The sequence below is a fragment of the Filicampus tigris genome, chromosome 2 (genome assembly GCF_054856515.1).
Source record: "Filicampus tigris isolate MCC_2025a chromosome 2, RoL_Ftig_1.0, whole genome shotgun sequence".
NCBI classification, from domain to species: Eukaryota; Metazoa; Chordata; class Actinopteri; order Syngnathiformes; family Syngnathidae; genus Filicampus; species Filicampus tigris.
In genome coordinates, this window is record NC_141218.1 from 10,773,491 (window position 1) to 10,845,158 (window position 71,668).

Sequence of the window (71,668 nt, forward strand, 5' to 3'; positions counted from 1 at the left end):
CATAATGGCTTAGAAGAGGCATAAATAAAAACTTTTTCAAAAACAATGTAAAAAGTCAACCTCTACTTTGCAGAAAGTCACCTATCAGGGATGATCATGAGCGTATCGCCCGCAAAAAGTGAGGGAACACACAGTGAGTGATACATCCCTCAACTGAGACACTAACATCTTTGTATGTCAGGGGAGGAAATAAGTTTAGCCTGGGTTGTTAGTGGAAGATACCACCGCCACATTTGTATGTAACCTCAGCATTTTACTTTTGCATTTTATCAAAATCAAATAAACCGTAAGCTGTGGTAGACTGATTCATTCTTCAGCACGAATGGGAATTTGGCAAAGCTTTCAAAAATGTGCCATACATTTATCTCCTCCATTTTGCAGCCCAACCACAAATCTTCGGTGTTGCCTACCATGATATGAATTTCCATCATTTCCCATTGAGTAGTGAAAGTAAAGGCGCTGCGTGTCTAGCAGGCTGCAGACAGCCTAACGTGAGAGAGCAGACATCACGTGACTGCAGCACTTTCTGTCTGGGTGCACGGCAGGGTCTGACTGACTCTTCGTCCCCGGTGAGGAAGAGGAGGAGGAGACACACGCACACGGCTGGCGAATAAAAACACACCATCCACATGCATGACGAGATGCACGCCAGACTGTCATGAAACTCGGATGCTCTGAGACCCAGATGGAGGAGGATGTTCAAACAAAACGCGCGCCCGGATCATTCCTCAGTATGCCTCATCCTTTTCATCCTCCACTCACAATCAAAACAAGGATGCTCTCCGTCATTAATGCGCACAGCAACATCATTATTCCCCACGCGGGTTCCCGTCACGACGGACACGAGATGCGCCAAGTGTCTCATATGGGAAGTTGCATGAATGGATGAAAAAAGGAGAAAAGAAAGCATCCAGTCAGCGACTCACTCAGCCTCCAGCGTGTGCGTCCGTCCGGCTGCTGCGCTCGGCGTCAACCTTCATCCGCCATCCAAAACAACAACAACAATCCAGCGCTGGACATCCGACGCATGCCGTCCTGCGACTGTTTTTAATTTTTTTTTTTTTTTTTTTTTTAGTTTTTTAGGTCCCTTTGATGTCACTTCCTGTGAGGATGGTGCCTGAGGATGTCGTGGGAAGCGGGCGAGGTCAAAAGTTCACGGTGGAGGAAGAGGGGGATGTGGAGAAGAGGAGAAGAGATTATAAAACACTGAAAATGAAAGAAAAGATCATCGCGGCCATGCGGGCTGGTTCCAACTGTGCGCTATACGTTTTATATAACACTCGCATTTACATCATCCCAACTCCCACCTCCCCTTCCATCTCCGTCATGCGCCTGCGACTTTCAATTCCTGGTCATGATTATTCACTTGTGGCTGGCGGAAACAGCACGAAGGACAACTATGACTGACACCCAGTGCATTATAATACAGTGGTGCTCCTCAAATCATTTTTTCCCATTAAATTGAATGGAAATGCCATTAACCTGTTCCAGCCTTCCCAAATACAAACAAAAGATTGCACTCTGTAATATCATACTTTATAAAAACATGCAGTAATGTATTACACATTCATTTTTTACATCAGATAAATGGTACATCCCCGGTCCACTTGGGGGCAGTATAATACAGACAAACTGATACATGGAGACGGTCCTCTGTAAGCTGCGGTAATATCAGTAGTCTTTGCAGAGGATGAAGAATATATGCCTATGATTATTGGTATATTGTCCACCTACGTGTGTTGCTCCACTGTTCGTGTTCAAATAGGTTACAACACCGTGGCAATGATTTGTTAGCACATCTATGGTGTTTTGCATTGTTTGCTAGCATTAAGCTAAATGGATTTACCTAAAGCTAATCTATATGCTTCAACTACATGAGTTGTAATTGTCTTTATGTTTCGTTTGACAGTTAACTTCAACTAAGAGTGGCAATAAATAGCTTATCATGATTATCATTTTTAAAATTTAAAAAATTATGACTTTACTCTCACATCATTACAATTTTTTTGTAAAAAAAAAATGTGAATTTGTTCAATCAAATCAATCAATCAGACTTGTATTGGGATAATGCTTTTCATACCTAAAATATTCATCCATGAAGTAACTCAAACAACTGCATTAGTAGGTCCTTGGGGGGGGGACCCTCATAACAGATCCACAGACCCGAAAAGAACCTCTGATCAAGTGAGGTACATGAACACCTGTTGATGCTCGCTAAAAAATGCAAAATAATAACATAATCAGTATTAGCCAACAGGGTTCAATTATTTTGGCTTTGTTTATGTTCCATATCACTCACACCTGTTCAAATACACAATCTCCATTCCCAGTGGTAAAATATACTCACCGGCCACTTCATTGGGTACACCAATCTAATGATGTCCAATATAAGAGCTGTATGCCCGCCTCACAGTTGATAGGTCTTGGGTTCGATTTTCAAAGTACTCCGGCTTGAACTCGAATTTAAAAAAAAAAAAAAAAAAAAAAAAATAGCTTCGTTGTTGCAAGGCAGAGTATGAAGAGTCAGAAATTGTATATCTATCGACAGCGTTTATGAAGCTAGTTAATCGCTGTACCCTCGAGCAGTGTGAAAAAAGGTTTCTACATTTTTGTCAAATGATCTCGAGTTGAAGTTGACGAACCCTAACCCTAACCCCTGACACTGAATTAAATATGCTCAACTCAATATGCCACACCCCTTAAAGACGCACATTAACACAAGAATACAATACAATAGAATACAACTTTATTCATATAGCGCGTTTCGTAACAGCTACAGCTGTAACAAAGCAGTTTACATTAACAAAATAGCAATAATACAACAACAAAGATAGTGAACGCAATAAATCAAAACACAAATTGCGTCACTTTATATAATCAGTTTTTTTCTTGAAATTTTCTTCTGTTCTCTTTTACTATGTTGTTATATTTTTATTTTACATGACAGTGCTATTTTACGGATGAATGGCAATTAATTTAATTTCAATAGGGAAAATGTATTGGATATATGAGATATCTGATATATTATATATTTAATCAGAGATGAGAGTAAACTTTGCTAGATTAATTTTTTTGCACTGATCCCGAATATGTCCTTGTTTTTCTCTGGCACATCAGGTTTTCATAATAATGATATTAATAATAATAATAATATGTAATATAGTAATATATTTAGTCATATTTACTAGGGTCATGACATCATAGCTATAAATTCCAACGCATAATGAAATCCGTGTTACGCACGGCTTTATAGGGAAAACCTAAGAAGAAAAAAAAACATATCTTAAAAATCTGATGCGCTATAGAAACATAGTAAAGAAATGCTTTAAATCAGCGTCAAAAATACATTGAAGGATACATAAAGTCATCTCTGATTAAAATTTGCTGTTGACCAGCGTAATTGGATTCATTCCCCGCAGCACAGTTGGAAATTACTGATGTACCTAATCAAGTGTCCTAGTGATGCTTGATGGAAAGTGTTCCCTCGCACTGGCCTCTGCTCTTTTACCTTTGAACCCACACCCAGCAGCTCATCTCTGATCTACACGGGGTCTCGTCTCGCATCCCGCTCAGGCCTCGGTGATAGATGACCACCTGCATGCCAATAGTGCACAATATTTCAATTTACTGCGTGGAAGAAGGAATTCGGGAGGTTGCGAGAAGTTCACCAGCACAGTGTGGTGCCTCCAGCTCGCTCTCACGACAAGGCCCGCCAATTTACCGAAGAGCAGCAGACCAAAATATTGGTCTGGAGAACATTCCAGAAACTTTGGTCCTCTATGTGTCAGGTCAGACCCCCGCTGCCTGATGGACGGTGGCGCCCAGGACTTTGACACCAGGGTCGGTGAGTATTTCAATAACTTGAAAAGTATTTGGGAGCAAACAGTTACTGTGCTGTGAGCCAGTCATGTCATTTGCCCCAATGTTAGTCAATTATTAATTAAATGTGTTTCAATGTATCAGAAGAAGCAAAAGAAGAGGCCTTTGTTTGTTTGCATATAATTTTGTGTACATGGTATATATATATATATATATACATATATATATTGGGGGGGGAATTTTTTAAACATACTGTGTTTGTTTACCGTATTACAGACTCAAATAACACTTTGAATCTAATGGTGACTTTAAACTAAACTTTTTTTGTTTTTAAATCTGTCCATCTGTATTTCTCCTGGGGACACAACTGATGGGTTGTATTCGTAAGAAACGGTAAATTGTGTTATGCAAGCGTGAGCATGGCATGCAGATAGGAGTCAATGGTGTGTGAACGAGACGACATGACGCTCTGTCTGTGTGTGTGCATGTGGGGATGTGTGTGCCGTGTAGTAGTTTCTGATTGGTTGTGACTCTGCTTTAAAGGCCTGCTATTGGTGGGCTGAGCGAGATGGCTTGCAGCATGTGAGGAGAGGCTGCGAGGCACGCACTGCGACCTAGTGGACAGAAACGGAGCTTGGGGGGGCGTGTGTGCGTGCGTGCGTGCGTGTGTGTTTGCCTGTATATGTGTGTGTATAGTGAAGATACGTAAGCTCACACACATACCGTATATAAATATACCCCCACCCTATGTCTTGATCTTCACAAACCGACTCTGTGAATCAAAACTACATGCATGGAAATTTATCTCCAGCCAACACACACACACACACACACACACGCTTTGCAACCTCTAAAGCACATGTTTGATCTCATGCCGTCAATGTACAACGAGGTGTTCGCAGTGTAGAAAATAAACACCCAGTTCTTAATAAGAACGCCATATGTATGACTGTGCACTCACTAAATAAGCGTGCAGGCATCTGTTATTCCATCAAACAGTTCATTGCTGCTCCTTCACTCCTCCAATGGCGGGAATCAAACCTGCACATCTTTGGAGACAGGCCACATCATCACATACCACAGCTCTTCCGATTTGAATATTTAAATAATAGGAACACACTCAGTAAGTTCGCAAGCTACAACCATAATAATTAACATATTGTGAAATTTCATTTCATTTATGTAGCATTTTTCATAGAGGACTCACAAAATAAACTAAAGATGAAAAATAAATTCCGCGTGTATTTGAAGCAACCACATGCTTATCGCTGTTGGACATTTGTGACAATACTCTACATTTAGCTGGTTTTCAATTATACCCGTGAAGCTTCTGAGCGAATCCAGACAGCCGTACATTCAATGTTGCGGGTGTATCTAATATCGTGGCCCATTTTGCATTACTTTTTGGGTGATGGTCATCTGTTTGATGGAAAAAGCATCACAACCCCCCCTTCTCCCCCTCCCCAAAAAATTCAGATTACCCTCCCCTTCCAGATGTATATCGCAGAGGAGATTGCAAGTACTTAAGAGCTGATAAAGAGGCGGGGGCGGATGGGTGTTTTTTTGGGGGGGTGGGTGATGCGGCACCAAATTTTGGGAGATGGCGCAGGTTTTAGCCAAGGCCCGTCAGCTCGGCCCATTTTGCCTTGAAGGGGATTAATAATGAATTAAGGCACACACACATACACCCCCCCCCCACACACACACACACATGAAGCCCTCCCTAAAAAAAAAAAAAAAAAGATATTCATGCATGCTAATGCATCCATTATTTATAGTGTGAGTAGAGGCAAGCCATAGTGGTAGCCACATGCAAGTGGGGGGTGGTGTGAGGGTCTCTTCGAGGCCTCTGCGAGCACTGGAGCTCGGTTGGGGCAGTAGGCTGGTGGGGGTTGAGGGGCCGGTAAGGGGGGGGGGGTTCCTATGCCAGACAGGCAGCTCGTGCATCAGGAGAGGCCCGCCAAGTGTGGTGGGGGAGGGGTGGATTAAACAAATAAATACATGATAAGAAATAATCATGGCAGGGAGTAGAGAGGAGACAAAGAGCCTAAAAGGGGGAATGCCAAATGGGAGGTGGGGGCTCACTAAATCAGGATTTACTGTCTGGACTGGCCCCTTCTTGACCAAAAAAGACAGAACTTTTAGGGATATGACTGGTTACAGTAAAGAGGTGACTCAATCTAATTTATTCTAGTAAGAAGATCTGGGTGGGGCCTAAAATGGTCGGATAGCAGTTTTGCCATTTGTGAGACTAAAGAGATTGCTACACGATGCTATTTTTGACTAAAAATAGTAAAAGAACACTATAATTTTGCTATAATTTGTTTTTCTTCAATGGCACTGTTGTCATATACATGCTAGCAATCAACAATGATTCTAATGCTTTAAAACACCACTTCAGCATCCAACACATATTGTTAATACTAAAATGTTTCATTTCATGGCCAATCCAGTTCATTTTGATGTGTTGAATGGATAGTGATAAATGGAAGTGCGGTGGAATAGATTTTGCATTTTCAATATGTTTTTACATTTCGGCTAAAACATCCACACCCAAAGTATCTCATGCTTTCTTAAAACAGTGGTGCCTTGAGAAACGAGTGACTACATTTACAAGATTTTCAAGATATGAGTAGTTCAGTAAACTTTTTGCTTTGATTTGAGATAAGAGCACTGCATGGTGGCAGAGAACCTGACTCAACTCATTTCACAACAAGCAGTGAGTTGGCAAATAATGAACAACTTTTCAGAAAGAGACTTCAAGCTGTTTATTGTCCCTCCCAGTTGAAGTTTATGAAGCAGCAGTTTTTGAAGCAGCATGTATAAGGCATCTCGGAATAGCACTATTAAAACGTAGCAATAATGAAAATAAAATTGCCAATATATCACAAATTCTGCCAGGCTATGTAAACTGTAAACTAACCTACAAACTGCACCTGTTGAAAATAATTTGAGTAAACGTCAAATTTTAGAATCACACATGACCTGGTATGACAAGCATATAGCAAGTTGCCGTGAACGGCAATAAAGAGAAAACTTTACTTAAATCATTTTCAAAATGATGACTACGCAACTCCAAGAGACAAATGTCACATGCAGAGGTGAGGGGACGGAGGAAGTGGCGCGTTCTTTTCATGTGCACAGCATGCCAGGTATGTGACGGGCCAGGCGGCACTGAGGCGTGTCGGCTGATAAGATAAAGAGGTGGCACAAGCCAGATGACTTTCCCAGCCGACTGATCCATGTATTAGCATAGATACGCAGTCATCAACATGACGCCTCATCTCCATAGATATGACTGGGGTCAAACACCACCACATCAGGGCTTCTCAAACGGGGGTCTCCGCACCCCTGGTGGTCCGCCAGTGGGAGCATGGGGGTCGGCAAAATAATTACATACATATGGGGACTGGCATGCCAATAAAACAAACATGATAAAGTGATTATTTCCCTCTACATGAGCTTTGGGACAAATAAAATCTCTGTTGTGATTGTGGCGCATTGCATAAATCTGAAATCCGTAAATTAAAAAATAAAGTTGGGGCAGGGTGTCATGATAAGTTTTTATTCAGAGAAATATAGTCCTATTTTTTTAATAACAAAAGTCATAATTTACTGAAAATATAATGTGAGATAGAAGTGACCCAATCCCTAAGATATGAGAATAGATATAATTTTTTTTTTTTTTTTTTTTTGCTTTGCTTTGACTCACCAGCAAAAATTTGAGATTCTAGCACTGTAAGATGGTAGTGCACTAAACTCATTTCAGAACAAGCAGATGGTGAGGAAAAAAGGCTTCAAGTGACTCCCACTTGAAGCTTACTGTCAAATTAATCATAAAAATAAAGACAATTACACATTGTAAACTTTAAAAAACTTTGCCTTTGAAAAGTCTGCTTAGCTTAATTTCTAACAACCAATGAAAAACACCATAGGCTGGCTAACAAATAGCATCTATTTGGTGGTGTTATAAACACTTCAAGGAATTGTTATTGGAACATAAGCGGTGTAGCAACACATCTGATTTTATTCTGTCATAATGTCACCTTTGCTTTTGTAAAAGCTTGACATTTCTCCCCAAATTAGCCAAGTTTCACTCGCGTTAGGTTGTGGCAGCGATCCTGGGAAAATGGTATATTTGCTGTGCTACCTCATTCATCTGTAAATCCTACTGTAGATCCCCGAAATATATAAACCAATTAATAAATCAAACTTTATCTAACAACCCCAAAACAATGTGGATTTGGGTTCTGGCTTTACGAACAATTCAAAGGCCGGTGCCGGAGGATCTCAGAGCCTGAGAGGGTTCATACAGTAAAAGGAGTTCTGGACGATACGAAGGCCCTAGACCATTGAGACATTTAAAAACCAATGGTAAAATTCCATTTTTCAAATCAATCTTGAAATACACAGGGAGCCAATGCAGAGATTTCAAAATTGATGTAATACTGTATAATGTTTCAAATATCTTCTTGAAACTGTCAATAAAATGTTTTAAAAAGTGATGTTGGAATAGGGTTCAGAGGACAAGTGTGACATGAATGAAAATTATCTTTTTTGGTCTAAAAATATAATCAAACTGTTGTAACATCTTCATTGCGGTCATCCTGATTGTAGATAATCCTGCCAAGGCTACTCAGGCGCCATTGTTTGCTCCTCTTGCTCCTTGCGTGCATGAATCCACATCTGTCAGAGATGTGGCCAATATCTGGGCTAAGAGATTATCAGTGTGGCTTTGCAAAAACCAGTTTGACTGGGATTTCCCGCCCATTTCAAAGTGCTGCCCCGGTATTATACCCGCGACATGCCCTAGAAGTAAATCCCCTAATATGATGGGACTATGAGCGGATCACATCATGTTACATGAGCTGCTGGGGTGCAGGTAGTAGTCAGCCCCCACACCCCCTCCCAATTTTAATGTTTGCCAACAAGTAGCACCGGAGGCGAGACCTCCCTGAAGGCAACGTTGAACTAAGCGTTTTTGCATTGTGCCAACATTGCAACCCCCAGCAAATACAACCAAAGGCATCTTGGTGGGTTTTTTAAATACCCACAAGTCAACCGCGAACAAGGCAAGCCATAAAGATTGGAACAATGTCAAAACAACATCCATTTTTATTTGCCGCCACATGAGTCACCGTCTGTTGCGCCCACATTGATTTTTATTTGTCATTTTATGACAAATACAGAATCTTAATTATACATGCGACCACCGCCATAAAAGTACAAGCATTAACAAGCACCTTGTTAACATACAGGACCTGCTTTGAAAGCATTTTTTTAAAATGCTTTCACTCAGCACTTGTCTGATGTGGCACATTAGCAACATTTAGAGGAAATTACCCCAAAACTAAGATGTCTAACAATAATGCACTATAATTAGGAGATCATTTCATCGTAGTCCTGTACAAAGCATGTAACTAAAAAATCGTAGACACTAAGGTAAATATTTTCATGCCAGACTTCAAGCAAACAGGATAATAATTATTTGCAAATAATAGCATTTAATTCCCCGAAACATTTCGGGATAGTTGTGTCCCTCCCACACATTTTAAACACATGGAACACATCAGTAATTATTTCTTAGTGCTTGTTCTCATTCTCTTGCTGGCAAGAAATATGATCATATAACATCACATTGAGGAAACAAAAAGAAGACTCTTTTGCTTGCACATTTCTCTAAATTTGAGCTGCTTATTTGTCAATTTAGGTTTACTGTAAATCTGACACGGAAAAGAGAATTAAACGTTGTACATTTAAACACCAAATTGTTCAACTAAACCATATAATTTACTTAAAATGTGTTAGCTTAATGCTACCATACAGTGAGAAACGCTATGTTAGCATATATGTTACACTAATAAACGTTCAAATAACTGCTACTTAAACACGAAGAAGCAACACATTCAAACAAAGCATACATCAATACTTGTGAGTGTACATTATATTCTTGCTGCTATGTGGGAACAACAAATATTACAAGAGTCTAGTTTGGGACCTTCCCTGCCTCTTCTTCTTGCTGTTCTAACTCTTGGCTAATGTTACTTGTCTTGGTAATTCTGTTGCAATGTCTTTTTCTTAATTTTCCTACTGCTTTCTAAAAGTTAAAAATAAAGAGAGTAATGTCCAATTTTCTTTTTTCAAAGAAACACCATTTTTATTTAAGGCTATCACCACCTACTGGCCTGATATGTATATTACAGCATCCCCCTCAAATCCCCCCATCCTCCCATATTTTTCACAGGTTGGTGAGCTCCAAGATTGTTTTGACATTGTATAAACAGTCAAATGTTTCTATTAGGTTGTTATCAACTTTTCCCAAGACAAAACTGGGCCATATACAGTATTGTGAGTTGCATCCCAAAGCTGCGTGAGTGCAGAAGGAAAAGCATCTCCTCTCCAGCTTCTTGATCCGCCCCGATTCATCCGAGGAGGAAACTTTACCCCGCGACTATGAATCAGCTCCCAACCCCTTCGTGAAGAGCCTTTGCTTATGTTTCAAAGGTTTCCTGGTTTTCCATTACTGGCCAAACACGGCGCAGCTGTACACAAAGTGGTCACTCTCGCTGTGACCCGCTGCAAGCAGAGGGAGATCAGGCACCCCCTGGCAAAGCCAAACATGCAGTTAAAAGTGGGGTGAACCCTTTGGATGCCACTGGTGTTATTGCTTGCCACAAAAGAAAGTACCGCGGCAAGTGTGAATCACACAAAGTCAGGCTATTCGCAGGCGTGACAGTCAAAAACCAGGAGGCCTCATCGAAGACTGTTTAGGACAGGCAGGGTGTCATTTTGCAGCCCATCAGCTGTTTTTTAGTGGCGCGCTAACATTCGATACAGCCCAGGGGTACCTTGATTCACAAGTGCCCAACGTTTCGCGAGGTAAGAGCTATCACTTGGTCATTTTCTTGCTTTGTGTGATAAGCAAATATTTGAAATCCACAACTGCAAGATGGTGGCAGCAAAATTCATAACAAAATGAAGCACAGCATGTGCAGTTTGGCAGAACTTGAGCAAAATGTTCTTCAAAATATAGGCCACATATCCTTCAAGTCTTACTTTAGTTAATTAAAAAGAAAAAAGTAAAACTTCATCGCATAACTTTGTCGTAAGAAAATCTGCTATCATTAACACACAATGCAAAACACAATACACGGGTTAGCGAAGCTAGCATCGATAATGCCGTATAAACCTTTAAACATCTGATATTTGAACACAAATGGTACAGCAACACATGCCGACAGCATCTACTAATCACAGGCATGTATTCACCACAAAAATAGACAGTTACATACACGGAAAAAAATGGGCTTCCGACTATGCTTAGTCCGACTGTTTTTTTAAGTTTCCCGACTATCGTTTATTGGCAACAAAATGGGCGTCCGTCATAGGCGGATAGACTGACTGTCACATAGGCAGAATGCCGAGCTCTGTTTTTTATACAACACAATACTGTCATGTGCTATTTTTCTTAAGAATGTCCAATTGGCTCTTGTGTCCTTTTCTGTGGCCTTGGTAGAACAAGTTTTCACACACTGAGTCATGTCGGAGCAGCTAAATATTTCAAATGTTTTGTTCTTCAAGACAGGTACATGGAAGTCTTAGCTCTTGTCAATCTTGAGCAATGCAAAGCAAAACCCACAAAACACCCCCTCAAGGCAATCCCATCAAGCCGCATTCACTGGGGGCCTATGTTAAGCAAATGGGCAAAGAAATGGTTACCTAGTGAATCCATTACCTCTTCACCGCTGCCCATTGTCTTTGGCGCTGCCTTTTAAAAGGCATGCGCTTCGCCTTGGAATGAGTTAACTTAATTATAATAGCAACTGGCAGCACTCCTTAACATGTCAATGGTGCTTGGCCCGCATGCATAATTCTGCCGTGTTATTGTGGTGGCCGCTGCGATTTTCACTGACAAAACCAGGCAAACCGCAGGCCCGGCAGCCTATTGTCATGGGCGCATCCATCTGGATCAAGGCCATTAGAGGATATTTGCACTTCCTCTGTGGCTCCTGGTTCTTTCTGGTTTTGTTTTGTTTTGTTTTTTTTGACATGCGGCAGAAGGAGCAGGCCTCACTCACCAGGAGTGGGCCAATTGAGGTGCAGATTGACCAGAGGGACAGTGTGGAAAGGGGCAGCGCTCCTGTCAAATCCAGTGATGGACACCCACGTGGGGGCGGATGGCTGGTCGGCCTGCGGTTTCGGGGGGCCGACTGCAATTGATGGGACGTGACGGGGAAGGCGCCCTGCTTTGCAGTCTTTTGTCCCCAGAGATGTTGGAGGATGTATCGCAATGTTGGAGGATCTTTGGTTTCAGCACACTTCTGATGTCAACTGCCTGCCATGTACAAGTAAAACAACAACCACTCATCTGCTCACATACCTCAGCTAGAAAAAAACTCAAAGTACACTGACATCACTCCCTAAATCTAAGGAATTAACCTCATCCAGTTTTTCCTAATGTTTGGAAACAATTGGGTTGGATTTTGGCATGTACGACATTAGGTGTCGCCCACGGCAGCATCTCTGGGCGTATTTATGCCACAGACTCCATTTATCGACATCTTCTAATGTAACAGAAAGAGGGGTGTGCATATTTGGAAAATTACAATCCAAATCTCATCATGAAAGGAAGTTCATCTAACAACATGACAAAAACAAACATATTACATATAATACATCATCATCTAAGGATCTTGATTGTCAAATGTATTCATGTGTGGTTGAAATTTGCTATAAGTAGTTCTGCTCTCATCAATCAATGAAAAAATGCTGAGTCCAGCTCAGTGGAGTACAAATTTGAAATCTGATTAGTTACTGAAACAGTCCAACTGCTAATATAGTTGCCATTACATGAGCCACCACCACTACTGATTCTGAAGGCCCAGAGCAGATGAAATTGACATAGCAACACAGGGAAAAAAAAAAAAAATCTAACTTCCACATTTGTATACTGAAAGCAATGCAACTAAAAATACATAATGAAACATAATACAAGTGGAGTTAGTTCAGTGTGAGAGTCTTCTCCGTTCCCGTTGTGTTTTCATTTTGTATTCGAACGTTTGTACGATTCAATAAATGGCTGAAAGTGCTTTTGCGACTGAGTCCCTTTTTTTTTTTTTGCATTTCATATTTTTGCTCCCAAAACAAAATCACCGAAGCCAGGAACATTCAATGTGGACTAAACATTTTTGACTGACAAATAAATTCAAACGTATTTGCAAATATGTTCGAACGTACTTGTAGGCTAAATGCTACAAACTTAGCCATGGGGTATTGACTTACGTATGTTCAAGTAAAAAAATGCTTTTTTTCTTTTGCATTTGGCATATATTATACCAATGCATTTTTTAAAAAGAATATACAAGAATAAATCATAACAACTACGAATAAACAATGTTTACTTAATTTTTTAACATATTGCTATAATGTGGGCCAAATGCTAAAAAATAGACTTTTTTTTTTAACTTGCGAGTCATTACCCCGCGGTATTATAGCCAAAGAATGTTACAATAATTAGCTTACAAGTACGTTCACACACGTATTTGCAAGTAGGCCTACATTCAAACGTACTCGCATATACATTTGAACGTACTTCCAGTCAAAACAGTTGACTCCACATTGGCAGTACCATGTATGCTTCTGTACAAAATAAAAAACACATAAGTTGGGGCATTTGTATGTCAAGGTACCATTTGCATTAGAATTTCGTTCATGAATGTAGGTCAACTGTACATAGTATCTTCCAAAAGTGCCCTTCGAGACATATCCAATAGAACCACTTGAGCCCCCAACACGCGGGCACGTTAGCTGTCAATCCAGACCCGCACGCATGTAACTTATACGCTTGCTGCTGCATTCTCAGCCCCTGGCCGCTGTGTTAGAATGCTGACAGAGCCTCTGATATCAGTCTTGATTTGATTAAGATTTGAAGCCCAGAGCTCCAAAGCAGATATGTGATGCTGAGGCGGGTGGGCTGAAACGAAGGCTCAGAGTTTGATGGCAAAAAATAAATATATAAGGAAAGGGAGGAGGGTGAGTTACCTGTGGCCTGGGCTCCAACTGGGAGTAATTTGGAACAGACTGCTCCCAACTGCTCCCAATGTGTTCATTAGGTTGCGATTGGACTGTGAGCGCAGGTGGGGAGGGCTTGCTCAGCCTGACGCTGAATAGTCCTGATTGTGCCCAGAATAAAACGCCATCTGTTTCAATGAGAGGCAGAGAGTGAGACTTACAAGGAGGAAGGGCGCTACCGATGAAGAGTCATGTTTTATGAAGTCTGGGGAATCTTGAAACCAGGTACACGGATATGAATTTTTAACATCCAAACCAGGGGTGGGCAAAGTATGACCACATAAGGCCTGCTACACTCTTTAACCTGGCCCATCAAGAATTTAGACGATGACGAGTACTGTAGTAATAGTAGCATTAATTTAGCATTTCTTTGCAATAATTTGCAATACTGCTTATTTTGTTCAGTCAGGCAGGCAAAGAAACTGTTGCACCATAAGTAAATAATATATATATAATATGTAATAAAATATGTTTAGGGACAAAATAAAGCATTCTCTGATTAAAATTTCATATATATATATATATATATATATATATATATATATATATATATACACACACACACACACACACACACACTTGACAACTTATAGAACTTGACAGCCCATGTGTGGACCAGAGCTTTAGAGCGCCTCGTTGTCATGGTGTGGAAAAGCCCTGTGACAACCAGACAACCAGATGGGATATACTGTACAGTATTTCAGCCACTGCAGACTAAGCAAATATATTTTCATGGCTCAAAAAAGTGTAGGTTAGAAAAAAAAACATGCTGGATGAAGTAGTACCCATTTTTCCAGATTGTAGTCATGGTATTTGATTGACAGTTGAAAGTTGAGCAGGGTGTGGTTTCAGCACATTCAGCGGAGACGGTGACTTGATTTATTTTATTTTTTTCATAATTTTGGAGCCTCTATTTAGGTACGTGATGATTTTGATCATTCAGATTTGGTAGGATTTTTAACACCACTTTGTGTGGATTGACAAATTGATTATATTTTTTGCGCTTTACACGCACTTGAAATGTGTTGAGAGCGAAGCTATATCACAGGTTTTCTCCTGTTGTGGGTACGTCTGGAACTTATGCTCAGAAATAAATGGGGGTTCAGTTCCTTCGCAGAATATATGTATGGTCCTTGAGATCAGATTTTTCTCCAAATCAATAGCCTCATAGCATAATTACCTGTGTCATTTTTTAACTCGCTGTCATAATATTGATAAGAAGTACCAATGTGCTAAAAAAAAATTGTGTTCTCTCAGTGTTTGTGTAGATTGTCAAGGTCATGGTAATCTGCAAAGGTTTCATCAAGGCAACCAGCCTCTGAATTTGTTGTGTTTTTTTCTTGTTTTCTGAAAACGTTAAAAATGACTTGGTCAATTGTGTTTTTAGTCAAGACAGCTTTTATTTTATAGAGCACATTTCCTGCAAATTCAATGTGCGTCACATAGTTACAAAACAACATTTAAAGGCAACAGTTTAAGGCAAAAATCAAGATTTAAACGCAAACCAATTTAAGAGACTCTAAAAACAGAAGAATTTAAGACATTGAAAAAGCAAGTAGAGAAATAAAAGCTAGTTTACTCAAATTACTGGCAAAATTCAAAGGATGGAAAAGTAAATTAATTGAATAAAAATAGGTTTCTAAAATTACTAAAAAGCCATAAGCTACAGTGAAATTGATTAAAAATGTTTCAAAGACATTAATCAAAGGTATGGAGGAAAAAAAGCATTTTTTTTCCAGGTCTGACTTCACTTCGGTTGACAGCTTACTCCATTTGCGTGCATCATAACAGTTAAATGCTGCTTCACCATGTTTGCCTTGAACTCTGGGCTGACCCAAATCTGCAGGCCTCAGAGCCCTACTTGGTTTTATATTCAATTAGCATTTTCTTGATGTATACAGGACCCAAACCGTTCAGTGATTTATAGACCAATGACAGAATTTTACATTTTATTATTTTCTTACATTAGGCGAACGAGCTGATAATCTAAGTTATTTACACACCGCAACGCCTTATTTCCATGGGAAGCAAAAGAGAAGAAGGGCCACTAACGTCAGCTAGGCCGACTTTTGAAGTGTCTTTATCGGGCTTGGCAGCACGGTCTGTGCGTGTCCAAGCCCGCTCACGATTGTCAAGCCTTTTTGCTCGCCAAGGTGTGTCCAATGCGTTGGGGCTTTGTGCAGCGAGGGAGACGACACATCGCATTCTGTCTTGTGTCTCGAACGAGGGACGGCGAGGGGTGGGGGGCGTTGAGATTGTGAGGGATGTACAACAGAGGGCGGTGAAGGAAGGCAGGGGGGGGACAAAAGGGAGAAAGTTGAAGAAAGAAGGTGGCGGAACTTCAAAGGCGGGACGCACAAAGGCTCTTAAAGCGTTACTTCATGCAGAGTCGTGCCAGATGTAATTGCGTGATTCCGGGAGAGCGCTTCACCCTTGGACACCAGCGCGAGGATGAGGCCGAGGAAGGAGGATGGCAGAGTTGCCTTCAGTAAACAAACAACAAAGGGAAGGCCTTGAAATGTCAATCGCAATGGCCATCATGCTGCCAAACTCGCATAAGAAATCAACTTGGATTCATAAGAAGACATACTCAAGATGAGAGCATAGCAGATGGAAATTTGTTAGAGCATTTATTCCATATTCTCAATGTGTGCTGAATTGGCCATGAACTAGTATACACTTTCTCCTCACTAGTAAGACAATTAAGTGCACTAGTAGACTGACCTGGTTGGAGCGCAGTGGAGAGATTTTGTCTGATTATAGTAATGTTTTTTGTACTACAGCCTAGTAGGACGACTTGTGAAGTACTAGATGGTAATTAGTTATTAGTAGTGAGTAATAACTAAAAGAATGTACATTGAAACCATTTATATGCATTTACAAACAAAAGATTAATAGCAAAGCAAATTAATAAGTAAATTTAAAAAAACTTTCTAAAATAACTAAAAGACCGTACAATTATATAGATTTTTTTTTTTTTTTTTTTTTTAAATGCTTAAAATACCTTAAAGTGGAAGTCAACCCAAACATGTTTCTTTCCAGAATATGTTCTTTGAAGGCCCATTAGTTGAAATACAGCATTCTGATTAATATTACGTTTGTGGAATATAAATTAGGCAGCAAAATGCACCTGTTTTTAGCCGTCTCTGGGGGTGGCCATTTTGTCACTTCTGTCGACTGAAAATGACATCACAACTGCTCAGGGCTCAGATTACGACCAATCTTGGCTCAGCTTCAGAAAACAGGTAAACTGTGATTGGTCTTTATACGAGCCATAAGTAACTGTGATGTCATTTTCGGTTGACAGAAGTGACAAAATGGCCGACCCCGGAGATGGCTAAAACCGGGTGGATTAACTCTTATTCCGCAAAACACAATATTTAACAGGATACCTTGTTTCAACTCGTGAACCTGCATAGAACATATTCTTGAAAAAAATATGTTTGGGTTGACTTCCCCTATAATTAAAGAAATCTGGGGGGAAAAAAAAACATACTTTTTAACCTGCATTTATACTCAGGGATGGCTTCTATTGCCAACTTACTCCTTTAAAATCTGTTTTCTAGTACGCTGAAATACTGTACCTTACTAGTGAGGACAAATAGTTTACTAGTACATGGACAATTCACCGCACTAAAAGGATATGAAACAAATGCTGAGGCGGCTCTCCTCCTCTGGTCTCATCGACCCAACTTGCCCCCCCGCCGAGCTGGGACAGGTGTTGAGTGTGCATTGTTAAATATGTTCTCCAGGCACAAGCGCTTCCTCTGTCGGGTACATTTGCTCAGCCGACTCGGCTTCCCAGCGTGGGCTCGTGTTTGCCTCCAAGACGCCGAGCAGCGGTGGAAGCAGCGTAAGGGGCGGGGCCATCACTTTAGGGCCTACAGATGGGGTTCCCACGGGAGAGACACGCCCCGGTGTGTTGTGGGACGGCGATTGCGGCAAATCGTGGCCTATTTATCTTTGCATCTCAATGATTCAACGATGATTTGTTTTGACTTGTGAGGGCGGATTTGAAATACGAACGCTGTATGGTGGCAATCAACTCAACTCACTTCACAATAAGCAGTACACAACGCATACAATGCTAATGCTAAATAGCATCCATGTTGCAGTGCTATGACAGTTTTATCAACGTCTTAACACATATCCGACATATAGACAGACAAGATAACAGTACGCATTCTTTATCCACTGCATATAATGATAATTAATACCGCACTGAGGAGCTCAGAGGAGTTGAAACGTCACAATGAACAGCTTATCCCTCTGTGTCTTATACTCCTCACCTGATGCAGCATAACAAAAACTATGTTTTTTTTTAACTAAAGCTGATCTTTCAGTCAAAATGTGTCACTTCGACATACTTCCTAGGCACCAATTACCATGCTGTACTACCTTTATAATTAGACAGCACTTTGGCAAATTTATGAATAATAAACCATGACCAATCACAGCTCACCTGTTTTCTGAAGCTGAGCCATGTTTGGTCGTTATCTGAGACCTAAGCAACTGTGATGTAATTTTCAGTTGACAGAAGTAGCAAAATGGCCGCCCCCTGAGATGGCTAAAAACGCTTTGAATTTGCTGCTTAACTTATATTCCTCAAGCGCAAATTTAATCAGAATGCCGTGTTCACCTAGTGGGACTGCAGAGAATATACTCTATGAAAAAAAAAATGTTTGAGGTGCCTTCCCCTTTAATACTATTAATTTATATTAAATATTGTTCATTTACATTACATAAGACAAAAAACTGCTCTATCAAATTTGCTAAATCAGTTGGTCAAAAAAAAAACCACAAAACCTCAAAATGAGTCAGTTTTCAACAAATTACAGTGCCTCTTTTGTTCAAATTAGACTAAATGAGTGAGAACAGATAAATAAAAGTAAGTAAATAAAGGAGAATAAATTAACTTGTGCTTTTAAGTGGCACCATAATAGAAATAACCAAAAATACACAATAAAATGTAATATAAAATCTAATAAAGTACAACTCTTATATTTGCTGGACAAGGTCGCTTAGGGAGTTGTGTTTGGTTTTGAATAATTAATTTTTACCACAGTTGCCTCTATTTGTTCTCGACTTGCAGAATTAGAATGGCCGCTCATGGCGAAGTGAAACCAGAGCCGTGATTAAAGACGGAAAGAAAGATTTCTTCTGTGTATCCAAGCGATATAAAATGATACCTTGCACAGCAGGGCCACCAAAGCCTGGCAAATTATTCTTTGCATATCAATAATTAGGCACATGTGGGACATGGAATAATTCTAAAACTCCTCTTCGATTATAGATATTATTTTTGATGGGCCAAACATAAATTACTCGCTGTTTTTAAATATAGGAAAAATTCAAAGTACAGCTGAGTTTTTATTCATTATCCTCTGCATTGTTACTCTACATACAATGCATATTACAAAAATGTACACACCCCTGTTCAAAAAATGCCACATTTTGCGAAAAAATTAGACCATGATTTTCCCACAAATTTAGACCATGATTTGTACACAAGATCTGCGCAGAAAAAAGTTACACGTCTGCATAGGTGACGTGTGCCCACATGTGCAGCACACAATATGTCTGCCCATGTGTTTTATGTGTATCCACATGTACAATGAATCTATTCCACATGTGCCATACATATATCGAAGTGGAGAAACATACAGTATACGTGTGCACATATGTTACATATGTGTGCTTCATGATGTCCACATGTAAGCGATCCCTATGCACACAGTACGAACACACCGTTTCGCCGTCACAAAGAGTGAGGGCAAGCAAGCGGGTGTCAGAGGTCACAGGAACCCAAGGGTACCTGGAGTCTCATCCCAAAACCTTGAAGAGTTTTCAAAGCCCTCCCGCTGCCCGACCCCTCATCAGACTGCCCCCACCACCACCGCCCTCCCATACCTCTCCTTCCCTCCCGCAGCACGTACGCACCAACCAGCACTCACACCCCCAGTGCGTGATGCTGGGGGGGGGGGCACCTTTCCTTTCCGTCATAGATTTCACAAAGGCTTTTTTTTTTTGCTCCACTCATGTCAGCGTCAAAGCTGAGCTGGAGAAGGTTTCACCCCATGAGGGATCATTACTCGTGACCTCCGTGGCCTTGTTAGCTCGGGTTTGCGTACACACACACGCGCATGCACGGATTTCAAATATTCGACCACCTTTATTCAGGCACAGCCACAACAAACCACATCAAACTACAACATGGAAATAATGAGCGTCGCTATCCACCAATAGTCACAACACCCTTTTATGAGAGTTGCATAAGTGTGTGACGGTTGTCCACAAGGCCAAGTGACATTAAATGTGTGACGATTTTTGAACAAAAATATTTATTTACAGTAAATATTTGTATAAAAATTATAAAATGATTTTCACATTAGGCCTCTTTGGCACAGATATTTCGATGAAGTGACGAGCTAGGCTATTGTATCGCTGTGACCTCACTCTTGCTTGGCTTTTCTTATCGATGGCACTCTGTGGCTCGCATGTTGCATCCAGGACCGTGGAGTCACACATTGTCACGTGGGATAGGCAGAGCCACCCTCCTGTGTTGGGACAATATTAGAGTAGGAACCATTTTGGACAGATTGCCCAGAAAAGGGCTCGACAGCTGTGTCTCAATCTTTCTGGCATCCATTAAATAGTTCAACTGAGAATATACAGTCTTCTGGTAGTTAAAGAGAAAATCAACCCCCAAATATTATTTGCAATAATATGTTCTATGTGCCTCACTGGTCTAAACCTGGCATTTTGATCAATATTGCATTTGTGGATTATGAGTTAAGCAGCAAAATCCCCCCGTTTTTAGCCATCTCAGGTTGGCGGCCATTTTGTCACTTCTGTCGGTTGAAAATGACATCACAGTTGCTCAGGGCTCAGGTAACGACCAATCACAGCTTACCTGTTTTCTGAAGATGAGCCATGATTGGTCATTATGTGCCCTGAGCAACTGTGATGTCATTTTCAACCAACAGCAATTGACAAAATGGCTGCCCCCTGAGATGGAAAAAAAACTAGTGGATTAACTCATTACATTATATCTTAACTCATATCCCACAAGCCCAATATTAATCAGAAGGCCATGTTTCAACTAGTGGGCCTGCATAGAACATACTGTATTCTTGTAAAATAACATTTTGTGGTTGACATCGGCTTTAATGTTAGCATAATATTAAGAGCGTCAAAGATAAAAGGACCAGTAGAAATTTGGCAGAATATTTCAGGGCCATTTAAAGCCATAAATAACCAAATGGAAAACTGGGGTAAATGGATGCCCTCTTCAGGTTTCGATTGTGCTATTAAGAAGGCTGAAGTTTAAGATAATGATAGACAGACAGAAAGGCACATCACACAAGTGAAGTGCAGTTTGACTTTTGGCCTAGTTACACCTCAGTTCAGAATGAGCATCCTTTCCATGCTTCTTGCAAGTGTTTTCCTTTTGCATTTGTGTGTTTCGCTGTTTGTCCCGTTCAATAAATGAAAGTGCATCAGTGACTGTGGCTCTCCTTTCCCACATCAGAGGGGTTTACAGTACCTTCATTGTTGCTTTTTTCCCTTCACTAGAGTAGTGGCGTATCTGAAACTCAATCCTAACTCCAGTGTTAACTCGCAACACAGAACAAGAAATATTTTAATAATGTAAAACAATCAAATGGAAAAACAGTATTTCTTCGTAACTAAGCGCATGTCAACTGAGGACCCCCAACACTGTATCTAGCAGCACTGATCTGTACGGCAGACGCCACGGGCCAAGCGCTCCCCTTTGGGTTTTGGGGGACAGACAGTCGACGTCGTATTACACGAGAAAGCTGACAGGAAACTTAAGGTGCTGCCGCTATCTGTGAGCAGATTACATTTTATCCGCGTTGAAGGGCTGAAAAGAAGGAGAACGCGCTTCAGTCAAAGCAGCTAAACGGCGGCGAATTAAGATGTTGCTGCGTGGAAACGAGGCAGTTATGCATACATAACGTGTCGAGGCCGGGTGCCCCCCGCTGGGCGCAGGCATGACAAAGCCCCTCTAACTGCAATACCTCGGGGACAGCTAATGATTAATTAGCTTGTGTCATTAAGTGAGGCAAATGTCAGCAGAGCTTCCTGGGGAAGCTGTCAAAGCATGTGGAGGATTGCGCAAGTTTACCCCCTCAGGTGCACGCTGGTAAGGGGAGAACCAGGAGGGGAGAGTGGGCACTGGGGAGGCAGGCTTCGGATGTTAAGGCAAACCCTGACATCTAGTGGCCGAACGCAGAACTACATAGGTCCAATGTAATACCGTGCCAAATCGTAATGAAATAATATACACGTCTGTCCGTATTGAGGTTCTCTAATTGCTTATGTTTTAATTAATTCAATGTGATTTAATTTATGTAATTTACAGTATATGAAAGTTCCCAAAAATACATAATTAAAAAAAAAAAGTAGTATTTTGAGCTTCTCTGATCCCCGATCCACTAAATGAAAACAATACTTGACTTAACTTAATGTGATTTAATTTATACAATAGAGCACAGGGTCCTCGAGGGCCGGTATCCTGCATGTTTTAGATCAGGGGTCTCAAACTCCAGTCCTCGGGGGCCGCCCTCCTGCATGTCTTAGAGGTTTCCTCGCCCAACACATCTGATTCAAATGATCGGGATCAGGATCAGGCTCCTGCAGAACTTGCTGATGAGCTGATCATTTGAAACAGGTGTGTTGCAACAGGGAGAGATGGAAAACGGGCAGGACAGCGGCCCTCGAGGACCGCAGTTCGACACCCCTGTTTTAGATGTTTCCCTTCTCCATCACACCTGATTCAAATGATCAGGATCGTTATCAGGCTCCTGCAGAGCTTTCTGATGAGCTGATCATTTGAATCAGGTGTATTGGAGGAGGGAATCATCTAAACATGCATGATAGCAGCCCTCAAGGACCGGAGTTTGACCAATGCGCAATAGAGTATCCCTGTAATAATATATGTTTTAAAACATACTGATACTTACGTATATGTTATTTATACTTTGTATATATGTATGTCTATCTACAGTATTTACACACACACACACACACACACACACACACACCGCCACGCACACACGGCAACCCCCCGCACCCAAACACACACACACAGATACCATATTGAATGTCTAGCATCCCTGATCAGCAAAGTAATTAACAATTTAATATATATTAAGGCAAACTCCTTTGATGATGTTTTTTTTTTTTAATATTAAACAATTGTCATTCCATTTGGATAGACTTCCAGTATACATTTACAGGTCCACAAAATACACTTGTAAAATGACAACAACTTATATTTAAAAAGAAAAAAAATGTTTCTAAAATTATGATTTAGCACAGTATAGTAAATCTAATGTTATAGTTTCAATTTTTAAAAAAAATACTGCCAACAACTTATATCACATTTCTAAGCCTCCAGATGACACATAAACTAAACTAAATAATAATAATAATAATAGTGAGGTTGGCCTCTCACTGTATCAAGAGGGCACTCCCTCCCATCCCATCCCCCATCCCCCAAATCAGTCACACACGCATACACACACACACACGCACACAAACGTATTATTGTGCTGATGTCCAAATCAAAGCCTTCTTCAAATATTACATGTACACGCGTACAATAAATTTGTGTAAAGCAAGCTGAAGCGGACTTTGCTTACCAAAGTGGCTTCGATGCATGTTCCCGCTCGATCCGGCGTCACTCCCGATTAAAGACAACGCCAAAGTAGCCAACTCGAATTGTGCGCACATACACTTTGATTATGAGCTCTTACTTCCAGTTAGTCAGCATCAAATCTTGGCCTGCTCTAAAAACCACAGCAAGCGCAAGTGAGAAGGCCTTTGGCTTCAACCAGGGAGCGGCAGTTACACACACACACACACACACACACACACACATTCATATCTGTGTTAATTCACATCTGCAAGCACATAAACACTCACATAGCCATATACCGCATACAAAAGCACACCTGTCAGGGCCTTTCCACTATGTGAGCAAAAAGCAAAGAAGTCTAAACCCCCCTTCACTCACACATACACATACACACACTCTCTGTATGTGGTATCCCATGTCTGCTATATTAAAGCAAATCCATTCAGCTCCCGCTTTCCCATCTGAAATAAAGGAATGAGCAATTTTCACATTAGGCGAGCGAGGACACATGCAGTTTCTCTCTCTGTGGACATAATGAATGGGATCAGATTGGGAGGGGGGTGCGGCAGCGGGGGGGCGGTTGGGGCTGGGGGGCGCGTCTGCCGTCTAATCTGCCTTTGATGGTGAATGGTTTGGGTTCCACAATCCACCAATAAAGTCTGCGCTAGTGCACGCAGATGGTTGTTTGGCAAAAGCTGCGAAAAACTTGACAATTTTGCACTATTGTATATACAGTTGATATAAAAAAGAAGTCTACACACCCCTGTTCGAATGCTAACTTTTTGTAGGATAAAACCATCATGAATTTGACTTATAACCTGTACAACTCAATTGAAAAAAACAAATCATTTTGTTCAGAATGTTCACATTATGTTAAAGAAAGTCAGCACACACCTGCCAACCTTTTTTTAATTGTGTCTGATTAACCCCAAATAAAGTTTGGATGTTCTAGTAGGCTTTCCCTGACATTTATTTTCTTAATTTATTTACTTAGTGCCAGTTACTTGGGTCCTTTTACATACATAATTAGTGAGAGTTTCTTCATTACAAAGTGGGTGCTGTATGGTGTTCTTTTGGTGGTGAGCATTGTTGTGTTTATGCCAAACATAACTTTTGGAATTATAGCCAATAAGTTCGACCTTGATTTCATCTAACTATATGTGTTTCCCATTTGGGAGAATTAAAGTGTGGTTTGCAAAATGCAGCCGATCTTTATTGTTTTTCCTTATCAAATCATCTTGCCACCCTACTCCATAGCCCAGACTTATGAAGACAAGCGAAGTTTGATGTCACATTCAGTAAAGCGCCAGTACTTGCCAGAAATTTCCTGCAGTTCCTCCAGTGTTATTGTTGGCCTCTTGGCAGCCTGTTTTTTCTCCACTCGATGATGATAGTCCACACTGGGCTCCTTTGTATATTTAACACAGTGAAAATTCGATTGTACCCTTTTCCTGACTCATACTTTTGACAAACAAGATCCCTCTGATACTGTGGAAGCTCTCTGACGACTTGTGCTGTCGAATGTTACTACAAAACTGTCAAAAAAAAGCCTACTAGACCAGCTGAACCTGATTTAGGGTTAATCAGAGGTGCTTTAAATGGTGGCAGGTGTGTGATGACTCCTATTTAATATGAGTTTGTATGTGACTGCTTAATTCTGTCCATCCATCCATCCATTATCTCTACCGCTTATCCTCACAAGGGTCGCGGGAGTACTGGAGCCTATCCCAGCTGTCAACGGGCAGTAGGCGGGGGACACCCCGAATTGGTCGCCAGCCAATCGCAGGGCACACAGAGACAAACAAACATGCACACCTAGGGGCAATTTAGAGTGTCCAATTAACCTACCATGCATGTTTTTTGGAATGTGGGAGGAAACCGGAGTACCCGGAGAAAACCCACGCAGGCACGGGGAGAACATGCAAACTCCACACAGGGAGGCCGGAGCCGGGATAGAACCCACGACCTCTGAACTGTGAGGCGGACGTGGTAACCAGTCGACCACCGTGCCGCCCTAAACGAGATGTATGTGATGTATATGTAAAAATACTGAGTCCAAAGCTACACTAAGGAGCCTCCTGATTGTGTTCAGTCCACCGATGTGTGACGTCCATTGGAAAAAGGAAGGGAAGGCAAGTAGGGTCAGTCAGATAGAATGACTGAATTAAAGTGGTAAGGAGTGCTCTCTCTCTCTTTGGCAGCATAACTTGCTTCCTGTGTCCTAAAATAATTAGATTGAGGCCTTGTGAGCTGGAGTGTCTGCTCAAAAAAGAAGGAATGACCTTGGCGGTGAATGGAAGCCTGATGTAAAAAAAAAAAAAGAAAGAAAAAAGAAAACAACACTCTATTTCTTTACACTTGAGGTTTGTTGTCTTTTGAAGTGAGTATGGCCATTCACCATTCGCTTTCATGCAGCTGTGCCTCCTCTTTGTGGCCTTTGTCGTGAATGCAGAGAGGGAATGTGTCAGTCAGAGGCAGGTAGCCCTCATTGCAAGTTAATCTCCCAAAAGAAGCGTGTTTTTTTTTTTTTTTTAAAGTACTTTTAAATTCTTGAAAGCACTTTCCTCTCACGTCCTTTGTCAGTTTGAAGAGCGCAAATGCGTGGCCGGCGACAATGGCAGCCAAGTGTGGCGGAGTAATCACCTTTCTGGGGGGAAACATTAGTAATTACTTCTAAACTGTTTGGGCTCGGGAGACAACTGCTATTGTGCTCAGAAATGAAAGGCTGATGCTCGCTCTCAATCTGTTTGTTTACAAAGATTTCTCGTTTGCTGCATGCACCGCCATCATATATGCGCGTGTGCGTGTGTGTGTGCACTTGTTTTTGTGTCCACTAGTTTGACCCATTTCTCATTCAGAGACAGGAGGCCATCAACCATAAGGAAAGGGTTCTATTTTCCATGTCAGCTTCAGGTCAAGTTCATTTCTTTTCCCACCACTCCCTCAACCAGTCATTCCCAACCACTGTGCACGTCAGTGTGAGATCATCAGGTGCACTATAGATCTGGGTGATTGTGGGAGAAAAATATCATCACAATTATTTTTTATTGATATTGAAATCACGGTCAATAAAACATTATTAATTGATTTCGAAACTTCGTATTTAGTCAACAACTGAAACGCAACTACTCAAAACCAGCATCCAGCCTCATGCTCATTCATCCCTGCACGTTGAACAATTTGTTCTTAAATACTCTTTTCTTTTTAGATTTTTTATTTCTGTTTGCTTTACAAAATTACCTCAAATAATAGTAATTATAAAACCAAAAAAACAAGACAAATATAAATGTTCTTGCTGTGCGCGTATTGACCTCTTAGTGGCAGTGTGGTGTCGTGCATAGTCTACACACTTATAATGCGATAAGAAGAGTAGAAGAAGAAAAGTTCACTAAAGGCTCTATAATTTTTTTTTTTTTTTTTTTTTGCATATTAGGAAGAATATGTGCATTTGAGCATTGTTATACTACCTGTCTGTATGTGTTCCTACAGTGTTTGTGTCTCCGGAGGTTGATGCTTATTACCTGTTAGCATGTCAACGGGATTTTACATTGACTTTAGCATTAGCAATGTTAATGTTTTTAAAACTAAATATTTATTGTATTTAAATATAAAATGAGTGTGTTTTCTAGTTTTACAGTAAACTCTAAAAGGGGGTCATTAAAAATCTTAAAGTATGCATAGTAACGGCAGAATCACATAACATCCCACACTTTCTGCGCAAGCAACAAAGTGCATTCAGGGTACTTTCATAACATCAGAAACTTGCAAACACATGTCGTTCTTAACAATAATTGTTTTTCCTTTTATTCTGTTTTTAGATCGTGAGAAGCCAAAATCAAAATCACGTTTGTGAATTCATTCATGAATTTTTTAACTGTCCAGTCCCCAGGTGCAGAATGGGAAATTCTAATTCCAATTTTACTTAAAATGGAAGTCAAGTTATGTTCTATGTTCCCCCACTAGTCTAAACACGGTATTGCGTTTGTGGAATATGAATTAATCAGAAAAATCCACCCATTTTGATACATCTCAGAGAGCTGCCATTTTGTCTTGTACAGCCACTTGTGTTGACTGAAATTAATGTCACAGTGCCCACAGACTTGATTGCGAACATCACATGACCAAACCCAGAAAACAGGTGAGCTGTGACGAAATCAGCAAAAGTTGGCCAATTGTAATATTTTAGTTTTTTAGTTTTTTACACATTGCACATTACAACATAAGACACAGATATTGACATTCAAACGTCACCCCAAAAAAAAGAATTCTCTCTGTAATTCTTTATTGAAGCCAAAAAAGCCATTATTTTATTCATTATATACCTTTTTTTTATTATTATTAATCAGCCGGTTAATCAGTTATCGGAATGTTATCCTAAGTATTGGAATTGGCATCTGCCTCAAAAAAATCCATAACAGTCAGGACCTATTTGAAAAACATAATTTGAAAGAAACTTAAATTTCTTGTAAAAACCCTACTGCTGAAAACTGAGTATTCACTTTTTTTTCCTTTTTTTTTTTGAAGACACTATGTGACCTTTGTGGCATAAGAATATAACATCCGAACTTTATGTCCTTGCAAGCAATAATGCATTAAAATTATGCTTTGTGGACAAGTGTTTTTGCAATGTGAGTGCAGTGACAGGCCCGCCTTCTGTCCTGTGTTTCAATGTGTTGACCAATAGGTGTCAGTGAGTGGCAGAAAATGAGGAATACCACACTGTAGTGTTTGTGTGAGGCTTAATGAGAGCATTTATGCGTCAGGACCCTTTGAAGCATGCTACTCGTGCAGATAATAGAGAAGAAGAACAGACCAGGCTGCTTTGTACGTGTCATTTACAATCTGAATCCATCACATCAAAAGGCTTTTCTGGTGGACTTGAGATAAAACAGCTCATTACAAAGTGTTGATTAGTGGATGGCACAACATGGCAATTACATTTGGACTGGTAATAGTGAATGAAGAACATCTTAATACAAGTACTTTTGTTTTTTATTTATTTTTTGTTACACTTGTATGACAGCATATAACTTGTTGGAGTTAGTATGCGCAGTGTGATATTAAAAACCCTCTCAGGGCATGCTTTGAGCTTCAAAGCCACTTAATCAGAGTGCAAAATGGAACAAAAGTGAATGATATTCTCCATACTGAAAGTAAAAATACAAGTCAATGCTTGTAAAACATAACAAATGATTTTGATTATGGTTTTCTTTCTTATTTTATTCTTGAACAGTCAATAAAAACAGCTTAAATGTGCATCTCCAATAGATATAATGCAAAAACTGTATCCAAAATCTTAAAGAAAAATAAAACAAATCTGTAAACATCTACAAGAGGCTGTTTTGGGTTTTTTTTTTTTAATCCATACTACTATTCTACTTTTTAATTAATGTTTCTTGGTTATCCCCAACACAAGAGGATCAAAATGTTTAAAAATAAATAAATAAAAGACAGGAAATACAATCATAAGAACATTGTTCCATTAATCTTTACAAACTGAGATTTATTATCTTTGCAAATGCCTTTTTTCTGTTACAGCCACTTACAGTATATTGGATGTCATTAGACTATGCAGCTCTGGCCAGTGAGCATAGTGATTATACATTATGTTCGTTTATAAGTATACCTAATGTTATGAAACATGAATTTGCAAGCAAATTTGTAAGATGGTTATGTCTTGACTACTGTTCAAAATCTCCTGCAAACGCTATACAAAAAAATATAATAAGAGAGGGAGGGAAGTGAGATCACATGAAAATGAATGGTAAATGGGCTGCCACTTGTATCGCGCTATTCTACCTTCGGTAGTCAAAGTGCTTCACACTTAGTGCTTCTCATTTATTGATGACGCAGCATCAGGAGTAACTGGGGGTTCAGTATCTTGCGCAAGGACACTTTGACATGGTCACAATAGCCTCGGATTGAACCCACAACCTCTAGATTTGGAGACGATAACTCTACCACTGAGAAAAAGCATCATTTGATTTTTCACTTACGGAGGAAGCACTTCACCAAGCAAATGAATTACACTTGTCTTTACACACATCACTGTGCATTTGGCAAGTTACAAATACAGTACCTCCCACGCCCGTGTCAAACAAGTTTGCCTATTAGCCAACGCTAATCTGTGCCAACATGACAGCTCTGCTTACATTTTGGAATTGTTGATGGAGGTACTGCTTCTCTGCAGTCCATTGGCCAATCTTCAGTGTAAAAAATGTTCATTATTATACTTTGTGAGCACTTGTGAGCTTGCTTTGGGCTTCCCCTGAGGTTTTTAAATTGCACAGCAGGTCTGCTCAAAATTTGGTATCAAATGATAATTCAGAAAGAAAATGTGTTTTGCACCGTAGTGTAGCTCTGTGAGCTAATTCCAGTCCGTAGTCCCTCATACGCATTCTAGAATTTAAAAGAAAATAAACTATTAATATAGAATACGGGGAGAAATATGTCATTACATACACTAATAAGTAACAGATGTAAGATGTTAATGTTTCAGTAGGTTGCATCCCTGCATGCGCTAAATAATAATTGGAGTGGTATTCAGCCTGAGTTGCCCCTGACAGCCAGTCATCCAATTTTAAATAAAGAGCACATAAACAATTGACTGAATCACTCAGGGGAAGATCAGTGGGATGTTTTAATGAGGCTGTGTGGCTTCATTAAGGGGAAAGTGTCATAACAATAAAATATATATTATAATATATATTTAAGAATTGAGGACAATTTAGGCACCATTTAATTTAAGATGTTTTGTTACACATTTAATGCTCTATTTTATTTGTGTGTTTATATGTGTTGAGTTTGTTGCAACCCCAGTTAGACATACTCAATTGCAAAATATTGCTAAAAAATTCATTTAAAATCGAATAAATTTGAACTTCATTTGTATTATAATTTAATTCTAGTGTTACTCTAATTAGAGTAACAGGGTTGCAAATCTGTTATTTGCTAATGTTAGCATTTGGTTCAAAAGTACATGCTAGCTGTATTAGCTGCTATATGGTAACTGGTCAAGAACATAATTAGCTATACAATTAAAAATAAACGTAATTGATGTATATTTTTTTTATAATAGGAGTAACGGGTGGAAATATTGAAATTATATGAAAAATAGAAGAGAGAAAACACTAACCCAAGCTAATTTAAAGTTTCTTTTGACTGTCATATTGTAAGTTGCAAGAGGGCTGGACAAGAGAAAAAAAGCCTTTAGGTGGTGCTCAAGAGCTATTTTGTATTTTAAATAATACATAGGAATCACTTTTACGACGTAATCACTTTCACGACTTTACTTTGTCTCAGGACAGCTAAAATTTACAAACGTTATGATTCTATATTGTGTGCCTTATTATCGCTGATTGAAATTTCCAGTTCCAGTTCTGGATTGATCCCTTTAATATTGCTTTTGTTTCACAATGAGGATAGCAAAGGACAAATTAAAACATAAAAAGGGGCATGACGTGTACAATCTGAAGTGTCAGACATGGTGTAAAGCGAGCTAGCACACACAAAAAGGAGGGGGTGGATGTTGGATGATGGGGAGGGGGCTGGTGACAAATTTCCAGCGGGTCCTCGCATCATGCAGGTGTCCTCGCTTGTGGTTGTGTGACACCTCGGCGACACGAGTTAAGTCGGCAAAGCGGATCCGATCTTAAATATTTGATGAGGCGTGAAATCCGAAAGAGGAAGGATGTGCTCGTCTGGATGAGAGACCCCCCGCAGCGGTGAAGACGCGCGGCATCTGCTCGCTGCCATCGACCGGAGCTCCGAAATGGAGGAGGGGGAGGTTGGGGAAAGGGGGCGGAATGACGAGAACCGAGCCACCTCGCCCGAACCGACTGCTCCACCGTCATTTTTGAGGGAATAAAGACATTGCTTTTTGCACGCCAGCTCACCGATGTTCGCTCCTGTGTGTGTGGTGGAGCGTCCATTGTGGCCGTTTGCGTGCGTGCTGCTGCAGATGTGAGCTACAAGAAGGCCCTTTGCATCTGGATGCTGCAACGTGGACTGATGTTACATCAAATGGATGTAGATCACTGAAATGCTAGTCAAACCAGTTTTTTATACTGCTGGTTCCCGCTGACTTTGGGGAGAAAGAGGCGGGATCACCCTGGACTGATTATCTGTCAATCACAGGAGTGACGACCAGACATTCACACCTAAGCGCAGTGTTAGGGATCAAGTCAAAACGTATGGTTTCATATATGGATGGAAATCAGTGAAAATGTTTTTGGTGCGTATATGTGAGCTAGAAGAGTCCTTTTGCACTAGGATGCTACACAATGGACTCTTTTTACATCCAGTGGATCTAGTTTGTTGAACTGATATTCAGACATCAATTTTTATACCGCTGGTTCCTGCTCATGTTGTGCGAGAAAGAGACTGTATCACCCTGGACTGGTTATCTGTCAATCACAGGAGTGAAGACCAGATATTCACACCTAGGTGCAGTTTTTGGGACCAAGAAAAAACATCAACTTTAATTCAGACTGAGTGAAAACGTTGTTCACATTATGTGAATATTTGCTACATGAAGGTTTTTGCATCTTAGACCTCATCCTGAGACGCTCCGCTATGGACTAATCTCATATCCAGTGGATCTACATTGTTGAACTAATATTCGAACATCATTTTTCGAACATGACCCAAGAGTGATCACCTGTCAGTCACAGGCAGCAATAGCAGCAGACCCAAATCACGCCTAAGTGCAATTTTTGTTTACGGCAACAACCGAGTAAAAAAACGTTTCATGGACAAGCATTGACGAAACTATTCCCGTTCACTCTCCAAACTCAGTGAAAATGCTATGCCGACCGAGACTGTAGTTGGCGATGTGATTTACCTAAAACCGTCATTTGAATACATTCTTGGATGTTGGTTTTGCAGTAATGCGGTTATAAGCGCCAACACTGCAACGATTGTCGATTATCGTTTTGGTTGTGACGTATTCGCACAATCGCATGTCAGAATTTCCTCACACGACCGTTTGCATCGTCTGCACGGAAGCAATAACGCAATCAATAGCGTGTGTTCCCATTTTCAAGATTGTTACCAAGTAAGCGAACAGCCATTTTCTTTTACCTGATTTGAAAAACGGTGACCAGATAGCGCCTTCGGGTAAACGTTAGGTAAACCTAACATGTTTTTGTCATGTGAGACGAAGTGTCTGAAGAGAGTGCGACATGCAAACTGACAACACAAAAAGGATCCATCCCAGAATCGAATCCGAAAACCTTCTCCAGTTTCCTGGAATTGAAATGTATCCCTTGTTATTCGCGATGAACTAACTGGGCCTGACAGGACTCCGCGGGCAGGCAAAGTGATTCCAATGATGCCAAGCTCTCAGATACCCACCCTTGGCTCCAATGTAACCGACGCCCCCTGGGATTTGGGTTACGACTTTCTCGGTGGACGTCCGGTGTGGAGCTCGGTTGCCGACAGCGTTCTGAAGATCGTGCTCATATCCGTGATCGTGTGCGTGTCCTTGTTTGGCAATGTGGTGGTGCTGTTGGTTTTCCAGAGGAAGCCTCAGCTCCTGCATGTGGCCAACCGCTTCGTCCTCAACCTCCTGTTGGCCGATCTTCTCCAGACCGTGTTGGTTATGCCCTTTGCCATCGCGGCCACTGTGCCGGGGGTTTGGCCTCTGGATGCCCGACTTTGCCAGGCATTGGTGGTGCTCATGCATCTCTTCGCGTTTGCTGGCGTCAACACTATCATCGTTGTCTCAGTGGACCGCTACTTGGCCATCATCCACCCTCTGTCCTACCCCACCCGGATGACACCTCACTTGGGCACAAACCTGATCATCTGCACCTGGGTGCTCAGCATCCTGCAGAGCACGCCGCCCTTGTACGGCTGGGGCGCCATCGACTTCGACCACCATCACAAGATGTGCTCGGTGGTGTGGTCCTACAGCCTGTCTTACTCGGTCGCAGTAGCCGCGTTCTCCTTCTGGCTCCCAGTTCTCATCATGCTCGGATGCTACTGGATGGTATTCCGGGCGGCTCGGAGGCAGAACGCCCTGGTGCACCCCATACAGACGCGATCCTACTCCCAGCCCTGCCCTCAGGATTTCCCAGGACAGCTCAGCTCGCCACCTCAGCAGGCGAGTTCACCGGATGTCCCCTCATCAACCAAGGGGTACCCCACTCGTGTGAGGCACCGACGCTTCCACTACCACTGCAAGGCCGCACGTGTCGTCTTTGTGATCATGGCATCTTACATCCTGAGCATGGGACCCTACAGTGTACTGAACACCATATCCATGAGCGCCAGAGCAAACGTACCTGCCTGGCTGTCCTCTTTGGCCTTGGTGCTCTTCTTCCTGCAGTGTTGCCTGCACCCGTATATCTACGGATACATGCACCGCAGTGTGAGGAAGGAATTCCTCGCCTTGCTCTGCGGGATGTTCTGCAAGCAGGGACAGAGCTCGGCCGCCGAGACCTGCCTCACCGCGGCGGGGGAGGGCCGCGCCGGGGCGCACCCTCACCTGCCCAGCCTGTCCGCCAGGGTCTTTCCACTGCAGACTTGGGAGGAGTGCACCACGTCATCCTCGCCCACCTTTGAAAGGAGGTCGAGGGACAGCCGCAAGGAGACCACCACAACCAGCGTCAGCTCGGACCGGGAGCCCACCGTCCATGGCAAGCAGAGTACATAAAGACGTTAAATGTTGGATATAACTATAGAACTATACCCTACTCACAAACAAGTTATGGATATTTGGCTTTCAGGTGAAATTTTAGGCTGAACCTGAAATGGATTACACTACACAGCCCTCAATCGCGGTTTCGACATTCATTCATTCCATTATTAACTACTAGATGGTGGCACATTTATTTAGTTTGAGATGTTAATTTGAAAGATGCAGAAAAAACCGGGAAGTAATTCAGCACAGCCTAGTTTTTGTTGAACATTATTGAATGTCATCCATTGAAATCCTACTTTTACCAGAGGTGGGCATTTTATTACTTTTTGCTGGTCCGTCATGTGTCATCCGTCAGTGGCGAGGGTACCCGTCCACCATTCGTCTGTCCGTCCTTTTTTCATGACAAACTGAATTGTAATCATCAGTCCATCAGTTAAGTTCGTCAGTTTCACTGTCAAAAGTCCTTTGGTCCGTCAGTCAGTCCCCCCCAAAAATGTTAGAAAAACAGGTGTCGGGCAGTGACAGAATGACGGACCGACGGATCGTCATTGGCGGACTTGGTTAGTGATGATTTCACTGACGGATGAAACCGTAATTCATCAGTCCGTCATTTTTATGAGGTGTCCCCTCATTCATCTATTGTCAGCAAAACAGGCGTCCGTCAATCAGATGGAATGCCCACCTCTGCTTTTTACGCGTGACTGCTTTAATTTCATTTTATAATGTACATCTTTGGACATGGTTATTGATATACTGTATATTGTGAGATGATAAGTTTGTTCATTTGGAAAAAAAACAGGATTTGTTTACTGTAAACACAGACGGGTTATTACAGTTACACTGTACAATATTTTGGGTGTTATCCATTGCTCTTCCTCTATATATTTTAGTTTTAAAATGTGTTTGTATTATTTTTTTAAATGTGCTTAAAGACCTTTAAAAATGCAAGTCCTGTAAATACTATTACTTGTCAAATATGCCCAAAATGTATTTAAATAGGGTATTTCTATGTTGCGGATTACACTTATTGCGAGGGTGGTCTGGAACATATCCCCCGTGATGGGAGGTGGGGTTACTGTATAACTTTACAAGTGGACCTAATTGAACCTTTTCTAAACTTTTGAATACACGTCAAGCTGTTTGTGAGGCTTCAAAAAAAATGTTTTCAAAGCAAAATGGCCGCTTAGTGTGTGTATAGACGGTCACACGGTGTCTTCAGCAGCTCGCAACAGAAAGACAGCAGTGGACACTCTGGAAAATATATTGGTAGTGACTTCTGCCATTCAGCTCAGTTAGAGAACATCAAGTTGTCCCTTCAAAAGTTAAGAGAAGGTAGAAGTAAGTTAACCCGCAAAGGTTGTGGTGCATTTTAGGTCTGTGCTGAAATGTCACCAGAAAGCCAAATATCACTTTTCATAAGTTTAAGTGTGATAAAATTAGCAGATCCGATTAATGTTGAGGATCTTCATCCATCATTTAGGAGTATCGTAACTTGGCAACCTTCACTAAATTTGCGCTAAGGAACAACATACAGTACCTTTACCTCTTTTTGATGTGTATAATGTACGATGAAACCTTGGGAGTACAATCATTAGCCTGATGTGCTACAGGACCTTGAGAGACAGAATTGGACCGTACTCACATTTCTGCCGATGTAGATCGGGCCTAATTTGAGAAATTTTCCCTCCCTTGAGATCAAAACCTGAAACGGCCTGATTTTCGTATGTCTTGAAAGATTATCGCGAGCAATTATCATGTGGTGCAAATTTTACAATATGCTCGGTGATCATAAATGTTAAACAAACCTGTTCAGCCAGATCATCGACTCCGTGATCTTGATGTAAAATGGAAAAATAGCCAATAGGGAATAGACCTGAAACTTGATTCACTATCAAAATTGGTTGAAGTTGTTAAAAAATGGTTTACTGTAGACATACTGCACCCCACTTTAGAATGATTGCGGCTTAGGACAAATACATGTCTGCTGTTGTTTGGTAAATTGTATTGGATGTTTTAAATATTGCGTCCATCCTGCTTATCGATCTGTCATGGTTAATATTTTAGCGGGAGTAAGCTTTGCCTCAAGCCAGTCAACTCAGGGTGTGTTGTGGATAGAGCGATGTCAGTTCGTGTTTGGAATAAATCTGGTTGCGCGAGTGAGGAATTTTTTCTTCATTGCAATACTAACAGCTTTCAGAGCACCTTTTACAAACATAAGAGTGATTCATTGTGCGTGTCAATACACACAATGGCTTATCGGCCGTCCATCAAGTTCTGTCACAATTCATTTTCTTTTACTCAAGGACAAAAAAAGGGTTGCTTACTTATGTAACACATGCAAAGCTTGATCCCTGGTGTCACAAGTGCAAACATGAGATTTTATCCGTTTCTAAAGGCATCACTACTAACACATAATTGACCAAAATGTCTTGGTTGTCTGTTGGTAAAATGTTTAAATTAACCAAAGCATGATGTACAATTAGTATGTTTTTTTTAAATGACAGATGGATGATGCACTTGATCAATCTGTTTCTTTTCAGTGCCAGTGAGGTAGCAAATGTGACATTTTAAAGAAATAAGGGATTACTTGTCCGTGTTATTGCGAGATTTCTCCATGATGGGAGATATTGAGCTCAATGGATGTTTTCTGTCCTTTAAAATTGTTGATTACTGTTTATTTCAAATGGTATGTGGCACAAGATCTGTAGTTTTAGCTGTCACCACTCAAATTTCTAACAGTATTTGCACCCCCAACCTTATTCTTAAAATGTGAAGCAGCTTTAAAAGGAACAAGTAACTGGAATAGCTGAGAAAGACAAGTTACTGTGTGCAGACAACTGATGAGCAGTTTATGCAAGCCTTATTTCTTAGCCGCTCATTCTTAAGAATTTCATTGTACATCTGTACATTTGACTGACAACATACAGTACTGTTTTTTTTTAATGTGACTTAAAACTGTATTTTTGTGATTTTTGTATTACTTCCAGTATCACAAGAAAATGTCTGTGAATGTGTTGATTATATTCATGGTTGAGTGTTACATGTGCTTTTGCATACAAAAACATTAATTAAAATCATCTAATAGCTTTTCATTGGCTTTGTGTTCTAGTAATGTAGATGCACGTTATTCTCAGAAATAAAATTCAAATTACATGAATGCCCCCTAAATTAAGTCATATTGATTGGAAAAAATGTTATGCAAGTGGCGGCCAAACTACATCCTTTGAGAGCATTTGATCCAATTCGCTAAGCTCGAGACTGAGGTATATTAAACAGCCCCAATACATTTTAACAATACCACAAATGCTCATAATACATAATTAACAGTAGTGTAGTTGGTCAACAATTTTAAAATGGCACTAGGAGGCCTCATAAAAGAATGGTCGCTTGATAAAGGTGAACCCCCCAATCTACACAGCTAAGAACCTATATATTGTATTTTTATAATGTGCCCCATCAACTAAATCCAAAATGTAGTTAAGTCAGTATTTGAGTGAAGGCCAGTAAGAATATTTCCATTTTCCTTGTGAGCAAGAAAAGGAGCTGAGTGATGAAATTTGCCTTCATTACCAAACCAGAGGGAAAACAATAAAATACATCATGTATCCATGTCTGCGTATACATTTAAGAGGCGTGGGGTTGATTACTTGTATATTTGCAAAACATATCACCGTGGATGAGGACCCCACTTTCCTCATCCCCACTGAAGCAAACAGTGTCGGAAACAAAAGCAGTTGATCAGTGAACTCAGACGCTTCTCATTTCAATTCATTTAAACAAGATGGAATTAAAAGATCCATTTTGGGACATGCTACTGCAGCAATCTACGATGCCGGGCGCACCCCGCCTTTGATTCAAAGCAAACATAAATACAAAGAGAAAAAAAGGACATGTATCAGCAACAATGTCAGTGTTTTTATGCTTTCTCAACTACAATACAGGCTGATATACTTCAGGATTTAAAGCCCTAAAATGAGAACAGAAAGTCATGAGCATTCTTTCCTTCGTTCTGTCTATACAATATATGTACAAGCAGTTGTTTTTTTTTTTCTCCCATCATTAAAGTAAACAACAGACCCAAAACATTTAGCGGAAAGGGAATAGAAAATTAAAAGACTTGCATTTTCTTCACAAATCAAGAAAATATGACAACGATGTCCCCCCTTTAGTTTGTAACTGTGTCGCTCAGAATTATTAGCAGTCGAGAGTGAACACGCCAAAGAAAAACTATAGAAGGGCAGAGGTTTTTAAAGCACAAAAACAGGACGGGCTTGGCTCTCGGGGGATCTTGTTGATGATGATTTCACTTCTGGTCCTTTCAAACATGTGGCCCACATGGACAGCCACAACAGTCTCTCACTAGCTCCCCTTCCGTCCTCTAGTCCACCTTGACCACGCCGTAGATCTTATTTACAAACCAGAAGCAAGCAAAGAAGCCGATAGTTCCTGAGGAAAAAAAAAAATCTTCTTAACAGAAATATGCACATCATCTGGTTTACACATTCACCACCTTAAAGGGTTGAAAATAGCTGAGAACAAAATCTAGAGTATGAATTCTAACGCTTGAACTGAGTCAGCTCATGGTTTTATTTATTGGATCACTCATGGCTCAAAGACCTTTGAAAAAGCAGGATGTGGCGTAACCAGTTTGTTTACTTTTGTGAAGTATTAGAAGGCTATCTTTCTGTTGAGTGACGATTCTGACATGGCCGGCTGCCGCCTGGAAAACATTCTACGACTTTAATCAATGCGTGAGAAATCAAACTAGCATTTTTTTTGCATATTAAATTAGCGATTGAACGACATTCTGAGGTGGTGGTGTGTTAAAGTCGGTGCACAATGGTATTGACCGCAACCATGCTTTCATTTCTTGAAGTAAGTGGTTTTGGACATGGGGGTATTCTGCCTGGCAGTGATACAGACCAGCGTTCAAATCTTTGGATGTCACTGAGAAAGGTCCGACATTTTGAAAGCACTTTTTCAAAACCACATTAGCAATGTATAGACTGAAATTCTCATTGGGTAAAAAACAACAACAGCTTTTCTTTAAATAATCTGATATTTATGAGTGACCCCAAACTTTTGATCATGAATGTAAATAAAATCTGAAGATTTTAAAGGTCAGGGTGCAAACATTGAAAACTTTTCTGTAGCCCTCTAGAACCCCCTTTACAATGCAGAACTGTCATTAAAATGTGATAAGGTCGTTGGTAGACAGCAGTGTAATCACTAAATACAATTCAGAATGTGTCGTCTGCCGTTTGAATCTCGCGCCCCCTCATCTTCGGCTTTTTCCGGAGCTGTGACGTCACAGTAGCCGGAGGATTCAGTGACTCCTAATCATTAACGGTCAAATAACGCCCCCATCCGTCGCGTGTTTCAAAATCCTCTCATTCCAAAACATCGTTCGCCATTGAATGTGCTGTGTTTGTAGCGCATGGAAATTGTACAGTCTCTGGCGTAGCGAGCCGTTTAGCTACATCTACGTCACTTCCGGTGGCTAGAGCCACGATTCCTCGAGCTTCCATGAGGTTCGGAAACACTCGGAATGAGTAAGTAAAACCTATTTTCTAATCGATCTGTGGTTGACAACTTGCAGGAAGTGTCTTGTGTGTATTATAAAACCTATTAAAAATGAGAATATGAATTTTAACAGACTCTGAAAAATGTTTGCACCCTGATCTTTAACAGATTTTATTTTCTGGCACTTAAATCAACTGAAACATTTTTTTACTCACCAGAAAACACAGCAATAAAACCATGCATATACTTTAAAAGAAAAACCTAATGCGCAATGTGGTTATTGTTATTCACTGTCACACAGTTGTTGCCTACGCATTATTGGACATAACGTGGGCGAAATGTTGGCTTCAAGCTTTAAACGTGGATGCTAGTCAATAAAGTTAGCCACAAATTTCTCAACTACTGCCAACAAACAAAAGTGAGAACACCCATTAGTGAAAATGCCAAAATTATGAAAAAATATATACAACTCCAAGGACTTTTTGTACTTAACACAAAATCTACCGTCACCTCAAAATAACAACTGCTGGCAAATAAAATGACGACAACCCTATGTAAAATGCTTAAAGTCATAAAATTCATTTACCATAATCCGGCGATTTTTTGTACTTGTTCATGTGTAAATTTACTGTCCCCTCAAAATAACATCACAGCCATTCGTGTATAAGCGATGCATATAAATCATCACAAAGCTGTGAGGTGTGTACTGCACTACCGTTTGAGACAGTTATCTCAAACGTTTGCTTCTAATCTTCATAGCTAAGAAAATATCTATGCGACACAAACTTTAGCCAAACAACAAACACTTAGTCATTTTTCCTCTTCTGCTAATATTAAGAAGTCAGTCTTGTCTCTTGAGCTTTGTAGTCCAAGCATGTATTACATTGAGATCAAAGTTGAGGATGGGATGAAAAAGACTAAAATAGACATCGGAAAATGGGAAAGATTAGGATTATTGAGCTGCAAAGTAGAAGCAAGGAGGGAAACGTGATAATGTTTTGGCTTGGATTATTTCCCGACGATAATATTTTGACATCTTGACTCCCCTCACGACTTTGCAGCTCCGTCTTAAGATAATGTCAACGGTTGTAACTTTTTTTTTTTTTTTTTTATCTGTCCCATAGTGATGCTAGTGCAGCAGATAGTCTTCCTCTGTGTGACATAGTAGTGAGAAGATCAAATTTCCTGGTTTTGCAAAGAAGCATGTGCACACCAGTTATCTACAACTATGTTATCCCTTATCCTCTTCTATTAGCACACTTTGACCTGGGCTTGCAGAGTCAGGTAACAGCGCAAATCAGTCACGGTTGAGAATAAGCCCTTGTTTTTCTTTTTTTTTTTTTTTAACAGATAATTCTGCAGGAATTCCTCCATTTGTCAGGATCTAAAACTGCTTTTTAATAAAATTATACTATCCAATCTTATTTCATAAAAACTGTACTGGTCACGCATTTTTTTTTTTAAGAAGTAGAAAAACTTCACGTAAAGGTTTTTAAAAACGGCCGCATTATCCTTCCTGTTTAAAATTTACGACAAAGTTTCTCAAACATTTTGGGTCATAGAGTTTTTCAGAGTTTCTGATCCCTTATAATCGGAATGCCAATTAAACAACTATCGTGTGTGCCTAAACACAATCGGAATTAAAATTTTGCCTATTTGTATTATTTGAGGGAAAAAAATGACATGTTATGAGAATAAAGTCCCATTTTCATCATCACCTTAACAAGAATAGTCTTAGAATAAACTTGTATTTTTCAACGTTTAATATCGTAACACCACAACTTTAGTCAAAATGTAACTAGGGAAGAAAGTGATTTTAACACACATGTATTTCTAAAATACAACTTTATAATATTATTGTAATATGCATTGTATTCTGGAAAAGATGACCTTACTCTCAAAAAATACATCTGTATTCATTGAGGGATGTCAGATTTATGTGATGATACATCATATCACAATCACATCATAAATCTGAATTAATGTATCATGATTCTTTTATTGGTGAATTGCTCCCCATATGGAGGTAGCACTTTCATAAAATGTCCACAACAATCATTCATGGCAAACTATTTTGCAGTCCCCCACAGTTATAGAACCCCTGGAATAAATGGCATCAATACAAAATGGTGAATGGAGTCGCCCGGCTAGACAGAGTCCACATTATTGTCTTTCTAAGGACAGATTGTTTGATATAGCCTTAGATGAGAAGCGGCTCCTGACTGAACGTACGTTTGCAAGTGAATGAGCTTTTATCGGCGCCGAGCAAACAATACGTTGCACGAGCGCTCTGCTCTGTCTACCTCCTGATGTTGTATTTCTTTAAGGCCAGAACGCGCGATGACACCACTCACAACACGCCCCCGTTGGACTACTTTCACACACACACACACACACACACACACACACACTGCTGTGAAAATACATCAGGTGTGCAATGAGAAATGATCCCATTTGGCTTAATGATAGCAGAATAATAGCTTCATGTGCGAAAAGACGATCGAGGCTCACCTGTGAAAAGGAAGAAGATGAGAACCATGATCATGGTGTATCCGAAGTAGAGGAAGGTGCTGGCCGCGCCGATGATTTGCAACTTGGAGAAGAAATAGTGCACGGCGTATATGAACAGATAGACTGCAGTGAAGCCGCTGGTCAGGAAGGAGCGCCACCACCAGTGGTAGTCCTGCACACACGTGACACAAGGATGACAAGACAGCAATGCAGAACACTGGCTAAGATATTGTTTTACACACAGTTTAAGTAATATGAAACAAGTTGACATTTACATTTTATTTCAAGTTATTTATTCTAGATAAAAAGATTAATCATTTAATTTTTAATACAATAAACTTATTTAAAATAAAATTACATTTAAATATAAAATGGTTTCATTTGATTAAATGTACTTTGTCATTTAAACAATTTCAATAGTTTTAAAATTTTTTTTTTTAAATTTGTTAAATAGGGAAATTATGATTAAATTATTTTTTTAAAATGTCGATTATTTCATTCTCTTAGACAGATATTGAAACTATTTTTAAAATAACTCAAGACGGTCACAACTTCTCAGCAAGCAGCAGTTAATATTAGTTGATTTTCAGAAATAAACTATTATATGCCTGCTCAAATATCCGTTTCTCTCAGGGTTTATAAACCGAAGGCATCACTGCTAGGTTTGTTAGCCCGTCTGTGGTAATTCGCATTGTTTGCATTGAGCTAAACAATTTTTGTAAGACTTCCAATAAACGTGCAATTCTTTGTTCTACATCAGTTTGGGCGGTAAACTCCAGCTGGGAGTTTTACAACTTGACATTACAACTTGAAGTCCCTTTTTTGAAATATTGTTCACAATCCGCTGCTGGTTTTAAAGTATGCTGGCACCATCTAGTGCTCGTAAATCACATTTTTGCCCGCACTACAATTGCAAAACATCTTCAAGCTGATCTACATTGCAATCACATAATCACTGCATTATTTCACATCAATTGTGGGGTTGTTTAAATACAACAATAAAAGCTCATTTTTCAAATAATTCCAGACCAATATGCTATGTGACAGCATGGTACATTGTTTTACAGGTACCTCAGCACATAAGTGGAAGTAGCAGAGCAGAATGGTGGCCTCGGAGCACGTGATGAGCAGAATGATGAACACCAGGAATAGGAAGCCAAACATGTAGTACATCTGGTGGGACCTAACGAGTACAACGCATTTGACATAGCGGTCGTTTTCAAACGTGGCAAGCATTCGTGCTGTGCCTGTTTACCAAATGCTGTTGAGGATGAAAAACAGCTGGATGAAGATGCAGCCGAAGGGCAGGATGCCGCCCATGACGATGCCCGGGATGGGCTTTGTGAAGAAGGACTGCTCGGGAATTTGCCGCGGGATTTGGTTCGTTCTTACTGGTTGCTCTATTGCCTGTGTGGGTGCCAGGAGAAAAAAGATTGCAAGCAAGCACTTAATTCTGTAATTAATTAACAGTGCGAACGTTAGAACTGAATGGCACAAAGGTTGGAACATTTGGAATTAGAACAAAATTTCACATAAAAATTGGCAAAAAAAAAAAAAAAAGTGGCCCAGTGCTCCACAACAACAAAAAAAACGTTGTTTTTCTTGCAATTGGCTGTTCATTGTCAACCTTTCTCATCACGGCACGTTTTGAAAAAGACATGACTGGGATTTAAAAATAAAGACGCCCAGGGCAATGACGGGGTAGATGGGGGGCACTAACATTTAACTTTGGTGACAAGCAGGAGGCCGTAAATTGCCCCCCGGCTGTGAGTTTCAGACCCTGATATAGACAATTAAGTTGGCTCATTCAACAAGCAGATGACGCCAGCTGTAATCATACCATTTGACACTTATATGTTTACTTTCAACAAGTATCAATAGTGGTTAACTTCCAATTTGGACCCGTCATCACCTTCTACAAGAAATGTTGTCAACCGTTGTTTCAGAGTTTGTGTTTGACCGTAAGAGGTTCCACTACAATTTCCTTGATACGTACAGGCTTCTTGAATCCAAAGTAGGCACCGATGAAGGTGAGTGGCACAGAAATTCCAAACCATAGGGCCAGGATGGCCACCAGGGTCCCAAAGGGGATAGCTGCCGAGGACCCCTCCACCCAGAGGATCAGGTTCATCAAGAAGAAGTCAGCAAATACGATACTACACAAGAGGAGATGGTGAGGGAATGATGACACAAGGACAGAAATGAGTGAAATACAGAGGAGCCATATTTGGTAAGGGGCACACACCCCGGGCACAGGAGCGCAGTCAACAGGACATTTGTCTTCCATTTCTCTCCTCCAAACGCTGAAATAAAACGGTAAAATCAGAAAACCTCAATGAGAAGGGGCGCATTTTGACTTGTCTAAAGGCTCTTGTCAGTCGTCTTACTTTTATAGAGGCGTGCGGAAACGTAGCCAGCGGGGGTGCCAAGCAGGACCCAGAGGACCACGGCGCACGTCATGAGTGCGCCCCTGTTGGCTGGGGAGAGGAAGCCCAGGCAGGCCAGGACTAGAGAGGAAGTACAGACCATCATTGCATTGGCTTGATTGTAACCGTCACTACCAAGTAATGGGGTACTGGTACCACACATTCAAAATCTAATGATTAAAAAAAAAAAAAAAAAAAACATTTTGGAACCTGAGTGCCGTTACTCCATGAAAAACTACTTTGGCACCATCTTGGTGCTACGTTGAATTGAGCAGCTCAATTTAGACAAATGTGGTGCTTTGCTGCCATTTGTGACATCTCTGTGCCAAGGAACAACAATGTCTCGGTTTTTTAATGCCATAATTTTTGCAAGATTTTTTTCCACTCAAATATTGTTCTACTTTTCATCCGTCTGCTCATTTTCATACACTTAAAATTTCCGCACCAAACTCTTCTGCAGAGCTGGGAATTCAGTCTATGTGACGGACCGGTCCGTCTAACTCCCGTTTTGCTGACAGTTGACTAACGACCGGTAAAATTTTAAAATAACGGACTAAGGAGAGTCGGAAGCCCCTTTATTGAATCCGTCATTAGTCATAGTCCGCCATTTAGTCTATTTTTTTGCAGCAGGGCTTCGATGGCTGTGGCGTGGAATAATAGGGAGTTGTAGTTTCCTGGGGTACAGATTTGAGTGATGCACCAGGCAGTGAACAGGCTACCAAACCGCAATGAGTCACTATGTTCAAATATCGTCTATATTCTATTTTTGCCATGAGGCTTCAATGGCCGCGGCGAGGCTGTTTGTGTATAAAGAGACAGGAGGCAGTAGTTCAAGTGTGCCTGTATTTCCTCATTCTGACCTCACGTACATCGCCCCTCCTTCCTGCTGCCAGGGCGGGGGTGGCCAAGTTTGGTCCTCAAGACCCAAAATCCAGCCTGTTTTAGGTTTATCCCTACGGCAACACACCTGTTTCAAATAATCAGCTCATCAGCAAGATTTGCAAAAGCCTGATAATGCGCCTGATGATTTGAATCAGGTGTGTTGCCATAGGGATAGCCCTAAAACCGGCTGGATTGTAGCTCTTGAGGATCGGATTTGGCCACCCCTGTGCTACGGCATATACCATTACAAGAGGGGGAGGGCAATACCACAATCCCTATAACAGAGGGTAGGTGAAAAAGGTTGGAGAGTACATCGATCCCTCTCATGTGATATTGCTTCATTGTTTATCATGAAACACTACCAAATAGTTTAATGCAAATTAAATGTTCTCTGATGACAGATTCTAATACCAGGACATGAATGGTAAAGTCACGTTTTTTTGTTTTTGTGTGAAAGCTTAGCAGATTTGAAAACCAGGATAAACTTTAGACCAAAAAAAAAAAAAACAGGTAACCACCTCACACAGTAAGGTCTCATCTGGTGTTGTGGAATTTGGCGGCTTGCCTTTCTAGTTATACCCGTTTACCTCAGGCTGTCGTTTCAAATCGATTGCGTGATCTTACACAGTGTGATGAAAGTCATGATGAAGATCTGCGTGCCCTGTCCAAGGAAAATGGAGAGCAGCATGCCTTTCCTGGGTGGGCGGAAAACATCGCCATGCACCTGCTTCCAGCCCGACTCCTCCTGCGCGTCTTCCTGTACAAGGGCAAAGTCAGACAGAAAATCGACAAAGCACTCCACACGCGGGCGGTGAAAAGCTGACGTTTAACCAGCCACCACGCAGTGAGTTACACCTGGCGGCTCAAAATGTGCCAGCAAAGCGACAAAGGGTAAACACAGAGCTGTAAAATTTGGTGTGCTTCCGCTCCAATCAGTCTAAACTTTGGAACTATACAGTTATTCTCCTTTAGTCACACCACATTTTACATTCCCCTCTCATGTGTATGCCTTGTGCTTCAATCTCACCCAAACACCTGATTGGAGGACCACAACAGTGTTTGCTTTTCAGCAGGCTTACATAAAAGGGAGTAGATTTCATCTTGGTCGATGGAAGCTTTATCAAGTTTTCCTGTGAAATGTGACAACACGTTCAGGTCTCAAAAGTATTTCACACTGTAGAATTAACTGATACACAGGGGCAGATCCTTCACCTTCACGAAATGAGGGGATTTCAGGAAAGTAACCAATTAAAAAGGCGACCGCAGATTAAAAAGACATTTAAAATGCCTTTGCTTTGATAGTTACGAGTTGAAATATATGACATCATTCATTGAATAACTGATTCAAATTGAAGCCAACAGTGGACGCGGCCTTTTTCTGTCTTTGCCATTTATACAGAATCCAGCAAATCTTGTAGGGCTATTTGCAGCAACTGGGAGCACTTTGACATAGGCCAAAGCATTCTGCAATCGGACAACAGCGCCACCATCTGGTGTGAAGTGCAATAGTACCTCGATTTAGGACTGCCCCAACCTTTTGGAAATACGGACGCTGGCGCTGCCGATTTGTTGCCTTGAGTTGTGCGCGTCTACATTTTTTTTCACCAAAGAGGTGGTGAGAATACAGTAATCCACAATCAATTGTGGGTTTCAGGTTTTCTGGATGTAGGCACACTACACTTTTGTTTGACACAGCATGATATAATATATATGATGTTGTTGATTTAAGAATAAAAACAAAGTATGTCTAGCTCAGCCTAGTTTTGGGTGAAGATATTCAATAGAATTTAAAATCTCCTTTAACTCATTCAATGTCAACCCGTATTAATACGCTGGCATCGACCTTGTCCGTGAGTGCTGAAACATATTGATACGTTTTGTTTTGTTTTTTGCAAAATTGTAATAAAGGACTTGGAGCAGCTTCAAAATACGTTTCAAGGCTTTGGGGATGATTTTAGTATGATAGATCTCCACTAGATCGGAGGAGTGGCCAGATTTTCACAACGGCCAGTTCCACCCATGAGTCAGCCTGCTTTCTTTATGCAGCACCTGAGTGTGTGTGTGTGTGTGTGTGTGTTCTACGGACGCAACGTGACGTGGTGTCTTGAGGAAGCACGCTCGCTCTACAAGAGTTTTTTTTTTTTTCAATCAAAGAAAGGTGACAGTCCCATTGTTATTCTTGTTTGAAAGGAAAGGGATGATGTAATGCGCACGTGATCGTGGTGACCGCCATGCGCGTGGAAAATTCCCACAAAACCGAGTGTCAATGTACAGTCAGACAGTGTGAACACGTACAGTGCAGTGTTTATCTTGCAATACGTTTATTTTGCGATTAAAGCGAGATTTCTTGTGTGACTTTATGATGTAATAAAGCATGGTTTAGATATTTGAGTATTTGGATATTTGAAAGTGAAAAGTTCCGCTTGAAATGAGTCTTGTCACAAAAAGCTCTTTTTCTCAGGATCTTTCTTGGAAACGAGTATTTTCAAGAAACTTACAATGTTCAACTGCTGTTTACTAAAGAATGGTAAAGGGTAGAAACAGACTATTTTTTTCTGATGAAATAAGAGGATCAAAGCTTTATTTTAATAGGTTCCATGTTTATATATATAGGTACAGAACTCAATTTTCTGTTGGCCTTCAAAAATGAGTCTAAATGGTCAAAAATGGCAGGACCGGCAAGTGCAATTTTTTAACATAGTCTGGCAATGAATGAGTTAATCCTGCTTTTAATGCCCACATAAAGCAACAGTTGTTGGTTCATTTTATAATCTACATCATTGTGCATGATTGTTGATGTAAAATGTGAGATGATGTTTGTTAGTTTGGAAAAAAATGGCTGTTTTTACTGATCACATCAAAGGATCGATACACTGTATATTTTGGAATTATCCATTATTCTTGCTTTCTGACACTATACGCGTTTAAAGGGTAAGTCAGAAATTTTCTTTATATGTTCTATGCGGCCCCACTAGTCTAAAATGGTATTCAGATATAATACTGCATTTGTGGAATATGAATCAAGCAGCAAAATGCACCTGTTTTGTCTCAGGGAGTGGCCATTTTGCCACGTGCTGTCGATTGAAGATTACATCATTGTGCCTAAAGGTCGAGGTAACGACCAATCACGGCTCACCTGTTTTCTGGGTTTTGGTCATGTAACATTTGCAAGCTGAGCCTTTAGGCACTGTGATGTCCTTTTAGTTGACAGCAAATGAAAAACTAGTCACCCCTTGAGATGTGCTGCCAAAAAGAAAAACGCAGTGTTTAGACTAGTGAGGTCGTATAGAACATACGTAAATATTTTTGGGACTTGATTTCCCCTTTTAAATGTGTTTTTTATTAAGGGATGCTCCGCTCAATCGGGCACCGATAATGATCGGCCGATTTTCGGGAAAAATGTCGTGACCGGCCGATCAAAGCCATTTATTGCCAATAGCTACGTGCTACCGGGACGCAAATACTTCAGACGTAGCTCCACCAGAGGGTGTATTGTCGCATCGAAAGTTTCCTAAAAGAAGGTTTATTATCCTGTTTCCTGTTTAAGTTATACAAGTGTTAAATGGAGCTCGGATCTCAGTCTTGTGTCGATGTTGAGTCTAACAAAAGAGTTTTTCGCTCGCGTAGTCTGTTTTCTGAGATGTATCAGAGCTGTAACAGAAGCAGGATGACACTCATTTATCCCACCCTGTTGTGTTGAGAGCAAATATCTTTTATAGAACTTTTTTTTTTTTTTTTTTTTACACCCTCATCTAATTATCTGATTGTGGAATGCTGTGTGAAAATACACAGAGAGCATCAATATCTCGCTTTGTTGAGTTCTGGATACAAGGCAATGGCGGATGCTGGATCTTCTGTTGCGGCAGGTCAATTCTGCTTAAAGGGGCTAATGTAAGCCTTCAGGAGTCAGCCATTTTGAGTAGGACCCTGTAAACCCTTTTATAATGATTGTGTACATGTTGAGTGTTGATGCTTGTACCTGATCGACCTGGTTGTATCTGGCAATATCCTTGTGCAGAGTTCGGAGCATGATCATGGCAACCATGCCGGACAGGAAGAGCACAATGACTAAGGAGTTCATGATGCTAACGACCAAGACATACACGTGAGAATATGCATTAGCAACTGCAGACACATCTGTGTAAATATGAAGATGAAACAAGTGCTCTTACCTAAACCACTGGATGTTTGTGTGCGGCATAGAAACCAGGATGTAGTCCCACCTGGAAGCCCACTTGATCAAGTTGTTTTCCTGTAAAAGGAGATGAAGTGTTATATTATAATAACCATGTATTATAATACATGTGTATTATAAACATTAATACAAAGACTTACCTCAAATGTGACAGAGTAAGTGTAAACGATGGACACGTCATTATCGAACTGGCTAGGCACCTCCATCGGGGCAGTGCTTTCGCAGTTTGGGGACTTCTCATCTGCGTGGTTGATACTATTGTCGGGGGAAAAGAAAATGTGTCTAAATATATTCCTACTTAAATGCACTATGATTTAAAATAACCAAATTGTGAACGCAAGGGAAAACCCACCAGAATTGTCTGGGGAAAAACGCCTTGAAAGCCACATAAAAAGCAACTTTAGCTCTATTACACTTCTGTGCCAGTTGAAAGTATCAAAATGTTACTTCAAACATTCCTACAGTTAATGGCGGTTTTGCAGTTGCAAGCGTTTTATTCAGAATCAGATTTTTTTCATTTCTATTGTTTCCCAAGATAAAAACTTCTTTTAATATTTGAACAAAACGGAATTATTGTCCCCAAATGGATCGCTCGCGTTCGCCCTTGATGGTTAACAGTGTAGATCCAACAGCAGTCAATGTTTACCTCTTGGGCTCCAGTGTGGCAGCAACTAGCCGAGCTCCTGTCCACCCGTCAGCAGCTCCGTTGTGGTAAATGATCTTGATGTCAACGTGGTTGAAAACGTAAAATGTCTTTTTCTTGTTGAACTCAGCCTGGGAAAAAAAAAAAAAAAAAAGTGAAAAGATTACAAGGTTACAAATTTGAAAGAACTCCAACACATCAACCACATTTATATAGCACTTTTCATACAGGTAAATGCAGCTCAAAGTGCTGTGAAATAAAAACATCTGAAATACAACATAAAACCTGCTCACTCCCTCCCTCCCAACATACACAAAGACATAGCGTTTAAAAAATAAAAACTTTTTGGTGTCATGCTTGTATACCAATTAAAACTGAATTTCAGAACTAGTAGTACCGGCTTACATTAATAACACAAGCATCCTTAGGTCGGCCGTCCGAAGTGACAAGGCAACCAATGGGGAATCCGGGGTTGCAGTATTTCTGGTTGTCTTCAACCTCATAGCACCACGTGACAGGCATATTGTCAATGATCCTGAAACAACAGCAAGCACCGCTCAAATACCAAACATTGTTTTGTCACCTAAAGTAAGTAAACAAAGTATCTAGATAAGCTCGACTGCACTGCAATCAAACTAACCAGTGGTGCTGATAGTTGAGCTGCATTCCCATTTTGATGAAATCAAGTCGGGTAGCGTCCTCTTGGCTGTCCTTCTTGTACGTTTTGGTGCACACGGCCTTGCACTTGACATCTTGTTTGAAGTTAAACTGCCAAAAGAGGGGCATCGGCAACACATTTGTCACTACACACGAGAGATGGGCGTCTAACACATTTGTCACTAGACACGAGAGATGGGCATCTAAAATAGGCAACACAATTACACTGGCTTTGTTTTCACGTGACACCAACCTTGTACGGCGAGGACTCGATACGTTCGCCAAACAACACTTGTCCTAAATTCTCCGAAGGCCTCATTTCCTTAGCATTCTTGCAAAAGTCGAATCTGTAATAAATGTACCACATACAATAAGCACAGGGACACTCCTTCAGACAGCTTGTGCGCCAAAAGTTCAGAAAGGGTCACTTACACGTCATATTCATAAGGCAGGACGGACTCTACCGAATCCAAGCGATTGACAAATAGCTGTATCTGTGTCTGTAGGCAAGAAAATTGTATTAGTGTCATTTGACTGTAATATTAGTCTCAAATGAAGGACAAGATCAGGTTGCCAAAATATTGCTAAAGGTTTGTTCGTAAATAACTCGTTCATAAGTTACTGAACTGCATTTACAAAATCATTACAGGCAACAGGCCATGTACATCAGCACTTTATTCAATTTAAGAAAGGGACAGAAATGTAATCTCACTGGACTCTTTCTGTCAAAAGTAGGTTTGAATTTATTTATTTATATTAATTATTCGTTTATCTCATTTGGTAGCCTGTTGTTCAAAGGGAGAATTTTCAATAAATCGTAGCACTGACAATTGTTAACTTTTGGAAAATTAGTTGAATACGTGAAGCTTTATGGGCACATTTGGGCTGCAGTTGGGAGAATAGCTTCCTATTTTCATGCTGAATACTCCTGGAAACTGTATGACAGTGGTTCTCAAACTTTTTACACCAAAAAGTACAATGCTTATGGAGGTTTTATTCTTGAAAACTATAATCGATAACATTGTAAGCCACTCCCATTGTGTACAGTTTACAGTACATCTTTACTTGTATAGCTTTTTCACGACAGCTGTAGTGCTTTGTTACAGCACGTCACATACCATATAACAAACACATTATGCAACAGAACACATATCAAACATTGACAATTGAACAATGGGGGGAAAAAAGTTACATGAACTGTACCTTAACACAACTGAACTGTAGTTAGAACAGGAGAATCATTCAAACTAATCACAATCATCACCATGCACTATTTAAATGATCAAGAACTATTTTTCCTTTTCAATGTACAGGAACAGTTTTTAAAGTTCGATCTTTTTCATGTTGTCCTTTCGACATAATTGAAAATGAGCACTTGCCCTAAATGAGTCTTCGAGATTTAAATTAAGGTTTGAAATGATATTTAATGGAAAGTTTAAATACAATTTAGAATGTGGTTCGATTTGTTTTGTTTCTCCTACTGTAAGTCGAACCAGTCTTCCAAAGTGGACTTTCAGTTACTTTTAAGATATGTATTGTCATCGGCTTATTTGCCGACGGCAAAAAGGACTGAGAATGTAACTGAAATGCACGTCCAAGTGGAAAAAGTGCAACAAATCCGGCTAGCACCAAGAGACACAACAATGCTCATGCTGTTTGCACCAGATAGTCGGGGCCTTGAGGAAATGCTAACGTTAGCTAGCAACGTAAACATTAATACCAACAGTGGTTAAAAAGCGCTTAATTCGGCGGAAAATCCACTGCATCGTTATATAAAGGAGGGAGTGATCAATTCTTCCTACCTGGCACTCTTCACCACCTTTGCCGTCCTCGCAAAAACTAACTGGGGCTAAACCCGGAAGATAGAACGACGAGCACGGGCAGAAATACGAAACAAGAAAGAAAAGCAGCCAATAACCAAACTCTATTCGCCGTCTCATTTTATGTGCGAGTCGTCAAATTTCACGCCTGGGTCAAATGGGAATATTTCTTGTCCAGGTAAAAGGCTGGGTAGCTCGATATTGTACTGCCTTTTTCGATACGTAGAAACGTTAGCAAAAGCTACACTCAGCGTCCGCCTGTCTCACTCTGCCCCGTCTACCTCAAGCGCAAACCAACAGTGAACAGTACTACAGTGACGTTTCACAATGGCACGTGACGCGGAAACGATCGGCTCAATACGGAAGTCGGCGTCACAAAATTCACAATAAAAGTGCTAAAGCCAATCTGGTGCGTTTTGTTCGGTCTTTATTAAACGATCAAAAATCACGTCAATGGCGTCATAGAGTTTTTATATATTTGTTTATATAATTTAATAACAATTAAAAAAAATCTCTTTCTCTCTCTCTCTCTCTCTCTCTCTCTCTCTCTCTCTCTCTCTCTTTCTCTCTCTCTCTCTCTCTCTCTCTCTCTCTCTTATTTATTTTATTTTTTTTAAGAAAAAAAGTGCTAGTGATGTGCACATGGTTTTGTGAAGCACTGACAGAACCACTTGGACGAATCATTTAAAAAATGGGTTCAGTTCCCATGAAAGAAATATTTTGCTACAAAAAAGTCAAGGTTTGTGCTCTATCAGAGATATGACAGCAGTTAATGCGATTTCGACTTAACCAACGATTGGACCAGGAAGCAGTCAAGGTGGTCCTTTTTTTTTTATTGACATGACCTTCAACTTGACAATTCAGTAAATCCTTTGTCAATATAATACCGGAAGTCAACCCAAATATATTTTTTTCAAGAATATGTTCCCAGCAGGCCCACTAGTTGAAACACGACATCCTGATGAATGTTGCTTTTATGGAATATAAATTAAGCGGCAAAATGCACTCGTTTTTATCCATCTCAGGGGGCGGGCATTTTGTCTTCTGTCGACTGAAAATGACATCACAACTGCTCACAACGACCAACCACGGCTGACCTGTTTTCTGAATCTGAGCCGTGATTGGTCGTTGTGAGCAGTTGTGATGTCATTTTCAGTCGAGAGAAGACATTATGGCAGGTGGTTCATTCAATGAAGCAGTTGATGCTTCTGACGTCATATGACACATGATTTGAAGCGAGTTTTGAAGCAGTGTTTCTAAGGAAATCTAAGGAAATCTGTCTCGGTCCGAAGTTCAGAACTTAGCACGTATTGAAGCTTCACTGTAGAACTACCATCACAAAAAAAAAAAAAACTTCATTAACAAAAGAAAATTAACAAAAAGACATTGCTACAAAATTACCAAGACAAGCCACGGCTCCAGGATTTTGTTTCCTCTCCTGGTGCTATAGACTTATGGGGCGTACTTGCCGTTGGGAAATTCAGGACAAATCCCGAACGGCCAGTACCAGGCCAAGGGCTCAGCAATTTTTTTATAGGTCTTAATTAGAAGTAGTTTTGACTGAATTTGGCCAAAGAATATTCAACAAAATAGTTAAGCCGAATACAAGTGACCATAAGGCAATGGCAAATAAGTTTCATGTACAAAGGTAACGGATACGTACAGCTCTGGACAGCATACATGCACGTGCCAATAATCAGACAATACATCCAAAATGGGACAACAAATGCATTTATTCTGTAACAGGCGAGTGTATCACGACACCATCAACAACTGTATAACAACATAATAACTTTAAGAAAAATTACCAATGCTGAAATTAATAATAGGCTACAAAGTCCAGCTGCATTGCCACAATGGGAAGTGATAACAGCCTGTGTTGATGATTTATATCACAACATTGTATATTCAGGATTGTAATTGATAGCAAACACATTAATTACAATAAATAAATTAAATATTAAGTAGCACATCAGTTAATGTGCAGCTAACAGGGCTGTAGAGCAGTTATCAGCAATAAACTGCTCTGGACTACCCATCCATCCATCCATTATCTCCACCGCTTATCCTCACAAGGGTCGCAGGGAGTGCTGGAGCCTATCCCAGCTGTCTTCGGGCAGTAGGCGGGGGACACACCCCGAATTGGTTGCCAGCCATTCGCAGGGCACACAGAGACAAACATCAGCACTCACAATCACACCTTGGGGCAATTTAGAGTGTCCAATCAACTCCAGGGAGACTAGTTTTTATATTTATGTTCTACTTGCAATCTTTAAAAAAAAAGGTTTTTTTCTTGATTATAAAAAAATCCGATGCTGCAACAATTATGCGAAGGTAAATGACTCCCCCTCCACCTCCGCTCCCTGCTTATACAAAACACAGGCGCAGAATGTCTGCGATTAGATATGGGGAAGAATCAAAGGGAACAAAACATTCACTCGTTTCAGGATGGAATGTGTATTCATTGATCCCCGCTTCACAAACTAGGAAAGTACCCGACTGGCGACTTTGATATTTCTAGCGAGAATGAGACTGTTCTGCACCATGTGCTACTGGATCGGTTGTACTAAAAGAAAATAAATGTTCAACATTGGGAATATTTATGGGGCTGCAGCAACAATCATAATTGAGCCACCAGAGTTGGTGAACCCCATTTTTGTTATTTTGCAGGAGAGTGATTTATTGTTTTATGTCTGCTGCTCAATACCTTTGGTGCAACAGTGGTCCAGCTCCAAAAATCTGTCGCATACATCATCATTTCATTAAAATCATAAATAACATTGACTCATACAGTATTACTGACATGCATTTCCATTCAAGCTAAAAAAAAAGTCCTCATGCAGTGTAATAATGGGCTGTTCCATAAATGTCAAAATGGAACAAAACCTTGATTTAGACTTGTCATCTTAACAATGGGGGCGGCACGGTGGTCGACTGGTTAGCACGTCCGCCTCACAGTTCAGAGGTCGTGGGTTCGATCCCGGCTCCGGCCTCCCTGTGTGGAGTTTGCATGTTCTCCCCGTGCCTGCGTGGGTTTTCTCCGGGCACTCCGGTTTCCTCCCACATTCCAAAAACATGCATGGTAAGTTGATTGGATACTCTAAATTGCCCCTAGGTGTGATTGTGAGTGCGGATGTTTGTCTCTGTGTGCCCTGCGATTGGCTGGCAACCAGTTCAGGGTGTCCCCCGCCTACTGCCCAAAGACAGCTGGGATAGGCTCCAGCACGCCCCGCGACCCTTGTGAGGAGAAGCGGTACAGATAATGGATGGATGGATCTTAACAATGGGACTCTGGTGTCAAATTTTTGTTTGATTGATCGTACTGCTATCGTTTCAGCTTCAGCTGTTGTGAAAGCTCTATCTTAGTAAAGTAATTTTTGTATTGCGTTGGTTTATTATTTCTAAATGATGTTATGTTAAATAGTCTTATATTGAAATTTGATTCTTGTGATTATGTACAGCACTATCTTTCCGCTGTGGTTCTTAAAGAGTTATATAAATAACATTGATTTGACGTGCATAAAATATTTCTGCACTTAATCTCAGAATGACAAAAATGAGTTAAATCTCTCTAGTTCACAGTGGCTCAAACCAGAAACACTTTATTACATTTGATTCCAAGCAAACAATGCATATAGGAGTGCTTCTCGGATGTTTTGAGTTTTCTCAAAACTGTTTCTTTGGTGCTCTTCAGTCGAGGGATCAATGCAGGACTTCAAAAAATGGAAACTGAGGCACTCAACATGGCCATGTTAAAATAAAGGCCTTTTAATCCAAAATACTTTGAGTGCCTCAGTTTCCATTTTTTTTTCAACACTATTAGTCTATTACATATTAAATTGACAGGCATGCATAACACATCTTTTACATTAAATTTTATCTCCTGACTTTCCTGTCTTTCGGATTCCAGTCCGATAGGTAGCAGTAATGCGCCTGGACCCTGATTGCCACCAGCCAATCAATCCCAAACAGTAAAAAGGCGGCGAAGAAGAAGGGGTGGAGCTTGAGCACGCTTGTTGAAAAGGGCTCTTTTCACTATAGTGGCGCCTTTCGCTTAATTGGTGCTACATCAACAAGAGCCGTGGTTTCATTTACAACATTTTCAGTTGTCGACGGAAAGACATCTTGTCGTTCACGACACGAATCAATAGCCCGCTTTGTTTCGCGCGTCGAGTAACAAACGCGCTACAGCCCGGGGGTGGTACGCTTATCGCCATTTTGCTTATTCAACAACCCAAGAAAGGTAGGTGACTCACGCCTTACGTCTCTATACTTACACAATATGGTACACACTTGAACCGTGTTTAGAATTCTTTCGACTTTTTTGTTTGTGAAGGTTGAATTTTGTGCAGCATGGCGGAAGCAGACCGACCAGGCAAGCTGTTTATCGGCGGGTTGAATACCGAGACCACCGAGAAGGCCCTGGAGCAGTACTTTAGCAAATATGGCAGGATTGTTCAAGGTGTGAATTTGTTTTCCATGTTATCATCGGTTCACAAGAGCCTCACTTTCTCATTTGTTATTAAGTTGCAGCTTATCCCTACAGCGTGTATTGTTGAAAAAACGTAACACGTGTTAGTTCAGCATGGAGACGGCGATCACGCTTAGCTTGTCGAGTTTTAATTTGTATTTAGAAAAAAAAGTAGTCTCTGAATGCAAGGACAAAAGGGCAGGCATGATCCGAACACTAAGCTTTGGAAGGGTCCTTAAGCAAGTCATAAATGGCATCGAATGCATGAATTTAAAAGCAATGCCCTTAATGACATTCAAGTCATAGGTTTAATTTTTTTAAACAAGATTTTATGATTGTAAATCGTAAATTACTAAATAAATTAACATTCCTGAAAACTGATTGACTGAATTGATCGTGGTAATTTCACACAATCATGATCGATTTTGCTGTTGTTTGTTTTTAATATACTAAATTGGCAAAAATGTTAATCATTGTTTTCCAGAGGACAGACATGCGCACATTTCTTATTTAGATTAAACAAGAATGATAAGTGTGCTTTCAGGGAAGACTACAGAAATTGAGAATGTTTACTGTTGAGAGGCTGAAATTTGGCAGCTCTGGATAATTTTAAGTTTGTCTCTAGTCTAGAAAGTGAATTGATATTAAAATAGTTGTTCATTAATTTGATACATAAGTTGTTGATCAATTTATTCTTGCACCTCTTACAACAATACTCCAAGAACATAAAAATCTAACTTCATCCAATTGCTTCTACAATACTTAATTGCCAGCGACATATAGTGACAGTGACAGACAATTGAATTCTCTGCCAGTCAATGGCAATTTAGTTGTGTATCCACAATTGGCTCAATAATGATTAGGTAACACAAAACGACACAACTGGATGCAGTTACAAACTTTCTAACAGGAGGGAGCCAATCTGATTACTGCTACAATTACTAGTACAAAGCCCAGTAATAAGTAGTAGTTTTTTTCTCTCATATATCCTACCAGTTATTATTCTACATTTGCCAAACTAGAGACCATATCATTTGACTAAGTTACCTGTTGGCATGTCCGTGTACTGTGCTTACTCATTTTTCCTGTATTTCCAGTTCTTCTGATGAAAGACCGTGAAACAAACAAGTCAAGGGGTTTTGCATTTGTGACATACGATAGTCCAGCCGATGCAAAGGATGCCGCACGTGAGATGAACGGAAAGGTATGGATTGTTTCTAATACAGTAACTAATGCATTCTAGTGCTGAATAAAATAATTGATTTTGAAATGGGGTCTCATTTTTCTGTACTGCAGTCACTTGATGGCAAGGCAATTAAAGTGGAGCAGGCTACCAAGCCCAATTATGAGTCTGGGGGCAGACGAGGACCCCCATCCATGCACCCTCGCAGCCGTGGCCCGCCCAGGGGCCTCCGTGGATCCAGGGGAGGCGGGATGAGAGGCCCATCCAGAGGTAAAACTTCAGTTTGTGAACTTTTGAATGGAATTTCACTCAATTTGTTTTGTTTGTGTTGTCTTTTGTGCGTGCAGACTACTATGACGATGATCATGGAGAACCCTTCTTTAAGGGGGGGATGTCATCAAGAGGCCCCCCTCCGATGAAGAGAGGACCCCCAATGCGCAATGGAGGCCCCCCACCCAAGAGATCTGCCCCATCTGGTCCAATGAACAGACGTACGTTTTGTCCTCTAAATAAAGTATATTGTATAAGGCTGCAACTAACGATTAATTTGATAATCAATTGCGAGACCGATTTTTTTTTTTTTTTTTTTTTTTTTTAAATCCATCCCTATATTCACAAATAGGCAATTTTAAATTGAAAGTTCATAAAATACACAGACAAAATACTCCATTTACTGGTTTGGTCTGTAATATGTCAGATACTTGGCTAAAATGGTGATCATTATTTTCAAAAGAATAAGCAGATGATTGCAAAAGTTTTTTTTTCCCAAAAATGTTTTAGAATATTTCCTGTTGACTGTCTGAAATTCCAAGGATTTGGACAGTTTTAAACAAAAGATCTCAAAAGGACTGTATTATCTAAATATTTTGATCAATTAATTTGATAATCCATTAGTTGCCTCTTAATCGTTGCACCCCTAATATTGTACTTTAAAGACAAAATGTTTATGTCATCACTTTGCTTTTCAGCCCCGATGTCAAGGGATAGGGACCCCTATGGTCCACCCCCTCGCAGAGACTCCATGATGTCCAGAAGGGATGACTATCCATCACCCAGAGATGACCATTACTCAAAGGATGGGTAGGGCACTTGAAATCTTTTATCTTATCCTCAGTCTCCTCATACATGTTATAATTGTATTTGTAGCCTCATGCATTGCACCACATGTTTGTAGAAAGCATTAACCATTTAAAATGCTCTTCAGTGAACGTTTCTAGTTTGAATTTGATTAATCTTTGACAGCTACTCCAGTCGAGATTATAACTCAAGAGATTCAAGGGACTATGGACCTCCTCCCAGGGATTATTCATACCGCGATTACTCCAGTTCCCGGGATGACTATGGCTCAATGTCAAGGGGTTACAAGTAAGTCTTTGGCCTTGGGGTTTCTCTTTGAACCATTCGGTAGCATAGCGTGTTGTAAGATGGTCGCATCATTGGCAGGCTCCAAAAAATTGATTATTTCTCGACTTTCTATTTCACATGTGCTTTTATTGTATTTTAGGATATATTTTGAAAGTGACCATGCTACCACTGTCATTTTTTCGAAAATACTTTGACACGCTTGTGGCATAGTACAGCTGTGTTGTGATGTTGGTGCGTGTTGCATAAAGTAGTCATTATGCATCAGAAGGATGAGTTGAAATCTCTGTAAATTGTCTGACTGGAAGACAAGATGCCAAAAGCCCGAGACTAGACTACATCAAGCTTTAAATGTTGACGCGCAGTAGTGAAGTCAGCATAACCGTTCCTCCCACGATTTGGGTGCATAGCAATGGTTCATCCCAGAATCCCACACAATCACCATGTAACTTTTTGTACTTATTCCAGTGACCGTGATGGCTATGGTGGAGGACGGGATTCCAGAAGCTACATGGACCGTTCGAGTGGTGGTGGTGGTGGTGGCGGCGGCGGCGGCGGAGGCAGCGGCTCATACCGAGACTCGTTTGATGGTTACGGTAAGATATTTCTACACAGGTCTAAGATGAACCAACAGTGGCATGAAGAGGACCTGCATAGATAACCAACCCTTGTTTCCATGAAAGAACAACCCAAAGGAAACAACTTTTAAAATTCACTTTCCTGCTGTCAACAAACGATAGTTTTTCAGCAATTATTTGATGAAGCATTGGCATCCGTTTTTCCAATTCCTATTACCACTGCAGTCTTCCAAAGATAAGTGTACCTCAGAAATGTTGTTAATATGGCCTGAGTTGACCACCATAAGGAGCCAGATACAGTCCTTGGAAACCACAGAACAGAATGTTGCCCAACAAAAAGCTCTCCCTCAAGGAGTGTCCTTCACAAATAACCATCAAGACTACTCTGAAAACTTGGATCTCTAAAAAGGAGAAGTGTCCTCAGAAATCAATGGCATGTTGAAACAAATAACTTGAGTACTCCATGTGGCTGGATCTTAACTGCCCCCAAATGTCTGCAACGAACGCGTTCAATTTAGACCTACCATCACCACCAACAACAGATGGTACATGTAAATACGACCATCTGCTCAATTAGTGCATCACAGAATTCAATGTACTGGCAAAGAAAGAGAACCAAACCTGCGAGAACAACAAAATGTCAATTGTATCTTGCCAATTACCTGACCCGTTGACCCTGCAGGTAACTCTCGCAGCGCCCCACCTTCACGGGGCCCCCCACCGTCCTTCGGTGGGGGCAGCGGAAGTGGTCGTTACGACGACTATGGCGGCAGTTCCCGGGATGGCTATGGCGGGCGCGACAGTTACAGCAGTCGGAGTGAGCCTTACCCATCTCCCCGTGGCGAGCGCATGGGTAGGCAAGAGAGGGCTGCTCCCCCTGGCGAGAGAGGATACCCTCCTCGCGATTCGTACGGCTCAAGCCGCGGAGGGCCACGCGGCGGCCGTGGAGGCAGTCGACCCGACAGAGGCATGGCTCGCAACAGATATTAGAATGGACATGGAAGTCTCGGAAGCAGATACAAGTATTCTTTCAGCGTTGAAAGCGTTGTGGGAGAAGCCTGACAAAAAAGAAATCCCACCATGTTTAAATCTGTGGATTGAGTTTTAGCTTTAAAATGTATCTAGACTTTCCCAATTTTTCGTATGTGTTCACGTTTTTTAAATTTTTTTTTTTATATATATATATACATATATCTTACTCATGTAATGATAATTACCGAGTGGTTTTTTTTTTTTTTTGGTACGTTCACTGCTGCTGCAATCTACAATGCCCTATAAGTTTGGCTTTCCTACTCTTAATAAAAATATTAGTTGTACCCTGAGCAATGAGCATCAATATTCCATCAAGACCAAAAGGCTGGACATGAATTTAAAAAAAGAACAGCATCTCCTTAGAACAAGTCTCTGTAAAATTTAGTTGGTGTGGAACTTCAGAGAAATTGGTCACTGTTGTGTTAAAGGGATTAGGCAAATGTCACTGTCAAAATGTTCCAATGTAGTTCCCTCGGAAATGGATCCATCATCCTAGAGCCAATCGCTGGCATGCTACGACAAAACCCAAAGGCAAGAGCAGCCAAATGCAAGCTTCTATCCTACAAGAACCCATAGGCAACTGCTGGTAAGCAAAGCAAACCTCTTCTGTTTCACATCTGTACATGCCTTTCATTGTTCCTCTATTGCAGTCGTCACTCAATTCAAGGCAGTAGTGCTTCAAAGGACTACAACAAAAAAAGAATGGATGTCAACCTCAATGCGCCTTTTTGATTGTAGCTAAATTTGTCACAACTGCACCGAGCTCCGAGGCAAGCTAAGACCTTTTGTCCCTTGCCCACAACGAAGGCTTATCATTTTTTTCATTGCCAGCTGAACCCTGAAAATGGAGATCCTTTTACACTAATTACTTTAAAGTAAGCAAGATTGACAAGTGCTTTCAATGCTATAGTCCAAACTGTTTCCAAGGCTTTTTGTCAATATAAAATTACAATAACATGAACGTCCATTGTCAGTCTCGAAACCTTTTCCTCAAACAAAGGACACCACTGGAAGAACACCGCCATTGCAACCACCCAACTGGAAACAATCATGAAAAAGTGAAAGGCAGTGGGACCAAGGACTACAAAGCAAAGATGAATTTTTTTGTGTTTCATGAATACACACTAAAGTGAAGGGCGGAGGTTAATTTTGTCGTGTCGTTGCAGGATGAACACTCCAGAAGGCAAACCTTGATACGCAACACGACCCTGTCCATTGGTGCTCGGACCAGTAGGCCATTGACGAGCACGTTCCGGTTTGTGCAGGTAATGAGGCTAATTGATTAGTTTGGGTAGTTCCATACCTGACTATGTGTGCGTTGATGTTTTGAATCCTTGTTCTCCGTTAGTGTCTGCCACAGGTCTTGAGACAACTGCATGAACGACCTCCGGAAAATGAGAAGAGGCTGAGTGTTCACTCAAAATGTTGTATTGTTTAATAAATGGCGAAAACCTGCTCTGCTAGGTGTGTTGTCATAAAATTGAAAAATGAACTCTGTTTTGAAAGCAAAGAACTTCAAAATTGAATTGAACTTTCATGACAGTACAAACCGTTTTGAGGCCTTTGGGGTTGTACAGATCTGTCATTCCCTACCCGGGTGGACAGGAAAAGGTTATAATTAAGATATTGACTGAAAGTGGCTGGCTGGTTGGATTGTCTTCTGGAATGAATGCAAAGTTGGTCAAAAATAGTTAGAGGGAAATCTGATCTCAGTTTTACAGACATCAAGGCAGCTTAGTTGGAATAGTTTTTGTTTCTGCAAAATATGCTGATACATCAAGATTCACTTCCTAGTCACTGTGACAACTTGGAAGAGGAAGACGGCAACAAGCACCACTACAGACAGCATAGTGGTGCCTTGACTTACGAGTGACCCCCAACTGTTTTTTCGAGTTAAAAGCTGTCTGTGGTAATTCATTTTTCTCTGTGTCATGAACCAAAGTTTGAGGTGAGCTCTGGATGGTTCTCCTTTCACGTGAGTGAAATCATTATTTTTCTGCAGTTCTGTGCCCAAGTGTAGTGGCGGTGTCTGTCACATACTGTCCGAGCCGACAAGTCAATGCATGCAGCGTTGGTCAAGTGGTTGAACAGATGTACAGGGTGTGACAGAAAAGTTCAGACTGGTGCCACATAAGTCCAACTATGAGTTTTCCCCTTCAGAGTGGGCCAGATCCACCAAGAGATTCCGCTGCATTTGCTTTGTTTAGTATAATTGCAGCAGGAGAATGTGCATGCTCATAATGCCTTGAGCATCCGACAATTCCTGGCGGAGAACAACATGGTCATTGCTGGAGCAACCACCCTACTCACCGGACCGCCGGCTCAGTGAGATGTTGTTCCTCTTCCCCAAGTTCAAGGGGCCCAGTTTTGAAGACCTGGACAACATCAAAATGGCCATGACGATGGAGCTGCGCTGGATCCCAGAAGAACACTTCTAGGAGTGCATGAAGGCGAAGCGGAAGGCTGAAAATTAAAGCACGCTATAGGCTTGGATTTTTTCGAATGTTAAAAGATTGAGTTGTCGTGGCTTGGATAATGGGTGGATGTTGGTGACAGACCCCGCACCTAGAGAAAAGGCATTTCACAGTTTTGTTTTTGTGTGTGTGTGTGGTCTGCTCCAATAATCTCTCACAGAACACCACACAAAAAGTTTCTGCTCTCCCGTGATCACACATCAAACATTAAGATGCACGTACGTACATACAAATTGGTTCAATTCTCCTGTCCCGTTTTGAGTCTCTCGCGTTTCTCTAGCACTGACTCTCACCCCTTCTAACTTCGCCAGGATGCATTCGGCTCCAAATTGGTGGGAGTGTTGACAGGCTCCTCGCATTCGCATCTGTACTGTTACGTACAGCCGACATTCTTTGCTCAATAAAAACGTGACTGTTCCCCAAAACAAGCGCTGATACTCTCCTCGATTTAATCTTAAAGCCAAAAATTATGGTGGGTTTACATGACGCATGATGAACGTTAAATAACTAATAGGTGGAAAATTACGGATTTAAGTGAAAAAAATAGCTGCTCTTGTTGGACAGCCAATTTAAGGCACACGGATCTGTTAGAGTAGTTCCAATATAATATCCTGCATGAAATTAATTATATATTGGAAGGGGTTGGTTGTGCTGGTACTGATAGTTTAATAAGCCAAGCATTACTGTAACTTGGCAGCTGCACTTCTGCTGCTGTCTATTGTTGAGGTTTCTGCTTACCAGCAGGGGTGATCATCATTTTTGGCATGTAGTAACACAGCCAGCCCCCACCCCCACCTATCTGACGCCTCTTGCCGAACTTCAAGCAGAAGTGCGGGGCTACGGGGCGACGGGGCGCACTGCACGCCGATACGGAACTAGACCACCGGAGAGAGGAGGAGGACGACCGTCGCCAAGGCAATGCCCGTCTGACGGCGCCATGAACCCCGAGGAGCAGACCGTAACGTGGTTGATATCGCTTGGAGTGCTCGGCTCCCCTAAGAAGAACATCGCTGACCCCGAGGAATTCTTGAAAGCCTCGCTGAAGGATGGCCTCGTACTATGCAAGCTGGTCGAGAGGCTTGTGCCCGGTTTCACCGCCAAGGTAGAGAACTCGAGGGGAAAAAAAGTTGACATAATGTGGTCCCATACTAGACACGAAGGGAGGGGTTTCATACGAACACAGACACACAGGCCGCCCATTTTATAAGTTGCAACGAAGTTTTTGCTTTCAATGACGTCGCTTATGTTTATGAGACAAAGCTAATGGGCAATGTTTGCTGCACTATTGCCAAGAAATACTTTGATAATGTTCCGCATTCTCGACGCCACGTTTATGCAGCGATGAGACCAGAAACCGGAAGAAAGTTCGCTCTGCTAAATACAGTTAAACACCACAAATTGTATAGGTCCTGGGTTTTATTAAAGCCAATGGAGGTTTATTTTAAACATAAAAGGCCAATACACGGTAAAGTTGATAAGTTTGCAGGCAGGCTTCGTCACTTCCTCCTCGAAGGTTCTTCCCGGTTGCTTACTTCGACCTCTTGTTTTGTAAATTTTGCGACAAGCAGGAAGATGGTGTCAAATAGGAAGTGTACAACAATAATACCGGAATTAGTTATTGTTTTATTTTTTGCACAACAAACTGGTCATAAGCACAAGGAATTATTGTGTAGGTTTAAAAAGATGAGTATCGCCTCATGTATTTGCTAATAAATCTTAAAAAGAGTACAAAAATAAACCATGTGCACCGTTGGTTCACAACAATGTTTTGTTGCACCAATTGTCTTACATCTTTCTGTTGGCATATAATTTGCAGTATGATTGAATTTAGAGCCCGACATTTCAGTTTTTAACCAGCAACGCAACTGTGCGATGTATTTTATTTCGAAAGTTGTATAAATAAGCGGATGTTTACATGTATGACGGCGCTAGCTTGACGCTGATGTCATTAATAGCTATGTTTCAACGAAGAGGACACCGATTGACTCCATATTTCATAAACTCGCATTACTGCGACCACTTCTAACTGGACTTTAATGGCGTTAGCTTCAAGTCGGCGTGTTTAAAAAAAGTGTTGCTTGCTCTCGGTGCTGAAACGTGCTGGTATTTTCCTCTCCCGTCTGTTTGTGCTCAGTACTGCACGGATCCGCGAACCGAAGCCGACTGCATCGGCAACATTCGAGAGTTTCTGCGAGGATGCTCGTCCTTGAAAGTGGAGGTAAGTTTGCGGCTGTATGTGGCAACGGAACCTTGCCACCGTTTCTGCGTCGACTTATTAGCCTTCTTAGCCCCGGTGCACGTTTCCCGTGAGTGGACTTAAACCTGCTTGCTTGTGTAGTGTTGTGATCCGCTCAGCCTGCTTGGACTGTATCGGGTTTCCCAGCACGTCCATGTGGAGTGAGCCACATAAACAGGCGTGCTGTCTATCAGGAAGTAACGAAGTACACAAATTGCGCACTGTGCTGTAGTAGATTTTTCAGTTATCTGTACTTTACCTGAGTACGTATTTTTTTGACTACTTTCTACTCTTACTCCTTAATAGGGGAAGCACCAATACCACTTTTCCCCCGCTCTAGAGTACAAGCACTTTGCTTTGAGTAGTATATATATACTTAAATTCCATATTGTTTTGCAATTGTGATGAAAATGTATTCTATTTTAGTCAAGTAACGTTTAAAAATGAAAACTTTTACTGAACATGGCATAGGTTTTACTCAATACAACACTTTAGCAATAACTTGTCATGACTGACATTTTAACTTTCAACAGCATATCTTGCCACAAAATGTATCTTAGGTGTAACCTGTAACACATAGCACTTTAGTTCTAAAATATAAAAGCCGAACGATCAAGGGATCCACCGACCTAACGAGCCATTCGCTGTTACACTGTCGAGGACTGTGGATCCTTAGGTTTGCATGTCTTGATCTTTGAGATTGTATCGATATTCTACTGTCAGGATCAACCAGGGAGCCTCTAGGTAAAGTCAACCGCGGTTGACATTTAGCTTGACTGATTGGGGCCTTGGGGTCCTATAAGGCGTGGAAAAAAAGGGACGGCAGTGACATGGAGGTATATTAAGCAGGGAATATTACCAAGGATAGCGCCACACATTCAAGAGAAACATGTTAGTCCCCATCCATGGCCTTGTATAAGATAAACTACCAACTTCTTGCGCTAAACAAATGTCTGTCTCAATTGCTTGTACCACATACAGACCGATCCCTGCCGCAAATAGTGAAAACTTGCCAGTAATTGACACTTCCCAAATTGTTTATACAGTAATTGCAATTCTTTTGTCTAAATGAAACTCACTCACTCAACTCATTCAATAGGTGAGTTTTTCAGCAAATATCAGATGATAGGTTCCCAAAAGAGCAGCAAATACAGTGTCTGAAGCTTTACAGTATATGCATTTTGTTCCATTTTTGATTAGTGATGTGTTGTGATATTTTTCGTAATGGCAACAGTGTGACTTGACATTCAATAAAGGGAAACCAAAACACTACATTAGAACTCATGAATAGCAATAGTTTAAAAGCAAAATACAAATGACGTGGAAGAATTCGATGAAAGTAACGGCTGTGGTACGAGTTGTAATGCAATGAAGTGTCCTGGTCTGTTTTGAACAATTCTTCCATTATCATGGAGGGAATGTGTTGCAGATGTTGGGAGTGTCCTCTCCCTTCGCTGTGTGCCACACTGGAGACGTCCTTTCCAATTTTATAAATAATTGTGGTCTGGTTTTCAATCGCATCATCTGCTTTGTGCCAGCCTGACTCACTGCACAGTGGAGTGGTGGAGCGCCTGATGCCCAGCTGGCTTGTTATGTCTGGGAGGACCCCCTCAGCCCATAATTAGACCTTGTGAAGCCAGCAGGAGCTCGTGGCCAACCAGCCTGAGGCCCTCAAGCCAGCCCTGCCCATCTTTTGGTCACTGACGTGATCGTGTCTTTTTTTTCTTTCTTCATCCCGCCACCACAGCAAATAGTGCCCGTTTATCCAATTCCTGCACAAAGAAGACAGTCATACTGTTTTCACTTCTGCACTGACCCACCGAAAGAGGAAGCGGCATGAACTGCTCAAGGCATCTAACTCCTTGCTTCAGCTGAATGGGATGATTTATTAGCGTGTGTGACTGTGTGGTCATGGCTGGACTTGATTTTCTGTTATGTCCGATAAATTAGGGCTGTTGCCGATTCACATTTTTGCTTCATATGACGTCTTGCGGGCTTGTTGTACACCTTTTTGGATGAGCCGCCGTGTTGTACCGCATGGATTCAATATGGATGAATGTATCACAAACGCACAGGGAGGTGAGTAAATGATGCCATGTTGGATTTAAAAAGTATTCACACTCTTTACTTCAGTAAAAGATGAGACATTTGTAGATCAAAATGCTGGTAAAAGTAGAGGTACTGTTTCAACCCCTGTATTTATGGAACGGTAAAAATTACAGACTCTGAAAGGTAGTTAAGTTAAAGTGAAATGTTTTACTTTCGTTTATATCGTGGCAAGATCTCATTCAGTTAAGATCTCAGACTCGATTGACCTTATCTTTCGCCGTTTACATCGTTTTGTCACGTTGTGCCGTTATCCGTAGAGGTTGGAAAATACATCAAGCCTATTTTGACAAAGTAAAGACGTTTTCAAATGTAGGGCATAATAAAAGTAAAACACCTTTAGAGAAATAAACAAGTACCTATACCTGAAAAATTGACTGAAGTACAGTAACAAAGTATTTGTACTTAGTTATTTCCTACTACTGCCAAATATATTACGATGACTTTGATTTGGGTATTAGTAGTTACATTCGTCATGCCAAATGAGTTGGAATATTTTTGCTGGAAATAATTCAGGTATTGTTTTCATGAGTGTATTCATCAAGACCTGAAGAGAAATTTTTTATCAAAATGCAAGATTTTGGTTCGCTAAGATCACCCCAAATACAAATGATGCCTTTGGCAATTTCCTAATACGACACCAGGAATATGGGTTAGTACACTTTTGTATGCGTACGCTTCATTGCAGGATTTAATGATTATGAAGATGATGTGATGGTCCTTTGACAACGCAATATCGAAGTTGTGCCACTCAAACTCCCTAAGATGTTTTATTTAAAATGTGAAACCCAAGGCTCGGAAGGAAATGAGATAGCTGCCCCGAGACGCGGCAAGAAAGCGTCAGTGTGCGTGTGCAGTGAATGGTAATGGTGTCTGGCTGTTTTATAGACTGCTAATTCGCAGAATATGGGTCATGCTTCATGTCCATGTAATTATCTGTGTACGGCCCAGGCTCATTTAATTCCAGTGAGTGTTCAATTGTGCATCCAATTATTGGCATACAGCACCCTGTTTGTAATCGTGACACACATATTTAAAGTGATTTGCAGCTTTTTTGTGTGTCTTTTCTTTATCCAGGGGTTTGAGCCTGAGTGCCTGTACAGCGGGGAGAATTTTGGCAAGGTCCTGACCACGTTGCTGGCCGTCAACTTTGCCACGCAAGGTAAGAGTCGCCTGCGCCGTCCTTCCGTGACCTTCCTGCATCCCGCTGCTTCACAAACAAGGCCGCGGTGAATTTACACCATCGATCGCCGCAACAGTTTTTCCACAATTAATCAATTATTCATGTGGGCTGTATAATTGCGACAAAAACAAAATGGCACAGAGGTCACGGTGACTTCTTGGAAGCTTCTTCTGCTTTTTAATGGACCGTCCTTCCTCAAGAAACAAAGTCATTTGTGAATAAGGAGACTCACTTTTCAAAGATCTTGAGTAATATCCCGGTGGTATTTGAAGTCAAGCGGGTGAACCACTTTACTGTGACCTAAATGTAATGCTAAAATCCTTTTTGGTACGTTGTCGTCTGCTAATTGGTTGACATAATTGTCTCTCCTGCGTAATAACAGGAGTGGGTTTCAATGAACACAAAAGCTACCATAGTTTTTGGACTATAAGTCGTTCCGCAGTACAAGTCGCACCAGTCCAAAAAAATACATCATGAAGAAGAAAAAAAGACATGAGTCACTCTTGAGTCCAAGTTGCATTTTTGGGGGGGAAAGTAATTTGGCAAAAAAACAGACCAAAAAGAGTAGAACTCACTCTTGCACCAAAAATCCCTACTTCCTAATCATCGTGGGTGCGTTCGGAAATATGCTCAAGAGTGTGCACTGCTTCACTCAGACCATTCGGAAACTGAGAGTGCGTTGTTCAAATGTGGCTGTTTGGTTATTCAGAGTTCCTCCAAAAAGGAGGGCCTAAAACCAGTGCGTCAGGCAGTACAGATGGAAGCAGTTCAAAAATGAGCCGCTGATTCGTTTATAACAGTGTTTTTCAAACTGTGTGCTGCGAGATATTGTCAGGTGTGCCGTGGGAAATTATCTACGGTAATTTGTGTGCCTGTGCGGTCTAACGCCTGGCAGTGTAATCATGTCTTTACTTCATTGTAGTACTCTTCCATACCAGCAGGTGGCAGCAGCAGGTAGCCAATTATCTTTGTTTAGAGACAAGCGAATTAGTGACGCATGTTTATCCACACAGGCTCATGTTTCACTGAGTAGGTATCAATATGAAACATTAAAATATTTTTTTCTTTGTGTTTATTTAACTCCTATTCAAGACGTTATAATGTCGTTCTTCAATGTTAAAAAATGTTATATAAACAATATAACACTTATATTGTTAAAATCATCTTTTTTTTTCACAATTTCAGCTGATGGTGTGCCGCGGGATTTTCTCAATGAAATAAATGTGCCTTGAATCAAAAAGTTTGAAAAACACTGGTTTATAACATATTCTGCGTTGGGAAATTAATGGAAGGGAAGCATGCTCTCCCTCTCAGAACACATATACTCTCAGAGCGGTGTCAGGGCGTCAGAGTGAAATTTATGAAACATTCATGAAATAGACTGTTGAACGTCAACATCTGCGGAACATGTGTGATAAAATACGTGCTGTATATTAGAAAATCAATGTAAAGCACGGACCATAGAATTAAATGGAACATGCAGTAATTAAATTTAATCATATATATATATATATATATATATATATATATATTATTTTTTTTATTTATTTTTTTAAACTCTTGACATGCAGAGAACAGCCAACAGGGAGCGGCACTGCCTCACTTGCCTACCCTGACCGCACGTCCCTGGTTGACAGAGAATAGTCTCTCTCGTGTGATAACAGGAAGGGAATGGGGATGAATGCAAAATTTTTGCCACTGTTGTTATAATCAGGAGCAAATCTGTACCTAACTGCAGTCATGTGATTGCAATATAAACTTTGGGTTCATATTCATCGGTCCGCCGCAGGGAAGTTTTGTCTTAAGACCACCCGGTCATGGGTTTATTTGGATAACTTTCTTGCTGCTTACATTTTAACAGTACTTGAGATCTCAACGTGGGCTAAACATGGTCTTCGCTTATGATGTTTTTCCCTGCATAGTTTGCAAATTAATTCAGCTGACCTTATTGGAGAATGCCCACTGTATTTTTTTTTAAAAGAGTTGGACCATCTAGTTCTTTGTTTTGAATGCACTTCATTTATTTTACTTTTACTTCACTAGATAGTGTGTAAATGGAGCGTAATGAACGGATACTCTATTAGGTTTTACGAGAGGTTTTTGATGTATGTGAACAAACATGATAATAAAACGTAAAGCATTCAATTCAGTTCAAATTGTATGAAGTCGAAGAGGAAAGGCTCAGTG

The 71,668-nt window shown here is 40.8% G+C and overlaps 5 protein-coding genes across 12 annotated transcripts in view; 3 read left to right on the forward strand and 2 right to left on the reverse strand.

Moving 5' to 3' along the window:
* The window catches only part of LOC147151349 (uncharacterized), a 112,099-nt gene extending 110,844 nt beyond the window's left edge, over positions 1–1,255 (reverse strand). For all 3 annotated transcript variants that reach the window (XR_015083315.1, XR_015083323.1, XR_015083320.1), the window contains exon 1: positions 927–1,255. The gene's annotated coding sequence lies outside the window, so the exon portion shown is untranslated. The remainder of the gene's footprint in view (positions 1–926) is intronic.
* A 29,875-nt stretch (positions 1,256–31,130) lies between these two features.
* On the forward strand, positions 31,131–37,288 carry gpr101 (G protein-coupled receptor 101). The gene has a single exon (XM_086015588.1). The coding sequence runs from the start codon at positions 32,883–32,885 to the stop codon at positions 34,209–34,211; it is 1,329 nt and encodes a 442-aa protein (XP_085871714.1). The 5' UTR covers positions 31,131–32,882; the 3' UTR covers positions 34,212–37,288.
* An 806-nt stretch (positions 37,289–38,094) lies between these two features.
* tm9sf5 (transmembrane 9 superfamily protein member 5) lies at positions 38,095–53,188 on the reverse strand. Of its 2 annotated transcripts, XM_086015586.1 has the most exons (18): positions 52,839–53,188; positions 51,469–51,536; positions 51,290–51,383; positions 51,020–51,147; positions 50,785–50,914; positions 50,383–50,510; positions 49,877–49,991; positions 49,714–49,793; positions 49,521–49,626; positions 46,621–46,671; positions 46,166–46,298; positions 44,621–44,740; positions 44,479–44,536; positions 44,230–44,389; positions 43,489–43,640; positions 43,305–43,416; positions 42,234–42,405; positions 38,095–38,645 (listed from the first exon to the last, which is right to left on the reverse strand). In XM_086015586.1, the coding sequence occupies exons 1-18, from the start codon at positions 52,974–52,976 to the stop codon at positions 38,578–38,580; spliced, it is 2,013 nt and encodes a 670-aa protein (XP_085871712.1). In that variant the 5' UTR covers positions 52,977–53,188; the 3' UTR covers positions 38,095–38,577. The 2 variants fall into 2 exon arrangements, with proteins under 2 accessions (XP_085871712.1, XP_085871713.1); XM_086015587.1 differs by lacking the exon at positions 46,621–46,671 and having other exon boundaries at positions 52,839–53,185.
* A 3,633-nt stretch (positions 53,189–56,821) lies between these two features.
* On the forward strand, positions 56,822–62,937 carry rbmx (RNA binding motif protein X-linked). Of its 3 annotated transcripts, XM_086024114.1 has the most exons (11): positions 56,823–57,099; positions 57,193–57,318; positions 58,425–58,531; positions 58,624–58,780; positions 58,858–59,001; positions 59,479–59,590; positions 59,753–59,875; positions 60,341–60,468; positions 61,133–62,068; positions 62,649–62,747; positions 62,831–62,937. In XM_086024114.1, exons 2-9 carry the CDS (start codon positions 57,210–57,212, stop codon positions 61,438–61,440), a joined length of 1,188 nt encoding a protein of 395 aa, XP_085880240.1. In that variant the 5' UTR covers positions 56,823–57,099; positions 57,193–57,209; the 3' UTR covers positions 61,441–62,068; positions 62,649–62,747; positions 62,831–62,937. The 3 variants fall into 3 exon arrangements, with proteins under 3 accessions (XP_085880241.1, XP_085880240.1, XP_085880239.1); XM_086024115.1 differs by having other exon boundaries at positions 56,822–57,099; positions 57,209–57,318; positions 61,133–62,747; XM_086024113.1 differs by having other exon boundaries at positions 61,133–62,747.
* Positions 62,938–64,540: 1,603 nt separating this feature from the next.
* The window catches only part of arhgef6 (Rac/Cdc42 guanine nucleotide exchange factor (GEF) 6), a 25,115-nt gene continuing 17,987 nt past the window's right edge, over positions 64,541–71,668 (forward strand). For 2 of the 3 annotated variants that reach the window (XM_086012605.1, XM_086012614.1), the window contains exons 1-3: positions 64,541–65,058; positions 66,091–66,174; positions 69,376–69,460. In XM_086012605.1, the coding sequence (XP_085868731.1) occupies positions 64,894–65,058; positions 66,091–66,174; positions 69,376–69,460 (334 nt within the window). In that variant the 5' untranslated portion in view covers positions 64,541–64,893. Of the gene's footprint in view, positions 65,059–66,090; positions 66,175–67,857; positions 68,272–69,375; positions 69,461–71,668 lie in introns of those variants that run through there. The other variant, XM_086012621.1, reaches the window with a different exon arrangement.

Excerpts from the sequence above, each read along its gene's own strand:
- gpr101 (XM_086015588.1), top strand. The coding sequence starts at position 32,883 with ATGATGCCAAGCTCTCAGATACCCACCCTTGGCTCCAATGTAACCGAC.
- tm9sf5 (XM_086015586.1), bottom strand. The coding sequence starts at position 52,976 with ATGAGACGGCGAATAGAGTTTGGTTATTGGCTGCTTTTCTTTCTTGTT. Across the intron at positions 51,148-51,289 it reads TCGAGTCCTCGCCGTACAAG|TTTAACTTCAAACAAGATGT; the intron begins GTTGGTGTCACG and ends CTCTTTTGGCAG. Across the intron at positions 44,741-46,165 it reads CATGACTTTCATCACACTGT|TCCTGGCCTGCCTGGGCTTC; the intron begins GTAAGATCACGC and ends CTTCCTCTCTAG.
- rbmx (XM_086024115.1), top strand. The coding sequence starts at position 57,210 with ATGGCGGAAGCAGACCGACCAGGCAAGCTGTTTATCGGCGGGTTGAAT. Across the intron at positions 58,532-58,623 it reads CACGTGAGATGAACGGAAAG|TCACTTGATGGCAAGGCAAT; the intron begins GTATGGATTGTT and ends TCTGTACTGCAG. Across the intron at positions 60,469-61,132 it reads AGACTCGTTTGATGGTTACG|GTAACTCTCGCAGCGCCCCA; the intron begins GTAAGATATTTC and ends TTGACCCTGCAG.